The 70,743-nt window shown below is 42.6% G+C and overlaps 4 protein-coding genes, 1 long non-coding RNA gene and 3 other non-coding genes across 10 annotated transcripts; 6 read left to right on the top strand and 2 right to left on the bottom strand.

Annotated features, from left to right (window-relative positions):
- Positions 1-379: 379 nt before the first annotated feature.
- On the bottom strand, positions 380-7,197 carry LOC135528016 (rho-related GTP-binding protein Rho6-like). Its single transcript, XM_064956771.1, has 5 exons — positions 6,942-7,197; positions 6,246-6,333; positions 2,685-2,794; positions 2,402-2,536; positions 380-2,266 (listed from the first exon to the last, which is right to left on the bottom strand). Exons 1-5 carry the CDS (start codon positions 7,059-7,061, stop codon positions 2,021-2,023), a joined length of 699 nt encoding a protein of 232 aa, XP_064812843.1. The 5' UTR covers positions 7,062-7,197; the 3' UTR covers positions 380-2,020.
- A 26,557-nt stretch (positions 7,198-33,754) lies between these two features.
- On the top strand, positions 33,755-46,370 carry prim1 (DNA primase subunit 1). Its single transcript, XM_064956770.1, has 13 exons — positions 33,755-33,995; positions 38,189-38,346; positions 38,553-38,659; positions 38,815-38,888; positions 39,040-39,176; positions 39,450-39,508; positions 39,673-39,784; positions 44,053-44,142; positions 44,271-44,403; positions 44,584-44,653; positions 45,727-45,830; positions 45,937-46,035; positions 46,136-46,370. The coding sequence occupies exons 1-13, from the start codon at positions 33,887-33,889 to the stop codon at positions 46,153-46,155; spliced, it is 1,272 nt and encodes a 423-aa protein (XP_064812842.1). The 5' UTR covers positions 33,755-33,886; the 3' UTR covers positions 46,156-46,370.
- Positions 46,371-53,067: 6,697 nt separating this feature from the next.
- LOC135528014 (uncharacterized) lies at positions 53,068-55,050 on the bottom strand. Its single transcript, XR_010453497.1, has 2 exons — positions 54,969-55,050; positions 53,068-54,823 (listed from the first exon to the last, which is right to left on the bottom strand). It is a non-coding gene; the product is annotated as an uncharacterized LOC135528014 (long non-coding RNA).
- A 5-nt stretch (positions 55,051-55,055) lies between these two features.
- Positions 55,056-68,207, top strand: LOC135528013 (nascent polypeptide-associated complex subunit alpha-like). Of its 3 annotated transcripts, none has more exons than XM_064956767.1 (9): positions 55,056-55,143; positions 56,120-56,197; positions 59,894-60,754; positions 66,089-66,168; positions 66,530-66,607; positions 66,773-66,919; positions 67,139-67,267; positions 67,689-67,811; positions 68,091-68,207. In XM_064956767.1, the coding sequence occupies exons 2-9, from the start codon at positions 56,128-56,130 to the stop codon at positions 68,103-68,105; spliced, it is 1,503 nt and encodes a 500-aa protein (XP_064812839.1). In that variant the 5' UTR covers positions 55,056-55,143; positions 56,120-56,127; the 3' UTR covers positions 68,106-68,207. The 3 variants fall into 3 exon arrangements, with proteins under 3 accessions (XP_064812839.1, XP_064812840.1, XP_064812841.1); XM_064956769.1 differs by lacking the exon at positions 59,894-60,754 and adding an exon at positions 55,963-56,012 and having other exon boundaries at positions 55,105-55,143; XM_064956768.1 differs by lacking the exon at positions 59,894-60,754.
- Positions 60,761-66,082, top strand: LOC135528012 (calphotin-like). Its single transcript, XM_064956766.1, has one exon. It carries the CDS (start codon positions 62,163-62,165, stop codon positions 64,017-64,019), a length of 1,857 nt encoding a protein of 618 aa, XP_064812838.1. The 5' UTR covers positions 60,761-62,162; the 3' UTR covers positions 64,020-66,082.
- LOC135528579 (small nucleolar RNA SNORD59) lies at positions 66,333-66,406 on the top strand. The gene has a single exon (XR_010453563.1). It is a non-coding gene; the product is annotated as a small nucleolar RNA SNORD59 (small nucleolar RNA).
- LOC135528578 (small nucleolar RNA SNORD59) lies at positions 67,324-67,397 on the top strand. The gene has a single exon (XR_010453562.1). It is a non-coding gene; the product is annotated as a small nucleolar RNA SNORD59 (small nucleolar RNA).
- Positions 67,948-68,021, top strand: LOC135528577 (small nucleolar RNA SNORD59). The gene has a single exon (XR_010453561.1). It is a non-coding gene; the product is annotated as a small nucleolar RNA SNORD59 (small nucleolar RNA).
- Positions 68,208-70,743: the final 2,536 nt, after the last annotated feature.

The raw sequence follows: 70,743 nt of genomic DNA, 5'->3' as shown, positions 1-70,743 counted from the left end.
CTCTTAACTCTCAAGTTATTCTATATGGCTCACATTTTACTGCAACATTTTCAATAACTTCAACCAACCAAGTATGTACAGTACTCATCATAATGCTTGGTAAAGCAGGGTATTTAAACCAAATACTCCTCTACAGAAGTTAGATAAGAGCTTGATGAGTTGGTAGTGCTGCTAGGGCCCTAGAGTGTCCCTCATCACAGGGAGTGTGGTTGTGCTATTGAGGGTGAAGCCATCTGTTTAAGTTTCATACTGTACGTTGATCACACTTTAAGTCACCTTCATATGTTAATGCCTCATAAACATTCACAACTTATAGATGTTACTTTTCCCCTTATGGACCACCAAACCTGTACTCCACAAAAACTCAGACATCTGAGAATATGATGAACAAAGGCGAGCTTTATTCAGAACCAAAGAGAAAACGTATGGACAAAATTTTTTGGGGTGTCCATTCAAATTAAGAATCCCCCCCCCCCAAAAAAAATGTACAGTCAAAAATAAAATGACAACATTGAGCAATACAGTATTTCATTAATAAATAAGTTGAAGCCATTTTACTTAACACAAACACTGAGTTTTGTTCCAACAACATTCTTTTTGGAGCTTTGCAAATGGCATATAAAGCAGGATATGTACAACCAGACATGGTCTGTTCTTAGATAAGGAGTGGGAGCAGAAACATTATGACGGCTGTATATTCAGTCAAATTGACTTTTTTTCTGAACAGTGTTTCAGTCACTCCAGGCAAATTTGGAGCTTATTCACTCACTGCTGGAAACTCAGGTTATAAAAGATACTCAAATTGCTTTTTTTGTTCTGACACAAGCCACTGAGCTGCCACTGAGTTCGGAGGCTTCAAATTAGTTTTTCAGATATTTTCCAGATGTTTTTCAGCAGTGCACTACTAACTGAAATGTCCAGCCGTCACCTTAGCAGTGGTCTCATGCTACAAATAAAAGGTGAGACGCACTGTTGGAGAGCCCTCTTTCTTTTCTCTCAGAGCCAGAAACTGCACCCATCATCACAATTCTGCTGATTTCTGCCACTGCTCACACAGTTGCTAAGCAACCCTTAAATTCCAGTGTTCTGTAAGTCCAAACAACTCAGAGCCCCTGTCTGTGGAAATCATGAAGTCCTCTATTAGCCGGGTCGTAGACAGCTCCTAATACAAGATGACTTCAGTGAGTACAACAACAATGTCAAAAAAAGCAACTACAATTAAAAAGGACTGGGCAGAAAGCAGATTACAAATTTGAAGAATACTGAAAAATATAAATCACCTTTACTTAAAAGATTTCAAAGCAAAACAAACTAAAAAATAACTTACTTTGGACAGGACCAGCCTGTTAGTTGTTTCGGCTCAAATTCACCCATCCCACCCACGCCCAACCCTCACGGACCCTTTACCCCATTTCTTACACTCTCCACTAAGTATGAATGAGAGACCCATCTTTGTAAAGGCCTTGATCCTGTACTCTCATCAATAATGGCCAGCCACACTACAAGAATGACAACTCCAGAGAGTCATCCCAGGTGACCAATTGTGGAACATGAAGGAGACTTATTTTTCAACTCTGAATCAGAGAGGTGTGGGGGGCTGCCATAATTGACATTCACTTTTTCAGTGCCCGAGGAACAGGGGTTAACCGCCTTGCTCAGAATTTTTACAGATTTTTACCTTGTCAGCTTAGGGATTCGATCCTCTAACCACTGGGCTACCTACCGCCCTGATTTGTGTGTGTGTGTTTGTTTGTTTTTTTGTTTGTTTGTGGGGGGGTGATCATGAAGAGGACCAGTATATCCTATACAGAGTAACCCATGTTTTTTTTAAGTGGGGCGTCAGTGGGGGTGGGGACTGGGGAGGATGTTAGGGGAGGCCAGAGGGGTTCTAAAGAAACCCCTTCCTTCCCCCTTACTTCCGATTCCCTTACCCCTCTACCACCTTGCACCCCCTTTTGCCCGCTGGACTGTTCAATGGAGTGAATCTCTGGCCACTCCAGTCTGGGTTCTTCCCACTCCCTCACATAATGGAGCAGCCCTTGGCCTTGTCCTTGCCGAAGGTGGAGGAGAGGAGAACAGACTTTCTGGGCAGGAAAAGGAGTCTCTTGGAGAGGCGTCGGGCAGGGCTGGTCTTGGTGGAGGGCTGGAGCTTGTTGATGCAGGCCAGGGCTGAAGTACGGAACACACTGTGGATGCTCTTCTCTGAGGTGAAGGCCGAACACTCCAGGTAGGCCTCCGCACCTAGCTGCTTGGCCATGGAGGAACCCTGCAACATGAAGGGGAAAGAACAGGAGTGAGACAGATGGGGAGAGAGAGAGAGAGAGAGAGAGAGAGAGAGAGAGAGAGAGAGAGAGAGAGAGAGAGAGAGAGAGAGAGAGAGAGAGAATTATGTAAGACTCACCTGCTCATGTGAGATGGGTGTCTGCTTCTGATTGGACAGCTCCATGAGCGTACACACGTCTGTGCGCAGGTCTGTTTTACAGCCTATCAGGAGGATGCGTGTGCTGGGGCAGAAATCCAGGATCTCTGTCTTCCACTGCAACGAAAAGGACATATGGCTGTCATGAGGTTGTTATAATGTATCATCACCACAGATGTAAAGTGCATGATTGTGATGATGGCTAAGATGAGAAGGAAGAAGAAATTGACAACAACAATGATGATCACAATGACAATGGCCTTGCCTTTTTCAGTGCACCATCAATTGAGTCTGGTCGGCTGATGTCGTAACAGAGGAGCACAGCGTCTGAGTCGCTGTAGCACAGGGGTCGGACGTTATCATAGTACGGGGAGCCTATAGGGTCAAACAGATCGGCTGGGGTCAGTCACAGGGCTTTCAATAGGACAGTACATCAAATCACATTTTATTTATCACTTGCTTCGTAGAAAACAGTGAAATGCTTAATTACAGGTCCATTTTCAACAATGCAGAGTTAAAGATAAGATAAAATATTCAATCAAATATAGAAATAGTGACACAATGAATAAATACACAGTGAAAAACAAATATATTTAACAAGTAAAAATAACATGGCTATATACAGGGAGTACCAGTAACAATGTCAATGTGCAGGGGTACAGAGTAATTGGTGTAGCTATGTAGTGTACTTATAGGTCGGGGTAAAGTGACTAGGCAACATGATAGATAATAGACAGCAGCAGCAGAGTATGTGGTGAGTGTGAAAGTGTGTGTATTGGGGTGTCAAGTATGTATGAGTGTCTGGGTAGAGTCCAGTGTTGGTGCATAGAGTCAGTGCAAAAAAAGCTGGTCAGCGCTTGATCTGAGTTAGCGTCCTCGTAATTCGTCTAGTCCTGCGGCCTTATAAATGTTAACCTGTTTAAAGGTCTTACTCACATCGGCTACGGAGAGCGTAGTACCAAGTGAATAAGCAACTCCATTAGTTCCATTAAGAATGATGTGTTGCTGCACAGGACACCATTCACTCCCTCTGGTAACTACGGCAAAAGTCTTGGTCAACAATGCTTGAATCCAATACTCTATTATACCCCCCCCCCACACACACCCCCTCCCACACACACAGACACACACTGTACACTCAAATGTTCTTCCTCCCTCACACTCAGATCTACAGTAAATCACTTCACTAAAGTTCTGCGCCTTCCCACTTAGTAGAAGATTTCTCCAATAATTCCCATTAACACACATACAGACAAACATACACAAACACAGACATACAGAAAGTGTAAAAGAGAGACACAGTTCACAACTCTATCCCAGTCACACCACTGTGTTTTGTAAACAATTTATGCTGAACTCTTTTTTGTGTGCAGATATCCCACTTTAAATCAGAGAGATGTAACAAAGATCTCTGTATCAGGGGAGAATCATTGATTTATGTGTTTAGGGCGTGGGTTCTATGTGATGCATAACACATACTGTACTGTATGTAAAATGTCATTAACAATGGCACCTAAACTAAAAAGTAAATGCTTCTCATGTTATAAATTGAAGACTATTGCTTAGAAAACCTTAATCTGGTTGTGTGTGCATGTGTGTGTGCATCAGTGGCAGTTGCTGCCATTTAAAATGAGGGAGGACGCAACATTTTTTATCAGCATGGCCTTATTTCTATTACAGCATATTGGATGACTGTCGTTCATATTCCATTCACCCAGTTCAATGTAACTGTCATGTGTGCTCCCTCTCCAGCCTCTAGGTCACCACCATGTCATAGTCAACATAGCTAATAGAAGTAACGCGTTAGTAAACCCTCTACTATCATGTAGTACAGTGTACAGCAAGCAGTTTAGCAGTTACACCGGTGGGCCCCGGTGGCAAAAAATTAATGAAACCAAAAGCTTACATTGAATTGGAATAGTTCCCGTGTTGGATAGCCATAGCCAGCTAGCCAATGTAGCATCCCTCTCTGTTTGAGCCGGGTGTTTGAGTAGGTTAAACTAGCTAGCTGCATTCGTTAGCAAAGTAAGTGAAAGGGGAAAAAAATACAAAAAATATAGCTTGTTCTCTCTCTCTTGCTTCTCCTTCATTTTTTAAAGGAAATGAATTTGTTCAAAACTGAACTTTGAGTCAACTACTCACCACATTTTATGCACTACAGGGCTAGCTAGCTGTAGCTTATGCTTTCTGTACTAGATTAATTATCTGATCATTTTATTGGGTGGACAACATGTCAGTTCATGCTGCAAGAGCTCTGATAGGTTGGAGGATGTTCTCCGGAAGTTGTTTTAATTATTGTGAAAATCAATGGAAGGGGGTGAGAACCATGAGCCTCCTAGTCAATGTACCCAGAGGAGGACGGAAACTAGTTGTCCTCTGGCTACACCATGGTGCTACCCCAGTGAGTGCCGTTGAAGCAACTATAGACCTTCATAGTTATTAAATATTGGTCACGGTAACATTGTGACATTGGTGACATTGGTGACATTGTTGACATGGTGACATTATATATTTGGTTACATGAATATATTTAATACAGTTTTATCTAAAAAGGCTAACTTTTGTTATGCTTCACTTTACATTTTTCTGAAAATCCCCTTCCTCTGAGGAGGAGCCTCCACTGGTGTGCGTATGTGTGTTAATGTTTACATGAAATTAGTGCTTACATTAGTGCTTACAGCGATATATGTGGTCCCCTCTTTTGTACAGGAAGGTCTCTGTGCTAAAATCAGACGCTGACAGGATGTCCATCCTCTCACCACACCAACAACAGATTACATTTTTAACCTACTCCAGAAACGTGTTAAACACAAATTAAACAAGCAAATAATGAACTAAGAAAAGCTTCATCATGCAGATGTACAGTGTAACCTACTTATTATTTTTTATTTTATTTAACCTTTATTTAACTTATGCCTTTATGGGTAGTGTTAAATGCATTTGCATGATACCGAATTCCCTCCTTCTACTGTAGGTATGCCATTCTCTTCAGATCCAATCCATTATTAAAAGCCTGACAAACATTCTCCTTTGAGGGAGGCAATTGTCTGACGTTTACAAGGAATAACTGTATAGTGTGTAAAGGCAAGAGATGAGGGAACTGAATGGCAGTGATTGGACTTGTTTTTCCAGTAGGAGACAATGACCATATTGTCAGAGGTGTCCAGGGTGATGCAATGCTGGGGAAACAGAGATGATGATGGCTCTGAACCCTGGAGCTGAGACTTTAGTTATAGGACAATCGGAAAAATCCATGATATGGCCATGAAGGATGAGAGCACTGCCAGCACAGGATGTCAGAGAGACAGATAGAGATCTCAGTGTTTAGACTATAGAGGCACTTTTGATGGCATGATGATAGAAACAGTGGAAAAAAGAAAGGTGGAAAGAGCTAGGGAGAGGTTAAAACGAGGTGTGAAAATGTAAAGGTGGGGATGAGTCTACTGTTGTTTACAGATTGCATTGTTTTCAGAGCAGGTGGGCAAGGAAATGTAAGTCAGGTTTTGCAGTACAATTCCTCTGAGAACTTGAATATAAAGACACATTAAAATGAAATGCTTTTGGACTCTGTCCTGTTCAAGAGAAAGGATTTTCAAGGTAGCGGCCTGAGAACAAGTTGGAGGAACATTTCACGCATGATAAACCCCCTCCACTATATCTGCAGGTAGAGCACCTTGTATAGAGAGACATGACACATTATATCCCTTTTTATAATACATTATAAAGGCTTATCCATGCTTAAATACCTTAAGTAATGCTTTAAGTAAAGTGCTACTGTAAGGGTATGTTGGATGTATGCAGGGAGAGTGCAGAGTGTAATGCTCACCTGACGTGTCCCAGAGACTGAGCTCTACGCGCTGGTCCTCCAGCTCCAGACAGGCAGTGTAGTTCTCAAATACTGTTGGAACATATGTCTGTGGATGCAGAAAGGAATGGGTTCATTTGTACTACTAAAGGCAATTACACTATGTAAATGTAGGATTTAGAAATTAGAATACAATCAACCTGTGAAATGGTGACCCTTGTCATCCTCAGTCCTACATTTACATACAGTGTAAATTGTGTTAGTTTTACATATAATGATCATCCCAGTTTGTGGCTACTGTGCCACTGCCTACTGTCTGTCTGACCAAATAAGGCATCTGATCATTTCAAAACAAAGGCCAACTCCATGATAACAGAAAAATAATACAAATCATTTTAAGAGGTATTTTAGCATTTTAAGAAATAGGAAATAATTGTTTCCTATCAATTATACAGTTAGGAAGTTAATACTTATCTTGGGATAAAGTATCATATAAGAATTAAGCAATAAATAATCTATGTCTTGAAACTCTATCATAAATCTAACACAATCCAGCAATGCAGTTATTAGTGAAAATATAAACTTGACACATTCTCTTTGTTATTATCATATAATTATCACCTCTTTATAGCCTATGTATGTTGACTATTCCAGTAGGCCTATACCTTTAGGTTTTGACTGTAATCCAATCAAATGTGCCAGGTAGAAATCGCATACCTCAGGATAGGAATCCTTGGCCAGGACTTGCAACATTGCGGTTTTCCCGCATTGAACATCCCCAACCAACACCAGTTTACATCTCGCCACCATAGGCTGGATAAGTCTCCTTTCCTTCATTGTGAAAAATATTTGGTTGATGAATACAATAAATGTATATGTGAAACAAAACAACTCCTTTGTAAATCCTCTGTCAGTTGTCAGTGCTTTGTGCCGTGATGCTCTCCTCCTGCGATGAAGCTTGCTGCCAGCGGTATTGATGAGATATGACACTGCGGAACTTTATATTTGTCGCGACAGCCAATGAGCGTTCTGCTGATGGTTGCGCTTCGGACGAAATATACTAGGTTTTTGTAGTCAACTGTTCTAAAGGGCGAAATGACCTACATAGTCTATCCATGTCTAGTGGATGATACGCTTTGTGTGATATTAGAGAGAGGAGGGAAAATGGCTGCAGGTTATTTAATGTTATATTGTTAAATGTTTGTCATCATGGAGTAGGCCTAATGAATGATCACACCAGCAATTTTATAATTATTTATTAGAATTATATTTAAGGCTACATTTAATGCATTAATCCGTCAATACCTTCTAGGTCAATCAAATGTCTCTCTCTTTCTTCGCCTGTTGGACAGAGAACCAGTGAGTGGGGAGGGTTGTGTGTTTTTTTATTGGGCACAGAGGAGGGTAGTGCGTTTTTTCCCTGGTTTATTTGGACTCTTCTGCTCTTAGTTTCACTATAAACAATGGCTTGACTTACTTTTGATATTACCAAAATAAAGTTTAGAAATGTTTGTGAAGGTTTGGTATGGTGTGGCTATTAATAAGCTTTAGCTACTGCAGGCCTATGACATGAAGACAGTGCACCCCGGCCCTCCAACTGACTCCGACAGCTGAACTTGAGGCGAGAAGTCTGTTTCAGGCCTACCAGAGTTACTTCTATAATCAAACAATATAATGCTTAACTTTATACAAAATATTCTGATCGAAAATAAGCGAATTAGCCTCCTTCAGTACGCAGTGGTGTAAATTACTTAAGTGAAAGTGCTAATTAAGTCGTTTTTGGGGGTATCTGTACTTGTAACGGTCGTCATATAAAGGAGAAGAGGAGGACCAATGCACAGTGTGGTAAGTGTCCATATTTAGTAGAATATACTGAACACGACAAAATACAAAAATAACAAACTTAAATAACAAACTGAAACAGTTCCGTGTGGAACACACAGACACAGGAAACAATCACCCACAACTCAAAAGTGAAACCAGGCTACCTAAGTATGGTTCTCAATCAGGGACAACAATTGACAGCTGCCTCTGATTGAAAACCATACCAGACCAAACACAGAATCCCAAATGATAGAAAAAGGAACATAGACTGCCCACCCCAACTCACGCCCTGACCATACTAAAACAAAGACAAAACAAAGGAACTAAGGAACTACTGTTCTGTCAGAACATGACAGTACTTTACTTTACTATTTATATTTTTGACAACTTTTACTTTTACTCCACTACATTCCTAAAGAAAATAATGTACGTTTTACTCCTTACATTTTCCTTGACACCCAAAAGTACTCGGTTCTTTTTTTTATGCTTAGCAGGACAGAAAAATTGTGTAATTCACATACTTATCAAGAGAACATCCTTGGTCATTCCTACTGCCTGTGATCTGGCAGACTCAATAAACACAAATGCTTCGTTTGTAAGTTATGTAGCTCCTGGCTATCCGTAAATGAAAAAAACAAGAAAATTGTGTCGTCTCGTTTGCTTAATATAAGGAATTAAAATGATTTATACTTTTACTTTTGATACTTAAGTATATTTAAAACCAAATACTTTTAGACTTTTTCTCAAGTAATATTTTACTGCGTGTCTTTCAGTTTTACTTCAGTCATTTTCTTTTAAGGTATCTTTACTTTTACTCAAGTATGGGAAATGCAGCTGTCCCCCTACATGAGAACCTCATGCACCCTTATGCAGGTATGTTGATAATAGAATGTTGGAATCGATTTCACTCTGTCTGTTTCTAATTTCCCTTGTTACTGCATACTGTACATGTGTGCACCTCTATATCAGAAGTGCCATTTTATGAAGGCTTTTGAAATATGGTTCCTGGAAAATGGTATGGTGTTTTTTTTGTTTACCAAATATATATGTGACATATATTCTTGTTACCTCTCATTCACAGCTGTCCATGTCAACAAACCTGGGCTTACCTGGAACTACCACCACTCTCATTGTCAGAGAGTCAGATAATGCATTTGGCATCATGGCTGCAGGGATGATGATTCTTAGACATACAGACTCTGCTTCACAGTGCACACAAAGGACCAAGTATTTTGTACTAAAATGTAGACTTTTAATCTTGTTAATAAAATGAAACCTGATTCTGGGACGTCTCAGTGTGCAGTAATTTAGATTAGATTGGTATACAACACAAGTAGAAAAAAAACTGTAAGTATGTATCAAACACCTCTTCTATACATTGTCAGCACTTAATTGTCATATAGAATGCATTGAAACACCTCAAAGGAATTCCAACAGAGCTTTTTCAGCATATTAATGAACCTTTATTCTTGATTCTGAAAGTAAACCACAAGACAAAAGCAACTGCTGAGAACAGACTTGTAAACAAGCGTCTATGGATTAAAATGTGTCAGTGTAGTTACAAATGTTTCTGAATATAAATAGTTTGGAACAATAGTAAAACAGTGTCTGTTATGAACAGACATGTAGATAACAAAAGTGTCTATGGAATAAAATGAAAGTGTCTAGTGTCTGACTCCTGAGATGTCTGCACAATAACAGAACAAGTTGTTAATTTCACTGTGGTCCCAGTCAATTGGTCCATGTCCTCTTCTTGAAGTCATGCACAAACTCATTGAGTTGGTGATCGAATTCCTCCCAGAGTTTTGGTGAGAGTTCATCCTGAAATCAGCTATAGGTTCCAGGACCCTGTGGAGAGGATGAGAAGAGGGATGAAATTAGGAGACTCTGGAGAGCAGTGTATATGGTGAGGAGAGGAGGAAAAAGGACAACAGGAGAGAGGGAGGGAATTTGAGAATAAAGCCTGAAATAATTTTTATTTACCTCTGTGACAGGCCGGTGACTTGGTGCATGACGTTCTCCAGAGATATGTCTTTAATCATTTGCAATGCCTTTGCGAGTGATGTGTCAAGGAATGAGTCTGCAGCTCTTTTCCCCCTTCTTCTCACACCCCGCTACTACTGCTGCTGCTCTGTGGCATCGAGCCCTAAACACATTGTAACCATCCATAGCAACCTCAGAATACAGGGTTTTATCAGTTAACCAGGTTTCAGATACAATAAAAATATCAGGGTCTGCCTGAGAGACCCAGATCTTGACATGATCCATTTTAGGTAATAAACTATGAATATTAAGATGTAAAAATGTCAAACCTTTTCTGCATTTAAATCATACGGAGTTTCAATACAAGTCAGATTACTTTCAAATTTCAGAACAACAGGAGACTCAAAGATTGGATTATAAAAGAAAACAAAGTAGGAATCTTAGTTACATTTCTCCGGTTAGCACCATTTGGCATGTCACCACTTTCAGTCACAACATGTGTAACTCTCACAGTGACCAAAGAGGAGATGGTAAAACTGTCTTACATGTAATGCTAGTATTGTCCTCACATCAATTTAGTTGACCGATAAACTATCTTGTACTTCTGAGTGGGAAACATTCCCAGGCAGTAGCCTGCCTAGCTCACAAACTAGAATCAGGGCGCCCACTCCAACAAGGTTAATTGACCCACAGTCCCACAAGGTGACATGATATCATTGACGTGACGTGCAAATGAGCGATAGAAAACCAATCGCGCTAATGTCACCATTCCTAAATCCGCCACTGATATCAGGTCCCAAAGTTGACAGTGCATGTCAGAGCAAAAACTGAGCCATGAGGTCGAAGGAATTGCCCGTGCAACGAGGATTCTCTTGTGCTCATGACACTTTACAGCACAGCAAGAAGGGTCTTTAGAGCACCTTTAAAAACACTTTTTTAAATTTAATATCAGGAAACTGTGGACTGTTAGAATAACACATCACAACAAATTTTCTGAAATTGTCTCTGTTTTTCTTTAAACATTCTCATCATGTTGACTGTTTCCTTTAAACCTAGCTGTAATGTCATGTACAGTAACACTGTAATGTCAACCTTACCTCTTTCTTCCATCTCTTCACACCTCTCTCTGTGTCAGTGGGCTGTACAGGACGGTATTGTCAAATTTCTACATTTACATTTTTTGTCACTTATTAGACGCTCTTATCCAGAGCAAGTTACAGTTTGTGCATTCCTCTTTAGATCGCTAGGTGGGACAACCAGGCTGCTGTGAGGCTGGTTTTAGCCTGGCCGAGTGTCACCAGTGTCAGGCAGAATGTGTGACTCTCCACCCTGGTAAGGCGCCAGGGCCCAGAGGTAATTATTGATCCCAGAAACCTCATTCCACTTGGGATACAAACCCACAGTTGGGCTCAGGCAGACTGCCACCATTTTAGGAGACAGAAATAAAGATTAAAGGGGGGGGAGAGATGATGAGAGAAGGGCGGAAAGGAATACCCCCTTAGAATTTGAAATGTTACAAGTAACTAGGTAAAGTAAGGATACACACTAACACATTGACTAGTGACACTTTCTCTCTTCTCGCCAATTATTTCTGTCAGTAGCTTTACAACACACAATATGTAAATGGTGATGCCAAGAAAATCTATTTCGGTTGGCAATGCCTGGAACATGCCATTATTCTGCATGTCTATTCCTCCTCTTTCAAACTACCCTCTCACCAATGCTTTTCATTTTTTCCATCTCTCATTGTCCTTTGTCCCCCCTTCCTGACTCTATCTCACAAATGCTTACACGTGCTCACATGCACAGTCACGCATACACTCTTTCCCTCCCTCCTCATGGGCTTGGTCATTTCTGTGTGTTTGTTTCATAATGATGTGTTTCATAACCTAGTTTGTTTCAGGCGTGATTTTGCGTAGATCTTCACTATCCCTCCTCCTGGGAGTGTTTTATTATTCATTGATTTCTTCTTTCCTCTTTTCCAATTAAACAGATTAGATATAGCTTATTGCTTTTTGCAGCCTGTAGTGCTATACTTCTAATAACGTAGTAATAGTGGGTTGCACCTCTACGGTAAGGCTTGCACAATGATGGTTTGATCAGTTTTGGTGAAAAGTGAAGGGTCTGTATACACAGCAGTGACATGATCACCCACTGGGATACCCTACTTATCAGACCCCACTGTCTATGTGTGTGTGTGTGTGTGTGTGTGTGTGTGTGTGTGTGTGTGTGTGTGTGTGTGTGTGTGTGTGTGTGTGTGTGTGTGTGTGTGTGTGTGTGTGTGTGTATGTGTGTGTGTGTGTGTGTGTGTGTGTGTGTGTGTGTGTGTGTGTGTGTGTGTGTGTGTGTGTGTGTGTGTGTGTGTGTGGAGCGAAAGCATGGAATAAAGCAGGCAGTGCATTAAGAGGCATTTAATATACAAGTAACATAGTATGCGTAATGTTCCATGAAGGGTTGTATACTGTGTATACTGTGAGCATCAAGACGCCAAAGTGGTAAACACAGTTGTGGTTGTGTATCTACATGCTGCATCGCAAGAAAATGCTATTCCATCAGTCACTCAGTAGGCTGGGCACGACCAATAAGCAGCAGAATAGATCACATCCAGTATGCCTGTCACGTTCATTGGAATAAATGTCGGACCAAGGTGCAGCAGATGTTGAGTTCCACATTATTTATTAGAAAGTGAAACTTAGCAAAGACAAAAAAACAAAAAAACAATAAACTAACAACGAACCGTGACTACAGAGATGCTACTTGCACTAACTCAAAACAATATCCCATAACACACAGGTGGAAAAAAAATGCTACTTAAGTATGATCCCCAGTTAGAGGCAAGGATAGCCAGCTGCCTCTAATTGGGAATCATACTAAAACACCAACATAGAAAAAACAAACTAGAACCCCCACATAGAAAATATAAACTAGACTAAACACCTAGTCACGCCCTGACCTACTCCACCATAGAAAATAAAGGCTTTCTATGGTCAGGACGTGACAATGTCTTACAGTCACGGAATTTGCATAATTAAACCAAGACGTGGTTGAGAGGGTTGCATTATGCAAATTAGGTCATGATTAAATGAGATTCCATACACAAATGTAATCATAAAGAGGAAATGTTTAGCTTTCAGTTATTGCCTTTGATGATGCTACAGTTCATGGATATAGCATTTAAAACATGTTGATATTAATAAAACAACAAGTTTATTAGCATGACGTTAGCAAGTTTGGACGGGATCTCTCTCCATGCTCACTCCACGTGGACCCATGTCGCACTCTGAGAGAAAAGGCATGAAAGAAATGGCAGTTGATAGCTTCGACTGGATGTTGTGACAAGGTTGTTATTACTTTCTGATTCTTCATACAGATTTCTACATTTACATTTACATTTAAGTCATTTAGCAGACGCTCTTATCCAGAGCGACTTACAAATTGGTGAATTCACCTTCTGACATCCAGTGGAACAGCCACTTTACAATAGTGCATCTAAATCATTTAAGGGGGGGTGAGAAGGATTACTTATCCTATCCTAGGTATTCCTTGAAGAGGTGGGGTTTCAGGTGTCTCCGGAAGGTGGTGATTGACTCCGCTGTCCTGGCGGAGTCAATCACCTAATTATACTCCCCTATCATCTTAGTTTTCCTTCCTTTGTTTTTGTCTTAGTTAAATAACAAATCTCACCAGATTGGGTCTGCTGGATGGTCGGAATTTCTCCCTAAGGAGAGTGCCAAGTCTAGGGCAAAAAGGCTTCTCAACAGTTTTTACCCCCAAGCCATAAGACTCCTGAACAGTTAATCAAATGGCTACCCGGACTATTTGCATTGTGCCCCCCCCCCCCTCCAAACCCTCTTTTTACGTTGCTGCTATTCTCTGTTTATCATATATGCATAGTCTCTTTAACTATACATTCAGGTACATACTACCTCAATTGGGCCTACCAACAAGTGCTCCTGCACATTGGCTAACCGGGCCATCTGCATTGTGTCCCACCTACCAACCCCTCTTTTACGCTACTGCTCCTCTCTGTTCATCATATATGCATAGTCACTTTTATAGCCTCGCTACTGTATATAGCCTGTCTTTCTACTGTTGTTTTATTTCTTTACCTACCTATTGTTCACCTAATACCTTTTTTGCACTATTGGTTAGAGCCTGTAAGTAAGCATTTCACTGTAAGGTCTACTCCTGTTGTATTCAGCGCACGTGACAAATAAACTTTGATTTGATTTGATCCATCCAACTCCCTGACCTGTAACTCTGCAGTGAGATCAAATTGTTGTGGAAATTCTTACACAGGGACACTTAATGTCAATCTTAAATTAATCATTGCTTATTGTCAGCACGCTAGAAAGGTTCCAAAAAACTTGATGCACAATAGTGAGCATCTGTCAGGAGCTCTAACGCAGCAGTCCCGTTAGTTCTCTTATGTACTGCGCACAAGTCATATTTGCATGCTTTAGCTTATTCATAATTCATTCATCATTAACGTTGGCTTCATTCATGTGACCAACCATTACTGGGTCACGCATGTGACAGAACAATACCTCACGAGGCTTCTTCTCTCTAAGCTGTTACCTTGAAACCAAGATATCATTCTCAAAACAAGGGTCGGGGCGTACTGCCAAATTGCAGATACTGATAGTGAGGGTTCGTTCAATCAGTCACTTACATAAACACAGAAAACGGTCATTAGAAAAGCACAAACATAGGACATAGAAATTGGTAAATAGAAAAGCACCAACATAACATTTCCATCACATTTCCCATCTAAAACAATTCGGAAGAGTTTATGCATGTATTATGATGACATTTTGTGACGTTTTTGTTTGAATTGGGCTTCGGTAAGGGTATTTTTGGCTGTTCAAGCCAAAGTGTGGGAGCCAAGTCTACACCCCTTCATCCATGATTGGTCAACTGTATGGATTCTTTTATAAAGCCTTTGTTGTCATTCAACGAGAGATGACTCATTTTTATGCAAATGTTTTCATTGAGAAATACTGCGCCGAACATCTTAGTTAGATGTTAAATTGTGCAACTAAGATCTTGACAAAAACGTTTCTTGAGTTATCTTAGATTAATTCTGACTATTTTTAGGAAGTGTATACTGGCTACAGAATCTAAAAATGGACACACAGTACTATTGCCGCTTCTTTCTCGTTTTTCAAGCGGTCTTTTAAGGGACTAAGCAAGCACACTCGTTCGGTTCGCCTAGCCAACTTCATCTAGCCACCACCTGAGCTGAAGCATGCTGACATCTTTAGAAGGATGTGGACAAAGGAAAAGGCGATGTTACAGGATGCTGTATGAATGTATGGTCTAATAGAATAGAATTCAATACAACTTTAGTGTCTATATGTTACAGTGAACAACCAAAATGTGTCTTCTGGTTCTGAGAGGGTAGAGAGAGAAAAAGAGGGAAAGAGAGAGAGATGGGCGGATGAGTGGAAGAGAAGAGAGAGAAAAAGAGATTGATTGACCTGATGGGACAGTGTGGCCTTGAGGATGTAACATATTTCTGGGGATCCTGTATCACTATGAATCTCTACTGGACCAATTAGACCCCCATACTCTTCCCCATCTTCCCCATCTCCTTAAATTATGGTCTATATGGTATGTCCTGTGACTCTGTTTGCCTAGGACAGCCTAGGAGGAAGCAAGGGAAGAGAGGAGGAGTGAGGCAGAGGCTCAAGAGATTAGCCAGTAAGCAGGCATGCCGGCCTTTACCCTCTATCCAATGTCCAATCCCTGCGCAACAAACTGTATGAACTAAATGCAAACATATAATACCCACCCGGAGAAGCCCAAGATATACTGTACAATAAGTCAGGGTGGTATTTGTGGATTTCTTTCGTGCCTTTAATACAGTCAAGTCTCACTTAATGGGTCAAAGCTCCAGAACATGAATTTCAATCCACATCTGATTCTCTGGGTCCTCTCCTTCCTGACAAATAGAGAACAGTTAGTCAGATTCAATGGTCATTGCAGCTCGTCCAGAACCATCTCTCACCACAAGGCTCTTTCATCTCGCCTGTTTTATTCACCCTGTACACAGACGACTGTAAAAGCTCAGACCCAGAGATGATGTGCATTAAGTATTCGGATGACACAGTAATTATGGACACAGCAGGCAACTCAGGCTGAAATTGACTGGTTTTCACTGTAGCATAGGCAGAACTACCTGGACCTCAATGCAACCAAAATCACAAACCAGGTCATTGACTTCAGAAGAGACCAATCTACCATCCCAGCCTGGAGATTATCGGACAGATCATTGAGTGAGTGGAGGACTACAAATACCTAGAAACCATAATTTACAACAAGCTGTGTCAACAAAAATGTCATCAACGCCTGTTCTTGAAGAAGTTGAAGAAGTTTGATGTACACCAATCAATCCTCCAAGCATTTTATATATGCTTTATTGAATCCATCTGTCTTTAATATTGTGGGATGATTTGGTGCTCTAGGGAACACAAGTCAGAACCCATTAAACAGGATAATAATAATCGGTGGGGAGGTCATCGGAGCAAGCCAGGAACCCCTCATTGACATTTGTAAAAATCGAGTGAGAAAGAAGGAGGAACAAAAAGCATGTCAAAACACACACACTAAATGACCAGTGTAACCCCAACCCTCAGGGCACAGGTATAGAGCTCTCCCATTCAAATCTAAGAGAGCAGCTTCTAGTTTTGTGCCAACATCCATCAAACTCAATCATTCTTGAAATGTTTATTTGTATATATATATGTGTATATACAATGGGATTGCATAGAATGCATATATTCCTTTATACTGTAGCATACATGTTTTGTGTTCTATGTTGTTATGTGTCTTGTATGTACCATCATCACAACACATGAAGTTCCCTTCCAGGAAATTAAAATTATTTGAATTTGAATTGAATGTAACTATAATTAGAATGTACATAGAGACTTAAGACTGTTTCAACTTTCATCCTTGTTGCGTAGCCATAGTCACTGTTATTCTGTTCTGTATCCTGGCTGAGAGCAGCTCTCTGAATGACTGGAGCAATGGAAAGGGTGCTATGGAACTGTATATCATGTGCAACATTGTATGGTAACATTGTGTACTGGAAGACATGGAGACCCGCACACTGTTGAAAAAAATAAACAAATAAACAAAAATAAGGTTTGTTTATTTAAACATCACAGTGCCCAAAAAATTAAGAAGGTTCATAAATGAAAGGTGAAAACCAAACACCAACATTTCGGCCTCAGGCCATCATTAGTATAAATCATCATCACACACACCTGGCTTCTATTTCAAGGATAATTCTATATGTTATATGATCAAGCAAGAAAACACATCTATGAATCTGGACCTAGTAGCCTCCAGAGTGCCACAGTGGTCTAAGGCACTATAAATCAAATCAAATTTGATTTGTCACTTGCAACGAATCCAACCATGTAGACCTAACAGTGAAATGCTTACTTACAGGCCCTTAACCAACATTGCAGTTCAAGAAATACAGTTAATAAAATATTTACTAAATAAACTATAGTAAAAAAAAAAATTGAATCAATCAAAATGTAACACAAGAAATGTAGATAACAATAACGAGTCTATATACAGGGGGTACCAGTACCGAGTCAATGTGCAGGGGTACAGGTTAATCAAGGTCATTGTAAAGTGACTGTGCATAAATAATAGTCAATGAGTAGCAGCAGTGTAAAAACAAAGGGGGAGGACTAACTTCAATAGTCCAGATCGCCATTTGATTAGTTGTTCAGCAGTTTTATGGCTTGGGGGTAGAAGCTGTTAAGGAGCCTTTTGGTCCTAGACTTGGCACTCCGGTACAGCTTGCCGTGCAGTAGCAGAGAGAACAGTCTATGACTTGGCTGACTGTAGTCTTTGACCATTTTTTGGGCCTTCATCTGACAACGCCTAGTATATAGATCCTGGATGTCAGGAAGCTTGGCCGCAGTGATGTACAGGACCGTACACACTATCCTCTGTAGCGCCTTACAATCAGATGCCGAGCATTTGCCTTAACAGGCGATGATGCAACCGCTCAGGATGCTCTCAATGGTGCAGCTGTAGAACTTTTTGAGGATCTGTGGACCCATGTCAAATATTTTCATTCTCCTGAGGGGGAAAAGGTGTTGTCATGCCCTCTTCACAACTGTCTTAGTGTGTTTGGACCATGATAGTTTGTTGGCAAATGTGGACACCAAGGAACTTGAAACTCTCGACCCACTCCATTTCAGTCCCATTGATGTTAATTGGGGGCCTGTTCAGCCCTCCTTTTCCTATAGTCCATGATCAGCTCCTTTGTCTTGCTCACATTGAGAGAGAGGTTGTTGTCCTTGCACCACACTGCCAGGTCTCTGACCTCCTCCTTATAGGCAGTCTCATTGTTGTTGGTGATCAGGCCTATCATTGTTGTGTCGTCAGCAAATCTAATGATGGTGTTGGAGTTATGCTTGGCCACGCAGTCATGGGTGAACAGGGAGTGCCGCCCCAGTGTTGAGGATCAGAGTGGCAGATGTGATGTTGCCTACCCTCACCACCTGAGGGCGGCCCATCAGGAAGTCCAGGATCCAATTGCAGAGTGAGGTGTTTAGTCCCAGGGTCTTTAGCATAGTGATGAGCTTTGTGGGCACTATGGTGTTGAACGCTGAGCTGTAGTCAATGAACAGCATTCTCACATAGGTGTTCCTTTTGTCCAGGTGGGAAAGGGCAGTGTGGAGTGCTTCTGAGATTTCGTCATCTGTGGATCTGTTGGGGCGGTATGCGAATTGGAGTGGGTCTAGGGTATCTTGCATGATGGTGTTGATGTGTACCATGACCAGCTTTTCAAAGCACTTCATGGCTAATGATGTGAGTGCTATGGGGCGGTAATCATTTAGGCAGGTTACCTTCGCGTTCTTGGGCACAGGGACTATGGTGGTCTGTAGGTATTACAGACTCGGTCAGGGAGAGGTTGAAAATGTCAGTGAAGACACATGCCAGTTGGTCCACAAATGCTTTAAGTACACGTCCTGGTAATCCGTCTGGCCCTGCGGCTTTGTGAATGTTGACCTGTTTAAAGGTCTTGCTCACATCGGCTACAGAGAGTGTGATCACACGGTCTTCCAGAACAGCTGGTGCTCTCATGCATTTTTCAGCGTTGCTCAACTCCAAGTGAGCAAAAAAGGCATTTAGCTCGTCTGGTAGGCTCGTGTCACTGGGCAGCTCGTGGCTGGGTTTCCCTTTGTAGTCCGTAATAGTTTTCAAGCCCTGCCACATCAGATAAGCATCAGAGCCAGTGTAGTAGGATTCGATCTTAGTCCTGTATTGATGCTTTGCTTGTTTGATGCTTCATGCGAGGGCATAGCGGGATTTCTTATAAGCATCCGGATTAGTGTCCCGCTCCTTAAAAGCGGCAGCTCTAGCCTTTAGCTCGGTGCAGATGTTGCCTGTAATCCATGTCTTCTGGTTGGTAATGTATGTACTGTCACTGTGGGGACGATGTTGTCGATGCACTTATTGATGAAGCCGGTGACTGAGGTGGTATACTCCTCAATACCATTGGATAAATTCCGGAACATATTCCAGTCTAAGCTAGTAAAACAGTATGTAAAGTAGCATCCGCGTCATCTGACCACTTCCATATTGAGCGAGTCAGTTTCAGTTTTGCTTGTAAGCAGGAATCAGGAGGATAGAATTATGGTCAGATTTGCCAATTGGTGTCACGTCCTGACCTTAGTTCCTTTTTGTCAATCGTTGTCTCTGATTGAGAACCATACTTAGGCAGCCTGTTTTCCCACTAGGGGTTGTGGGTAGTAGTTTTCCGTTTCAGTGTTTGCACCATACGGGACTGTTTTGATTTTTATGTATTCTCTTGTTCTTTTGTATTTAGTGTTCATTTAATTATAGGAAATATTAACACGTACCACGCTGCGCTTTGGTCAACTCCTTCTTCCTCAGACGAACATCGTTACAATTGGAGGGCGAGGGAGAGCTTTGTATGCTTCTTTGTGTGTGGAGTAAAAGTGCTCTAGAGTTTATTTTCCTCTGGTTGCACATGTGACATGCTGGTATAAATTGGGTAAAAAAGATTTACGTTTGACTGCATTAAAGTCCCCCGGCCACTAGGAGCACTGCTTCTGGATCAGCATTTTCTTGTTTTCTTACGGCCTTATACAGCTCATTGAGTGCGGTCTTAGTGCCAGCATCGGTTTGTGGTGGTAAATAGACGGCTTCGAATAATATAGTTGAGAGCTCTCTTGGTAGATGTGGTGTAATCTACAGCTTATCATGAGTTATTCTACCTCAGGTGAGCAATACCTCGAGACTTGTTTAATATTAGACATCGCACACCAGCAGTTTTTGAAAAATAGACACACACACCTGCCCCTCATCTTACCAGACGTAGCTGCTCTTTCCTGCCTAAACACGGAGAAGCCAGCCAGCCCTATATTTTCCTTGTCGTCGTTCAGCCAAGTCTCAGTGAAACATAAGATGTTACAGTTTTTAATGTCCCGTTGGTAGGATGGTCTTAATCTTAGATCATCCAGTTTGTTTTCCAATGATTGCATGTTGGCCAATAATACCGAGTGTAGTGGTGCTTTACCTACTCCTCTGCATATTTTTACAAGGCACCGCACCCTCCTCCCCCTTTTTCTCTGTCATTTCTTCACGCTGATGACGGGGATTTGGGCCTTGTCTTGACAAAGTAGTATATCCTTCGCGTCAGACTCATTAAAGAAAATATCTTTGTCCAGTTCGAGGTGAGTAACCACTGTTCTGATGTCTAGAAGCACTTTATGGTCATATTAGACGGTAGCAGTAACATTCTGTAAAAAATTACAAACAATGCGAAAAAACAAACAAAATAGCACAGTCCCCTCCAAAGCCTTGCAATACTAGATGCATCCCTACAGACCCGGGTTCGATTCCGGGCTGTGTCACAGCTGACCACGACTGGGAGACCATGAGGAGGAGCACAATTGGCCCAACGTCGTCCGGGTTAGGGGAGGGTTTGGCCGGCCGGGATGTCTTTGTCCATTCGCGCTCTAGTGACTCCTGTGGTGGGCCGGGTGCATACATACTGACACGGTCGCCAGTTGTACTGTGTTTCCTCCGACACATTGGTGCAGCTGGCTTCTGGGTTAAGCGAGCAGTGTGTCAAGAAGCAGTGCAGCTTGGCAGGGTCGTGTTTCAGAGGATGCATGGGTCTCGACCTTCGCCTCTCCCGAGTCCATACGGGAGTTGAAGCGATGGGACAAGACAACTACCAATTGGATATCACAAAATTGAGGAGAAAAAGGGGCAAAAAATATATATAAAAAAACATTATAAATAATAATGTCTGTACCTAGTAGAATAGAATGCATGATCTAGATCACATACAAAAGCGGACAGAGAAATATCAACTATTGCTTTTACATATACCATATGAATAATGTGTACTGTACACTGTGTGACATGTGCTCCCTATCTCCCACACTCTCTCTCTCTCTTTCTATGTCCCTTTCTCTCTTTTATCCACACTCTCTGTCTGATTCTACCTGGTTGTAAAGATGCTCCTATATGAATGTTCTGAAGATAACCAACACAATTTCACTTTCTCACGTCTCTCATTAATTATATAGACCTGCTCAGCTTTGATGCATCAAAGGTGGGAAAGGTACAGTAATGGGAAATCAACCAAGGTCCTCTTCTAAGAGACTCTAAGTAGATGACTGTCCCAGAGTAGTGGTGCTTTAACAAAAGCACCCTCACAGTAGAGGAGAGAAATCTCAATGCTGCAGAGCAGAGAGGGGTGGAGAGTGGAACAGCTCTGTGTTGTGATGTGAGCGTCCTCTCAACTCGCACTCAGCTGCTCTCAACCTTCAGTACAGCAGCACCACTTCAGTCTTTAGTATTTATTAGGATCCCCATTAGCTGTTGCCATGGACAGACCTCTCCCCATCATAGCTTCTGTTGCGTTATGACATGTTTTGACCATGTCAGTTTACAATCTCGGGAAGGGTTTTCTAAACTCTGTCCTGCGGCCTCCCAGAGGTGCAAATGTTGTATTGATGATGAGTAGATTATTTGAATCAGTTATGTAGAGCTAGGGCAAACACCAAAGCATGTACCCCTGGGAGGTCCCAGGACCAAGTTTGGGAAACCCTGATCTTGGTTTACACCAAGCAGTTTAGTCTTTTCAACTTGTTCAATTGTCACATTAGTTTAGCGAATGATTTATTGCAAATACAATGATTTTAGTTTTTGATTTATGACTAGCTTCTTACTTGCCACCCATTCTAAAACTGAGTGCAGCTCTTTGTTAAGTGTAGCAGTGATTTCACTTGCTGTGGTAGATGACGTGTATAGTGTTGAGTCATCCCAGGGGTACACACAGGCTTTACTCAATGCCAGTGGCAGGTCATTAGTAAAAATGTAAGGGCCAGGACAGCTATAAGTAACTCATGATCTGTGATATGGCAGAGGATGTAAAGCCATAATACGTGTTTTTTTTAGCAGCAGACAATGATCGGTAATGTCAAAAGCTGTACTGAAGTCTAATAAAACAGCACCCACTATCTTCTTATCAATTTCTTTCAGCCAATCAGTCATTTGTTTTAGTGCCTTTCATGTTGAGTGCCCTTCCCTATAAGTGTGCTGAAAGTCAGTTGTTAATTTGTTTTCTGTGAAATAGCATTGTATCTGGTCAAACACCATTTGACGGTAGCAGGCTGTTTGTTCGCCTGTTTGAACCAGGCCTGAGGACACACACTTTCCTGTAGGCTTAGATTGAAGAGAAGGCAAATAGAAGTGGCAGTGGGAGTCGCTACCATCCACAGTAATTTTCCATACAAGTTGTTAGTATCAGGTGGTTTGTCGTTATTGATAGACAACAATACTTTTTCACCTCTTCCACATTCACTTTACGGAATTCAATTGACAACGCTTGTCTTTCATAATTTGGTCAGTTATGCATGGATTTGAAGGTTCAGAGTTTGTTGTTTGCATGTCATTCCTAAGTTTGCTTCATTCCTAAGTCATGAAATGAGTTGGCAAAATCATTAGGGTTATGTGATGAGCCATCTGATTCAATGAAGGACGGAGCTGAGTTAATCTTTTTGCCCAAAATGTAATTTAAGGTACTTTAAAACTATGTTACTATCATCTTTTATATCATTTTTTCTCCCCTTTATATCATACTACAGTTTCACCTTCTTTTGTTTAGTTTAGGCAACATAATTTATCCTACCTTATTCTCCTACCTCGTACCTAATTTCCACACACTGTATATAGACTTTTTTGTATTGTATTATTGACTGTATGTTTGTTTATTCCATGGGTAACTCTGTGTTGTTGTTTGTGTCGCACTGCTTTGCTTTATCTTGGCCAGGTCGCAGTTGTAAATGAGAACTTGTTCTTAACTAGCCTACCTGGTTTAAATAAAAGTGAAATTATTATTATTATTTTAATTCTCAATTTACAGTATGTTTGCCAACAACCTGTGCAGCCAAACTTACTTGCCATTTTGCCTCGTCCGTCTGTAACATACCATTTCTTTTATTCCTCATCAATCCAACTGGAAGAAACTATTTCATAAATACGTCAAGTGCGGAATCTGGTTGCTCCTCATTACAAACAACAGACCAGCAAATATTATTTACATCTTCAACATAGGAATCACTACCCAACCCCTTGTATGATCACATATACACAATTTTAGGCCCAACTTAGTTTTTTCTAGATTATGCCTACTATATTATGATCACTACACCCGATGGGTGTGGATACAGCTTTAGAGCAGATTTCTGCAGCATTAGTAAAGATGTGTTCAATACAGGTGGATGATTTCTTTCCTGTGCTATTTGTATATACCCTGGTAGGTTGACTGATTATCTGAACCAGATTGTAGGAAGTGGTTACAGTTTGAATATTTTTCTTGAGTTGACAGCTTGATGAAAACCAGTCAATATTTAGGTCACCCAGAAAATACACCTCTGTCTTAATATCACATTTCAAGCATTTCACACATATTATCAAAATCCAGAATTTTTGCACTCGGTGGTCTACAGCAAGTTCCCACAAGAGTAGGTGAGGCAGGTGAACCTATGGCCATATTATTTTACAGGTATATGACTCTGAATATATACAGCAACACCTCCCCCATTGTCGTTCCTGACTTGTCTCTAGATTTTATAACCATATGTTGGTACCACTGTATCAAAGCAATTATCTAAGTGAGATTCAGCGATAACCAGAATATATCAATGTTATCTGATGTTATCTACAATTTATTGATTTCATTAACCTTGTTTCTAAGGCTACATACAGTGCCTTCAGAAAGTATTCAGACCCCTTCCCTTTTCTACATGATTTTAAGTTACATCGTTATTTTAAAATTGATTGAATTGTTTTTTCCCTCATCAATCTACACACAATACCCCATAATGACTAAGCAAAACATTTTTTTTAAAGATATTTAAAACAGAAATATGACATTTACATAAGTATACAGACCCTTTACTCAGTACTTTGTTGAAGCATCTTTGGCAGCAATTATGCGCTCAAGGTCTGTCAGGTTGGATGGGGAATGTTCCTGCACAGCTATTTTCAGGTCTCTCCAGAGATGTTTGATCAGGTTCAAGTCTGGGCTCTGTCTGAGCTTCTCAAGGACATTCAGAGACTTGTCCCGAAACCACTCCTGCTTTGTGTTAGCTGTGTGCTTTGGGTCGTTGTCCTTTTGGAAGGTGAACCTTCACCCCAGTCTGAGGTCCTGAGCGCTCTGGAGTAGGTTTTCATCAACGATCTCTCTGTACTTTGCTTCGTTCATCTTTGCCTCAATCCTGACTAGTCTCCCAGTCCCTGCCACTGAAAAACATCCCCACAGCATGATGCTGCCACCCCCATGCTTAACCGTAGGGATGGTGCCAGGTTCCTTCCAGACGTGACACTTGGCATTCAGGTCAAAGAGTTGAATCTTGGTTTCATCAAACCAGGGAATCTTGTTACTTGTGGTCTGAGAGTCTTTAGGTGCCTTTTTGCAAACTCCAAGCAGGCTGTCTTTTACTGAGGAGTGGCTTCCGTCTGGCCACTCTACCATAAAGGTCTGATTGGTGGAGTGCTTCAGAGATGGTTGTCCTTCTGGAAGGTTCTCCCATCTCCACAGACAAACTCTAGAACTCTGTTAGAGTCACCATCGGGTTCTTAGTAACCTCCCTGACCAAGGCCCTTCTCACCCGATTTTGTTCAGTTTGGCCGGGTGGCCAGCGCCAGGAAGAGTTTGGTTGTTCCAAACTTCTTTCATTTAAGAATGACGGAGGCAACTGTGTTCTTGGGGACCTTCAATGCTGCAGACATTTTTTTGGTACCTATCCCCAGATCTGTGCCTCGACACAATCCTGTCTCGGAGCTCTACAGACAATTCCTTCGACCTCATGGTTTGTTTTTTTGCTCTGACATGCCGCATAACTGTGAGACCTTATATAGACAGGTCTGTGCATTTCCAAATCATGTCCAATCAATTGAATTTACCACAGATGGACTCCAATCAAGTTGTAGAAACATCTCAAGGATGATCAATGGAAACAGGATGCACCAGAACTCAATTTCAAGTATCATAGCAAAGGTTCTGAATACTTACATAAATAAGTTATTTCTGTTATTTATATATGTTTTATACAAAAGTTTCTACAAACCTGTTTTCGCGTTGTCATTATTGGGTATAGTGTGTAGATTGCTGAGGATTTGTATTTATTTAATACATTTTATAATGTAACAAAATGTGGAAAAAGTCAAGGGGTCTGAATACATTCCGAAGGCACTGCATGTTGATATGGGCTTGTACACCTGAAGGACAACATTCTCCAGGTATAGCAAACACACATGATCCACACACACACACACACACACACACACACACACACACACACACACACACACACACACACACACACACACACACACACACACACACACACACACACCAACAGCCGGCTATAAATGGGGGAGCAAAAGGTACCTGGCTTGGTTCAGAATTTAGAACCCTGTTGGTTGGGTTCTGAGGAGCCCCTGAGAAACGCATGAGTCATTCCATTAACAGGGGGCACATCTACCCAATCTATCTCCTCTGCTGATTAACTGCAGTGTGGTGGGCGTGAAGGAGCGGGTATCGATGGAGAGGCATCACACACATGGGCATTCTTTCAGGAAGAGATTAGCTGACATTGCATCGCCATCTGATGGTCATAGAGGAAAGATGCAATCCATCACCATTTAGGCCTGTGTCAATGAACAGCAGTAGACTACCATAAGAACCATTTTATAAACAGAAAGTATTACATCAAACCAGAGAATATTAAAGTGAATTGTAAATCTGCCAATCCAGTCATCATTTGCAGAGTAAAATAACATTGCTATATGTCTGTCAGGAAGATCAAATCATGAATGATATCATCTCATGAAAATGATCTTATTTGGTGTGACAAATGAGCAGGTAATTAAACACACGCAACATCTTTCACATGAACCTTTACCTTTTGGAGCTGCTATGAATGATCACTGAAGGATGCCTAGCCTAGGGACAAGATGGCGGGTATGCCCAAATGTTTGTCGGATTAGGAGATGGAGTCAGGGGAACCCATAGAGGTTGGTAAGAAGGCGGGCAGGGAAAAAAATGAAAAAAGTGGAACATATTATGAGTAAATATGGAGTGTTGCAGAATGAAATTGAACTTGACGAGAGTGAGGATGAAATTACCTGCTGTGGCAGGTGTGGTGGAGACCGCTGAGTTTGAGCCTCCTCCCGATGATGGTGATAAATATGTTTTTTGCCCAGTGTGACTAAGATATTTGAAGAGAATGGATCCATGTCTTCTGGCTGATCCATGTGTGGTGTCAGATTGTGTGGAGAAGAGGTTGGGGAATGTTGGGCCGTGACTCGAAGTGAAATCGTGTAGATTTTTTAAATTTCTACTGTACAGAGGGAGTGTGTGCTCTGCATTACTCGACCTGGGAAAGAACTGTGAATTGCTTTCCTCTCCGGAGCAGGGCAACATTGAAAGGAGTGATAACTGAAGTGGTGTTAAGTGTTGAAAAGGTTCAACTAAAGTTGAAGATTCCCTGTGTCCGTGACGCCTTACATTTGGTGCGAAGTAGAACCGGTGGGGAGCGTGGTGAAACAGAAGAGTCATTGTCAGTCCTTTAGAGTTTTAATTCAGAGTCTCTACCAGACAGAGTCATGTTAGGATACAGTATATCAGTTATCCTGTTAGAGCTTTTGTGCTGAATCCCCTGCTCTGTTTCAGGTGCAACATTGCCAATCAGGCATAAATGCCAATTTATGCTTGATCTGAAAATGTGGCCGGTGGCACCAATGGATGATGCAATTGCGGCAAATTGTGGTCGGTGGTGCCTATGGATGATGCAATTGCGGCAAATTGAGCTCTGGACCGCATCGCTGTGCATGTGCCTCTCAAATTTTACATGATTGGTTAACGGTAGGTGAGGTCGGAAGGTCCTGTGTAAACACAAACTCACTTCCTTGACAATTTCCTTCACAAAAGCTCTGCACTGCTCGGTGAAGCGCAATAAGTATGAATGCACTGACTTATGCAGAGGCCATATCACCATAAATGCTGCATTTACAGGCAATGCAGACTTCTTACGGGCAATGCAGACTTCTTACAGGCAATGCAGACTTCTTACAGGAAATGCAGACTTCAGATTGACCATGCAGCTTATTTTATGGTCATGTTGCAGCTGTGTGAAGGAGGGAGATTACAAGATGTGGGAAGTGTGTAGGGGGGCATGGGACAGAGGATTGTGTATTTCGGTGGATAAAGTAGTGTGTGTAAACTGTAGGGGTGCGAGATAGGCAGGTCGAAGTTGCCAGAGTCAGAATAGTGCAGAGGGTGTCATATGCTGAGGCAGGGAAGAAAGTGGTGGAGGATGGGTCTAATGTGAGGGATCCTGAGAGGATCCAGTGAAAAGTAGATTTGTGCCAGCACAGAGGGATAGGCCAACGAGTGATATATGTTTCATTAAGGTTGGCTTCTTACCGTTCATAGCATTGGTTATCAACTGTACCACAGAAATGGAACGTCAATTATAGAGAATAGATGTTGTGGTGGCAGCTGCAGAGAAGTATTTGGGTACAAAAGATTTGACCAGAAGAGTTACAGGGTGTGTTAAGAAGTGGTGTCCGCCCTCCCATGCCGTTAGCATGGTGCAGGAGCAAATAGAGTCAAAGTATTGGAATGATGTAGTGGTAGTACATGGGTGTATGAGAATTTACTGCAAAGAGTTAATGGGGTGGTGATTTTTATTTTATTAAATAGTGATATATACAGTACCAGTCAAAAGTGTGGACACACCTACTCATTCAAGGGTTTTTCTTTATTCTATTATTGTAGAATAATAGTGAAGACATCAAAACTATGAAATAACACATACGGAATCATGTAGTAACCAAAAAAGTGTTTAAACAAATCAAAATATATTTTTGATTCTTCAAAAACCAACTCTTCACCCTGATGACAGCTTTGCACACACTTGGTATTCTCTCAACCAGCTTCACCTGGAATACTTTTCCAACAGTCTTGAAGGAGTTCCCACCAATTCTGAGCACTTGTTGGCTGATTTTCCTTCACTCTACGGTCCCACTCTTCCCAACTCACACTTCCTGGAGGTGTGTTGGGTCATTGTCCTGTTGCAAAACAAATGATAGTCCCACTAAGCACAAACCAGATGGGATGGCGAATCGCTGCAGAATGCTGTGGTATGCCTTGAATTATAAATAAATCACAGACAGTGTCACCAGTAGAGCATCTCCTCCTCTCCACACCTCCTCCTCCAATATTCACGGTGGGAATCACACATGCAGAGATCATCCGTTCACCTACTCTGCATCTCACAAAGACACGGCAGTTGGAACCAAAAATCTCAAATTTGGACTCATCAGACCAATGGACAGATTTCCACCAGTCTAATATCCATTGCTTGTGTTTCTTGGCCGAAGCAAGTCTGTTCTTCTTATTGGTGTCCTTTAGTAGGGGTTTCTTTGCAGCAATTTGACCATGAAAGCCTGATCACACAGTCTCCTCTGAACAGTTGATGTTGAGATGTGTCTGTTACTTGAACTGTGTGAAGCATTTATGTGGGCTGCAATGGGAGGTGCAGTTAACTCTAATGTACTTATCCTCTGCTACAGAGGTAAATCTCGGTCTTCCTTTCCTGTAGCGGTCCTCATGAGAGCCAGTTTCATCATAGCGCTTGATGTTTTTTGCAACTGCACTTGAATAAACGTTCAAAATGTTCCAGATTGACTGACCTTCATGTCTTAAAGTAATGATGGACTGTCGTTTCTCTTTGCTTATTTAGTCACATGCGCCAAATACAACAGGTGTAGACCTTATAGTGAAATGCTTACATATGAGCCCCTAACCAACAGTGCAGTAAAAAAAAGAAAAAAAAGAATAAGAATAAGAAATAAAAGTAACAAGTATTTAAAGAGCAGCAGTAAAATAACAATACCGAAACTATATACAAGGGGGCTCCGGTACAGAGTCAATGTGCGGGGCCAACAGTTAGTCGAGGTAATTGAGGTAATATGTACATGTAGGTAGAGTTATTAAAGTGACTATGCATAGAAGATAACAACAGAGAGTAGCAGCGGTGTAAAAGAGAGAGAGGGGGGGGGCAATGCAAATAGTCTGGGTAGCCATTTGATTAGATGTTCAGGAGTCTTATGGCTTGGGGGTAGAAGCTGTTTAGGACCAAGACTTGGCCTCTTGGACCTAGACTTGGCGCTCTGGTACCACTTATCATGCAGTAGCAGAGAGAACAGTCTATGAATTGGGTGTCTGGAGTCTTTGACAGTTTTTAGGGCATACCTCTGACACCGCCTGGTATAGAGGTCCTGGATGGCAGGAATATTTGCCCCAGTGGTGTACTGGGCCGTACGCACTACCCGATGGATCTGAGGACCCATGCCAAATCTTTTCAGACTCCTGAGGGGGAATGTGTTTTGTTGTGCCCTCTTCACGACTGTCTTGGTGTGTTTGGTCCATGATAGTTTGTTGGTGATGTGGACACCAAGGAAATTGAAGCCCTCAACCTGCTCCACTACAGCCCTGTCGATGAGATTGAGGGCGTGCTCGGTCCTCCTTTTCCAATCATCTCCTTTGTCTTGATCACATTGTGGGAGAGGTTATCCTGGAACCACACGGCCAGGTCTCTGACCTCCTCCCTATAGGCTGTCTCATTGTTGTTGGTGATCAGACCGACCACTGTTGTGTCGTCAGCAAACTTAATGATGGTGTTGGAGTCATGCCTGGCCATGCAGTCATGGGTGAACAAGGAGTACAGGAGCAGACTGAGCACGCACCCCTGAGGGGACCCCGTGTTGAGGATCAGCGTGGCAGATGTGTTTTTACCCACCCTTACCACCTGCGGGTGGCCCGTCTGGAATCCAGGATCCAGATGCAGAATGAGGTGTTTCGTCCCAGGGTGCTTAGCTTATTGATGAGTTTTGAGAGCACTATAGTGTTGAATGCTGAGCTGTAGTCAATGAATAGCATTCTCACATAGGTGTTCCTTTTGTCCAGGTAGGAAAGGGCAATGTGGTGTGCGATTGAGATTGCATCATCTGTGGATCTGTTAGGGCAATATGCAAATTGGAGTGGGTCTAGGGTTTCTGGGATGATGGTGTTGATGTGAACCATGACCAGCCTTTCAAAGCACTTCATGGCTACATACGTGAGTGCTACGGGTCAGTAGTCATTTAGGCAGATTACCTTAGTGTTATTGGGCACAATGACTATGGTGGTCTGCTTGAAATATGTTGGTATTACAGACTCAGTCAGGGCAGGATGAAAATGTCAGTGAAGACACTTGTCAGTTGGTAGCGCATGATCGGAGTACACGTCCTGGTAATCGATCTGGCCCTGCGGCCTTGTGAATGTTGACCTGTTTAAAGGTCTTACTGACATCGGCTACGGAGAGCGTGATCACACGGTCATCCAGAACAGCTAGTGCTCTCATGTATGCTTCAGTGTTACTTGCCTCGAAGCGAGCATAGAAGTAATTTAGCTTGTCTGGTAGGTTAGTGTCACTGGGCAGCTCGTGACTGTGCTTCCCTTTGTAGTCTGTAATAGTTTGCAAGCCCTGACACATCTGACGAGCGTCAGAGTCGGTGTAGTAGGATACAATCTTAGTCCTGTATTGACACTTTGCCTGTTTGATGGTTCGTCTGAGGGCATAGCAGGATTTCTTATAAGCATCCGGGTTAGAGTCCCTCTCCTTGAAAGCGGCAGCTCTACCGTTTATCTCAGTGCGGATGTTTTCTGTAATCCATGGCTTCTGTTTGGGGTATGTACGTACGGTCACTATGTGGATGATGTCATCGATGCACTTATTGATGAAGCCAGTGACTGATGTGGTGTACTCCTCAATGCTGTCAGAAGAATCCTGAAACATATTCCAGTCTGTGCTAGCAAAACAGTCTTGTAGCTTAGCATCTGCGTCATCTGACCACTTCTTTTATTGACCGAGTCACTGATGCTTCCTGCTTTAGTTTTTGCTTGTAAGCAGGAATCAGGAGGATATAATTATGGTCAGATTTGCCAAATGGAGGGTGAGGGAGAGTGTTGTATATGTCTCTGTGTGTGGAGTAAAGGTGGTCTGGTGGTCATGCTGGTAGAAATTAGGTAAAACAGATTTAAGTTTCCCTGCATTAAAGTCCACGGCCACTAGGACTTATGCAGCTCATTGAGTGCAGACTTAGTGCCAGAATAGGTTTGCTGTGGTAAATAGAGAGCTATGAAAAATATAGACAAAAACTCTCTTGGTAAATAGTGTGGTCTGCAGGTTATCATGAGGTACTCTTCCTCAGGCGAGCAAAACCTTGAGACTACCTTAATATTAGATTTCGTGCACCAGCTGTTGTTTACAAATATACACAGACCACCACCCCTTGTCCTAACGGAGGTAGCTGTTGTATCTTGCCGATACAGCGTAAATCCCGACCAGCTGTATTTTATCCATGTCGTGGTTCAGCCACGACTCTGTGAAACATAAGATATTATAGTTTTTAATTTCTCATTGGTAGGTTATTTGTGATCGTAGCTCGTCTATTTTGTTATCCAATGATTGTACGTTGGCTAACAGGACTGATGGTAGAGGCAGATTACCCACTCGCCGTCGGATCCTTACAAGGCACCCAAACCTACGTCCACGATATCTCCCTCTCTTTCTCATGCGAATGACAGGGATGTGGGCCTTATTGGGTGTCTGAAGTAAATCCTTCGCTTCCGACTCGTTAAAGAAAAAAACGTTGTCCAATACGAGGTGTGTAGTTGCTGTTCTGATATCCAGAAGCTCTTTTCGGTCATAAGAGACGGTGGCAGAAACATTATGTACAAAATAAGTTACAAATAACGCGAAAAAACACAATAGCACAATTGTTTAAGAGCCCTTAAAATGTCAGCCATCTCCTCTGGTGCCATTAAGTCTGCACTACAGGTGGTGATGGAAGATATGTCATTGCGGATTAGGAGACAGCAGCTGGCAATTAAATATTGGGTCAACCTACAGGGACATGCGGTGTCTCCTACTGCAAAAGCGATTTTACAGGCATGCTGGGAACATGATTAAGGACAGAACACAAGCTTTGGGTGGTTGGGTAATACTCAGACGAGGGAGATGGGAATTTGTTCTTAACTGACTTGCCTAGTAAAATAAAGGTAAAATTAAAATTAAAATAAAAAATGGAAGGGAGTGTAGTTCAACAGTAGCTATTCCTGTAAACCCACCATGGCTACTCTTGCCTCCAGTAGTTGATCTAAAAGTGTTGGGAGAGACTACGGAAAGATAGGGAGGGTGTTGATACATCTGATTTTTTAAATAAACGTTTGGATTCTGTGTATCAGGATTTTGTGGCCATTTACACAGATAATTAAGAAGATTCAAGGACATGGCGTACTGGGTCAGCATTTGTAGTGCAGGAATGTGGGGTGGCAGTCAGGAAACATATTCCAAATCATCTGGCTGTATATACGGCGGAGCTGATGGCCACACTGTTGGCCTTCCAGTGGGTGGAGAAAGTCAAGCCAGACAGAGTAGTTATTTGCTCTGATTCATGTGCAGTGTTGATGAGTCTGCAGTCCTTTAGCTCATGATGTACTACAAACCCATGGCAGGATTAGATGAATGGGTATACAGAGAAGAGTTACTTGGGTCCCAGCCCATGTGGGAGTGGAGGGGAACGAGGCAGTTGAAGTACTGTACTGGCTAAACAAGCACTTAGTCATGCGGATGTTGATGTTGTCGTTTCAATGAGCAAGGCAGACGCAAAAAGCCTAATATGGACAGTGAGTGTGCAGAGATGGCAAGAGCTGTGGAATAGAGATACCAATCTCAGGCATTTATTTCAAGTACAGAAGAAAGTCGGGGAGGACAGTAGGAATGGACAGAAGAAAGGAGACTATTTTTTACAAGAATTAAGGGTGAGACAGTCGGTTGAATAAGACTTTACATGTGATAGGAAAGCATCAAACAGGAAAGTGTGATTATTACCAGAAAACAGAGATAGTGGAGCATGTATTGATACAGTACGGGCAGCATGAGAGGGAAAGAGAGAGGATGAGAACAAAATATTTGAGTCTGTATTTTTTAAGAGAAATGGGGCTGGCAGGTAGGATTTAGTTTCTCCCTCCAGTGCAGTAGGTGACGGCAATGAACCATAATTGTGGATGCCAACCGCCGATAAACCCCAACGAAGAAGAAGAAGAAGGAAATTCCGGTCAACTTTCAGAGTTTCGCGCGCGCTCGAATGTCAGACAAAGAACTGCGGGTACATTCAGCTATCAACATTTTCGATTAAATCAATACATTTGCATAACTTCAGAAATGACAACTGCTGATTACGACCAGGCTTCTCTACCGGACTTATTGCCTCTGTACTACCGCCGACTTTTCCCTTTCTCTCAATACCACCGGTGGCTGAACTATGGAGGAGGTGAGTACAGTAAGCTAGCTACTGCTAGCCTCTACGCTTCCGAGTGGGAAGTTCTCCCCACTCGAACAGTTATTTTATTCAGAATGTTCAATAAACTATCGGTTGGTTGTCAGCTAACGTTATGTTGCTAGAAATGAGACAAACATCAACAGCAAAGTTTTTTTAACGGCAGTACCAGCAAAGGACAGTATAATATGAATATAGGCTAAAACTCTAGTGTAGGTAGCAGAATCGCTGGAGTAACTATTTTATTGGACGTATCGAGAGAAGTGGGAGGATTAGGCGTAACATGGTTTCTCCACCGGTAGAGAATCGCGGTCCAAACACGTAAAAGAAACACCCTAACCCCTCAGCCCCCAAATTAAATGGGCACTTCTGATGACGTCTGAAGAATCTACACTTGCAGGGCAAGGGAGGAAGGAATCATTTTTAAATGGACCACCCTTAGACTGAAATTCATCACCTGTTCATCCCGCGATGATTGTGTTTTCAGCCACCGTAAACTTGTGGGTGCTTTATATGCGCTGCAGTCAATTCAGTGCATGTCTACGTATATTAAATATAATTATTAATATATGCCTACAGTATGATAGGTAGCAAATTAATTAGCTAACTAACGTTAGCCTCTCTAGCTGGAACTTCTGAAGGAAAAAAAAATATTTCTACAATTTCCAAAAGATACCCAAACACATATTTACATTTACATTACATTTAAGTCATTTAGCAGACGCTCTTATCCAGAGCGACTTACAAGTTGGTGAATTCACCTTCTGACATCCAGTGGAACAGCCACTTTACAATAGTGCATCTAAATCATTTAGGGGGGGGGGTGAGAAGGATTACTTTATCCTATCCTAGGTAGTCCTTGAAGAGGTGGGGTTTCAGGTGTCTCCGGAAGGTGGTGATTGACTCCGCTGTCCTGGCGTCGTGAGGGAGTTTGTTCCACCATTGGGGGCCAGAGCAGCGAACAGTTTTGACTGGGCTGAGCGGGAACTGTACTTCCTCAGTGGTAGGGAGGCGAGCAGGCCAGAGGTGGATGAACGCAGTGCCCTTGTTTGGGTGTAGGGCCTGATCAGAGCCTGGAGGTACTGCGGTGCCGTTCCCCTCACAGCTCCGTAAGCAAGCACCATGGTCTTGTAGCGGATGCGAGCTTCAACTGGAAGCCAGTGGAGAGAGCGGAGGAGCGGGGTGACGTGAGAGAACTTGGGAAGGTTGAACACCAGACGGGCTGCGGCGTTCGGGATGAGTTGTAGGGGTTTAATGGCACAGGCAGGGAGCCCAGCCAACAGCGAGTTGCAGTAATCCAGACGGGAGATGACAAGTGCCTGGATTAGGACCTGCGCCGCTTCCTGTGTGAGGCAGGGGCGTACTCTGCGGATGTTGTAAAGCATGAACCTACAGGAACGGGCCACCGCCTTGATGTTAGTTGAGAACGACAGGGTGTTGTCCAGGATCACGCCAAGGTTCTTAGCGCTCTGGGAGGAGGACACAATGGAGTTGTCAACCGTGATGGCGAGATCATGGAACGGGCAGTCCTTCCCCGGGAGGAAGAGCAGCTCCGTCTTGCCGAGGTTCAGCTTGAGGTGGTGATCCGTCATCCACACTGATATGTCTGCCAGACATGCAGAGATGCGATTCGCCACCTGGTCATCAGAAGGGGGAAAGGAGAAGATTAATTGTGTGTCGTCTGCATAGCAATGATAGGAGAGACCATGTGAGGTTATGACAGAGCCAAGTGACTTGGTGTATAGCGACTTGGTGTGTACTTTGTACATAGTAGCAAAATTTCTAACTTATTTGCATTCGTTGTTACTTACACTTATATGTTGATTTCTCCATTGATGTTTTTAATTTTTCGCTGGCTTTTCTTAGCGGATGTACAATCTTCGCGAATTGAATTATGGGGCGTTTCAGACTAGGAGTGAACATAATTGGTAACTAGCGAAGCCGACTAAAAACGAGGGCTGATGGTCTTACGTTGCAAACTTCCCTTGCTTGGCTAATCATTTGGACCACCCTCCAAGATGGTGAGGCGGATTAAGCCAAGGGCATAAGGCGAGGGTAAGTGGACAAGGGTGTGTCTCTTAAGTGTTTGGACCGCAGTGGGAGTAGATGGATTTTGTTCCCAAAACTATAATCTGTTATGAAAGGGTACCTAGTCAGTTGTACAACTGAATGCATTCAACTGAAATGTGTCTACAGCATTTAACCCAACCCCTCTGAATCAGAGAGATGTGGGGGGGCTGCCATAATCCATATAAATTTAGGAAATGTATTACAAAAAATACTAAATTGATATTACATTTACATAAGTATTCAGACCCTTTACTCAGTACTTTGTTTAAGCACCTTCGGCATCTATTGCAGCCTCGAGTGTAATTGGGTATGACGCTACAAGCTTGGCACACCTGTATTTGGGGAGTTTCTCCCATTTCTTCTCTGCAGATCCTCTTAAGCTCTGTCAGGTTGGATGGGGAGCGTTGCTTCACAGCTATTTTCAGGTCTCTCCAGAGATGTTGGATCAGGTTCAAGTCTGGGCTCTGGCTGGGCCACTCAAGGACATTCAGAGACTTGTCCCGAAGCCACTCCTAAGTTGTCCTGGCTGTGTGCTTAGGGTTGTTGTCCTGTTGGAAGGTGAACCTTCGCCCCTAGTCTGGGGTCCTGAGTGCTCTGGAGGAGGTTTTCATCAAGGATCTCTCTGTACTTTGCTTCGTTCATCTTTCCCTCTCCCTCCCAGTCCCTGCCACTGGAAACATCCCCACAGCATGCTGCCACCACCATGCTTCACCATAGGGATGGTGCCAGGTTTCCTCCAGATGTGACGTTTGGCATTCGGGCTTCATCAGACCAGAGAATCTTGTTTCTCATGGTCTGAGATTCCTTTAGGTGCCTTTTGGCAAACTCCAAGCGGGCTGCCGTGCATTTTACTGAGGAGTGGCTTCTGCTTCTACCATAAATGCCTGATTTGGTGGAGTGCAACAGAGATGGTTGTCCTCCTGGAAGATTCTCGCATCTCCACAGAAGAACTCTGGAGCTCTGTCAGAGTGACCTTCGGGTTCTTGGTCACCTCCCTGACCAAGGCCCGTCTCCCCTGATTTCTCTGTTTGGCCAGGCGGCCAGCTCGAGGAAGAGTCTTGGTGGTTCCAAACTTCTTCCATTTAAGAATGATGCAGGCCACAGTGTTCTTGGGGATCGTCAATGCTGCAGACATTTTTTGGTACTCTCCCCAGATCTGTACCTCGACACAGTCCTGTTTCGGGGCTCTACTGACCATTCCTTTGACCTCATGGCTTGTTTTTTACTCTGACGTGCCGCATAACTGTGGGACCTATAATTGACCGCTCTGTGCCTTTCCAAATCATGTCTATTCAATTTAATTAAAAAAGTGCTGTTTGAATGAATATTTACGCACCTGCTTCTGCCTACCACCGCTCAGTCAGATACACGCTAGATAATATTTAGTAATATCAACAACCATGTATAGTTAACTAGTGATTGTGACTGTTTTTTATAAGATAAGTTTAATGCTAGCTAGCAACTTACCTTGGCTTACTGCAGTCGCGTAACAGGCAGTCTCCTTGTGGAGTGCAACGAGAGAGAGGCAGGTCGTTATTGTGTTGGACTAGTTAACTGTAAGGTTGCAAGATTGGCTCCCCCGAGCTGACAAGGTGAAAATCTGTCGTTCTGCCCCTGAACAAGGCAGTTAACCCACCGTTCCTAGGCCGTCATTGAAAATAATGTGTTCTTAACTGACTTGCCTCGTTAAATAAAGGTATAAAAACAAAACACTTTTTTTTAAACAAATCGGCGCCCAAAAATACCGGTTTCCGGCCATTCCGATTAATCGGTCGACCTCTACTCCACATGCTTAATTACATCACTTTTGTTTTGAGCCGCGTTCACAGTTGGCTTTGAGCAGTGCACCTTCCAAAACAAATGCAATCAACTTTCACCCAGTGCAAAACACACCTAATAGAATCTCCTCACTAGATTACTTGGGATATTTTGTCTCGAATTTCCAACAGCATAGGGCATGTAAGGATTTTAACAGCTTTGCAGACAATGACATTGTGCCCCATGCCTCTGGCATTTTTTGCCTGAAACAGTTTTGCCCCTCCAACAACACACTTGCTATCTAGTTCACAACCAGTCAAGTTTAATGGTTGAGGACAACTTCTTTTGTAACCCCTCAGTGACAAAGAACTACTTCCAGAATCGAGAGTTCTCCTTCACGTTGAAGGATGACATCTACGTACGATATCAGTCGTTCAGCACACAGAACGAGCTGGAGAAGGAGATGCAGAAGATGAACCCGTACAAGATTGACATTGGAGCAGTCTACAGTCACAGGGTGAGGATCCATTACCCACTGTCTGGATCTGACCACCACCTACTCACATACTCTTGCGTTCTCTCTCTCTCTCTGTGTCTCTGTCTCTCTGTCTCTCTCTCTCTCGTCACTCTCTCTCTCGTCACTCTCTCTCTCGTCACTCTCTCGTCACTCTCTCTCTCGTCACTCAAGTGTCCATTCTATTTTTCTTCTTCTGCCACCCTCAGCCCAATCAGCACAACACAGTCAAGTCTGGATCCTTCCAGGCTCTGGAGAAGGAGCTGGTGTTTGATATTGATATGACAGACTATGATGATGTCAGAAGCTGTTGCAGGTACTTGATCACATTAGCTAGAAAGTGTCTGTAGTTCAACCATCTTTATGATTGTAAATGTGTGGAGTATGTTTGAATGTACAACAGATTATAATTTGGGGATGATGATAATTTTTGGGGATCTGGAACCGTTCATCAGCTGTCTTGTCTTGCAGTGGTGCAGACATCTGCCCAAAGTGCTGGACTCTGATGACCATTGCCATCCGTATATTGGACCGTGCCCTTCGAGGTGAGTCAGAAAAACTGTTAATTTTCACAGGATTAAAAGTGAGCTCTTGTCTTGAAACTATCTTTCTATTGGTCATTTTAGAAAATTGTCTGATGTTGATTAATTTTCATTGTTACCTGTGTTTGTTGACTTTTTTTCTGGGGTGATCCAGATGACTTTGGTTTCCGGCACTGCCTGTGGGTGTACTCTGGCAGGAGAGGGGTGCATTGCTGGGTGTGTGACGAGGCTGCCCGGAAGCTCTCTGTGGCGGCACGCTCCGCTGTGGCTGAGTACTTGAGTCTGGTCAAGGTAAGACCACTTCTCATGACATCATAACACACTCTAGGCTAAAAGAGGTTTCCAACAATCAAGGGTTATACTCTTCTTGGCTATATTTTAATGGATTAGTAGACTCAATCACATGCAATATTTGATAGAGGTGATGCGGGAGCCTTACATATATCGACTTCTGTTCATTTGAGTCAAGAAGTTCTGAGTAAAGAAATGCTAACAATCATAAGATCAACATCATCAAAGTGATATCAACACTGGCGATTGTCACACAAAAATTCTGTTCTTCAGGGTGGAGATGAGACTGTGAGGAAAGTTGTGCTGTCAGACCCAATTCATCCATTCATCACGTAAGATCACGTTTCAGAGCCATACTTGTATCCTTGTTAGCTGTTGTGGGTTCTACTAGTTGAGAAAAGGACCATTAGTTTACGGTGTTGTCTAACTGTTAAAGGGCAGAATCATGTTGAATTTTGACTGACCAGTTGACCTCTAGCCCTCATCTCCCCTCCAGGGAATCCCTGACTGTGGTGGAGTGCTACTTCTCCCAGTACGCTCTGCTGGGACAGGACATACTGGGTAGCAAAGAGGCTGTAGACAAAGTGCTGGCTCTTTTACCTGAAGATATCCTTTTCCTCTGTGCCACTTTTCATATGACATTTGGTGTGCATACAGTACATACACTCAGTGGCCAGTTTATTAGGTACCCCACCCAGTTCATGAAAATAGATCGCTCCTACAGACAATGAGTCACATGGCCATGGCTTGCTATATAAAGCTGGCAGACAGGCATCGAGGCATTGTTACTGTTCGGTTGAACGTTAGAATGGGCAAAACGAGTGACCTAAGCGACTTTGAGCGAGGTATGATCGTCAGTGCCAGTTCCAGTGTCTCAGAAACGGCCGGCCTCCTGGGCTTTTCACGCATGTCAGTGTAGGCTTTGCCAAGAATGGTGCGGATATCATTTATTTATTCATTTTACATTTTCCTGTTCCGACAGGTGCATGATAATGGCCCATTCTAAATACAAACAAATTTGCACATATTATTTAGTATATGTGAAGACAAGATTAATTTGAGAAAAGTGTAAATGGTGAGGATATTATCACTTGTGAATGATGCACACATGCATTTTTCAGCAACTTTTTCAAATCATAATCTCATGCATCATGTTGCCTAGCCCATAGGCCTATATGTTTTGCTAAGGTTTATATCACAACTGAAGTGGCCAAATAATGCCAAACGTAGCCTATAGGCAGTGGCGTCAAGTGCTGAAGTAAATATACTTGAAGTACTACTTAAGTAGTTTTTAGGGTATCTGTACTTTACTATTTATATACTGAAAATAAATATAAACGCAACATACTACAATTTCAAAGATTTTGCTGAGTTACAGTTCATATAAGGAAATTAGTCAATTTAAATACTTTCATTAGGCCCTAAATCTATGGATTTCACATGACTGAACAGGGGCGCAGCCATGGGTGGATCTGGGAGGGCTTAGGCCCCACCCACTTGGGAGCCAGGCCCAGCCAATCAGGATGAGTTTTTCCCCACAAAAATACTTTATTACAGACATAAAAACTCCTCAGCACTCCCCCTCAGACGATCCCGGAAGTGAAGAAGCCGGATGTGGAGGTCCTGGGCTGGCGTGGTTACATGTGGTCTGTGGTTGAGTCCAGTTGGATGTACTGCCAAATTCTATACAACGGCTTATGATAGAGAAATTAACACTAAATCTCTGGCAACAGCTCTGGTGGACATTCCTGCAGTCAGCATGCAAATTGCAAGCTCCCTCAACTTGAGACGTTGTGTGACAAAACCTCACATTTTAATGGCCTTTTATTTTCCCCAGCACAAGATCCACCTGTGTCATCATCATGCTGTTTAATCAGCTTCTTGATATTCCCACCTGTCAAGTGGATGGATTATCTTGGCAAAGGAGAAATGCTCAGTAACAGGGATGTAAATACGTTTGTGCACAAAATTAGAGAGAGAAGCTTTTTTTGGAACATTTCTGGGCTTCTATTTCAACTCATGAAACATGGGACCAACACTTAACATGTTGAGTTTTTATATTTTTGTTCAGTATAAAACCAAATACTTTTTTACTTTTACTCAATAAGTATTTTACTGGGTGACTTTTACTTGAGTGATTTCCTATTAGGGTATCTTTACTTTTACTCAAGTATGACAATTGGGTACTTTTTCCACCACTGCCTACTGGCCTAAGACCCCTGGAACATGTTTGGATAGCCCATAATAGCCTACAGAACCTAGTGAAACTAAACCCAGTCATTGCGCAATTGAGTGTGAAAACAGTGTTGTTTTTTCAATTGTATTGTTCTTACCATAGCCTCACAAAGTAAGGGTGCTGAGGGTGCTGCATCACCCCCTTAAAAAAAAAATCGTAATTTATATATACATATAGTTGAAGTCGGAATTTCACATACACCTTAGCCAAATATATTTAAACTCAGTTTTTCACAATTTGTGACATTTAATTCTAGTAAAAATTCCCTGTTTTAGGTCAGTTAAGATCACCACTTTATTTTAAGAATGTGAAATGTCAGAATACTAGTAGAGAATTATTTCTTTCATCACATTCCCAGTGGGTCAGAAGTTTACATACACTCAATTAGTATTTGGTAGCATTGCCTTTAAATTGTTTAACTTGGGTCAAACGTTTTGGGTAGCCTTCCACAAGCTTCCCACAATAAGTTGGGTGAATTTTGGCCCATTCCTCCTGACAGAGCTGGTGTAACTTGAGTCAGGTTTGTAGGCCTCCTTGCTCGCCCACAAATGTTCTACAGGATTGAGGTCGGGGCTTTGTGATGGCCACTCCAATACCTTGACTTTCTTGTCCTTAAGCCATTTTTTCCGCAACTTTGGAAATTTGCGTGGGGTCATTGTCCATTTGGAAGACCTATTTGCGACCAAGCTTTAACTTCCTGACTGATGACTTGAGATGTTGCTTCAATATATCCACATAATTTCTCTTCCTCAAGATGCCATCTATTTTGTGAAGTGCACCAGTCCCTTCTGCAGCAAAGCACCCCCACAACATGATGCTGCCACCCCCGTGCTACACAGTTGGTATGGTGTTCTCCGGATTGCAAACATCCCCCTTTTTCCTCCAAACATAACGATGGTCATTATGGCCAAACGGTTCTATTTTTGTTTCATCTGACCAGAGGACATTTTTCCAAAAAGTATGATTTTTGTCCCCATGTGCAGTTGCAAACCGTAGTCTGGCTTTTTTATGGCATCTTTGGAGCAGTGGCTTCTTCCTTGCTGAGCGGCCTTTCAGGTTATGTCGATATAGGACTTGTTTTACTGTGGATATAGATACTTTTTTTTCGCACCAAAGTACGTTCATCTCTAGGATACAGAACGCGTCTCATTCCTGAGCGGTATGACTGCTGTGTGGTCCCATGGTGTTTATACTTGCGTACTATTGTTTGTACAGATGAACGTGGTACCTTCAGGCGTTTGGAAATTCCTCCCAAGGATGAACAAGACTGGAGGTCTACAATTTTGTTTCTGAGGTCTTGGCTGATTTCTTTTGATTTTCCCATGATGTCAAGCAAAGAGGCACTGAGTTTGAAGGTAGGCCTTGAAATACATCCACAGGTACACCTCCAATTGACTCAAATGATGTCATGGCTTTAGAAGCTTCTGATAGGCTAATTGACATTTTCTGGAATTTTCAAAGCTGTTTAAAGGCACAGTCAACTTAGTGTATGTGAACTTCTGACCCACTGGAATTGATACAGTGAAATAATCTGTCAGTAAACAATTGTTGGAAAAATTGCTTCTGTCATGGACAAAGTAATGTTCTAACTGACTTGCCTAAACTATAGTTTGTTAACAAGAAATTTGGAGTGATTGAAAAACAAGTTTTAATGACTCGAACCTAAGTGAATATAAACTTCCGACCTCAACCTTATGTACGTATATATATTTTTTATTTCCCAATAGTAGTGCCCTGGGCCTTTACTAGTCCTGTATTTGAAACACCCCCCCCCCCCTCTGAAATGGACTACATTTTCTTCATATGTTTCTTTAGACCTGTCTAAAATAAATTATGTATTTACTGTGATGGTGTAGGCTATATTAAATTAATTCATTAGACTTTTAAAAAGGTCCACAACAGTGGCTTGGAGGCTATGCGTTGAAGCCAGAGATTATAAGCATGTTTATTTTAATTAATGGTTACTGTAAGACTGGCAGTTACTTGAATGACAATCACCTACTGACAAAATGGTCATGACCGCCACAGCCTTCGGTGCGACAAACAAAAAACATCCAGTCAGTGGCAGTCCTGTGGGCGAAAGTCAACTTAGGTTCTAAGAGTGGCAATAATCGTGCAACTTAACAGGTGGGCCACAAACAGGCAAAGAATGGCACTGTAGAACAGTGGTGTGCAGAATGGCATCTCGGAATGCGCAACTTGTCAATCCCTGTCACAGATGGGCTGATGAAGCGGCTCTAGTGGGAACCCGATTACCAACACTGGACATTTGAGGAGTGGAAAAACATTGCCTAGGCCAACGAATCACGGTCCTTGTTGCATCATGCTGATGGCAGACTCAGGATTTGGTGTAAGCAGCCTGAGTCCATGGCCCCATCCTGCCTAGTGTCAACAGTACAGGCTGGTGGTATAATGTTGTGGGGAATGTTGTCCTGGCACACGTTAGGTACCTTGATACTAATTGAGCAATGTTTCCATTCCCCAAAGAATTCCAGATGTTCTGGAGGCAAAGGGGGGTCCAACCCGGTACTAGATGGGTATACCTAAAAAATTGGCCAACAGTGTTCTGTGTTTAGCAGGTTTTGTGATATCATTACATGTTGAGGGAGAACATGACTATCCTTAGCGGAGATTTCACATGTCAGAAAGAAGCTGCTGCAGTACTTCCAGACTGAAAAGAACCCTGAGAAGCGCTGGGATACACTCAGAAGAATGGCCCAAGACAAACGTGTAGGTGGCCATGATCACACAACACTGCAATAAAGACTGACATAAACCCTGTTTGAACACAGTACAACAATGTGGTGATGTCAATGGCAGCCAAGCATGCCCTTATGAAAACTGCTTTTTTCAACCAGACGACTGCCAAGAAGGGCCACTACTTTGAGATGGAGATCATGCTTCAGTACTGTTACCCTCGGCTGGATGTTAACGTCAGTAAAGGAGTCAACCACTTGCTGAAGAGCCCCTTCAGCGTCCATCCCAAAACAGGTGAGGAGAAACTCATGAAGTGCAAGACTAACACGTTGAACCATGACAAACATTTAACCCAAATGTTGCCTGTGAGAGAAACAGTCAAAGGATGCTTCTCATCCAATTGAGGGAGATAATCTTTGGATGTCAGCCCAACACGCAACACCTTTCCTCCATATGTTCCTTTACTTCCCACAGGGCGCATCTCTGTTCCTATTGACCTGAGAGAACTGGATCGCTTTGACCCCTTTGAAGTGCCCACTATCAGGTAAGCCCGCAGTCAGTTTGTCATAACTTTGTAAAGAGCTTTTCAAAAACGGTATTCCCAAAGGGCTAAACAGAAGGTTTGTGTTACATTTACATTTAAGTCATTTAGCAGACGCTCTTATCCAGAGCGACTTACAAATTGGTGAATTCACCTTCTGACATCAGTGGAACAGCCACTTTACAATAGTGCATCTAAATCATTTAAGGGGGGTGAGAAGGATTGCTTTATCCTATCCTAGGTATTCCTTGAAGAGGTGGGGTTTCAGGTGTCTCCGGAAGGTGGTGATTGACTCCGCTGTCCTGGCGTCGTGAGGGAGTTTGTTCCACCATTGGGGGGCCAGAGCAGCGAACAGTTTTGACTGGGCTGAGCGGGAACTGTACTTCCTCAGTGGTAGGGAGGCGAGCAGGCCAGAGGTGGATGAACGCAGTGCCCTTGTTTGGGTGTAGGGCCTGATCAGAGCCTGGAGGTACTGCGGTGCCGTTCCCCTCACAGCTCCGTAGGCAAGCACCATGGTCTTGTAGCGGATGCGAGCTTCAACTGGAAGCCAGTGGAGAGAGCGGAGAAGCGGGGTGACGTGAGAGAACTTGGGAAGGTTGAACACCAGACGGGCTGCGGCGTTCTGGATGAGTTGTAGGGGTTTAATGGCACAGGCAGGGAGCCCAGCCAACAGCGAGTTGCAGTAATCCAGACGGGAGATGACAAGTGCCTGGATTAGGACCTGCGCCGCTTCCTGTGTGAGGCAGGGGCGTACTCTGCGGATGTTGTAGAGCATGAACCTACAGGAACGGGCCACCGCCTTGATGTTAGTTGAGAACGACAGGGTGTTGTCCAGGATCACGCCAAGGTTCTTAGCGCTCTGGGAGGAGGAAACAATGGAGTTGTCAACCGTGATGGCGAGATCATGGAACGGGCAGTCCTTCCCCGGGAGGAAGAGCAGCTCCGTCTTGCCGAGGTTCAGCTTGAGGTGGTGATCCGTCATCCACACTGATATGTCTGCCAGACATATCATGTGTTGCGTCTTTAGTGTTCTCTGTTGGTTTTCTCACCGATCCTGTTATTGTATCTCCTTGTAGTCTGATCTGTGAGGAGCTGGATCAGCCCAAGACTGAAGAGGAGCAGGAGGACACCATGGAGAATGAGAATAAAAAAGAAGCAGGAGAGCGGCGGAAGATGAGAGGTAATTCAAAGAGACCAGTGCAATTCATTACCAAGGAAGCCAAGGGATCTGATATGCGTTTGTTCATTGCATGTTTATTTGACTAACAAAAGCTTATTGGTTTCAGATTACAAACGAACAAGCTTGGCGAAGTATGTGAAACTGTTTGATAATTTCTTGGAGGGGATGGCTCACTCAAGGAAAGGGGAGGTTCTTAAAAACAGTGGTGAGTGTAATTTAAATCCTTAGTGGAAGAATACAATTGTTAGCATGAACATTTCTAAAAGATTTGATGATCATGGCCTTATTTCTCAATTTCTTTTCAGATCTTCAAAAGGACTTCTAACCCTGTACAGTGTCCAACAATAATCTTAAACAAGCATGTCATTAGTTGTTAATCTGACATTTAAAAGATGATCACACATTACATATGCACTGTAAGCAAATGGTTTCAGTCTGAGAATTGTCATGCAAATATTACTCTATGAATGATTGAAAATATCAGTTGTGCAAACTTTTATATGGCTTATTGTTTTCTCATTAAATTGACTTTGTCCTCCAGTTTGTCAACCTATTTTGTGTCTTAGTATTGCTGTAGTGGAGACCAACTAGATCTAGTCAGTTCCATCATGGCACGTGCCTTGCCTAATAAATCCAACTGATACCAATTGAGTCTGAAACAAAGCACTGCAAAAACTTGGAAAGTTTCCACACGAGCCAGAATGTATAATACTATGATATTTGAATTTACTTTACCAGTTGTTTGTGAGGTTGGGCCTTCAGTGGGTTGAAATCTGAGACAAAGTATCCTACAGGAAAGTTATATTTCCCTGACTTTTTATTTCTATCACCTGGCACATGCGCCAAATCATGAAAACACCTGCAAAACTTCGGTCAGTATGTGTGCATCGTATTTATGTACTACCATCTTGTGTACGTGCATTAGGCCTCAAGCAAACAAATATTGATTGCCACACAGAGACTTGTGTTTTGATGTCTGTTTATTGCCTGTGGATATTTTGTCTCAAAATTCAACCCACTGGAGGACCAACCCCACAGGCAATCGGCAGAGTAAGATCCAATATAATTTTATTCAACATTCGTGACAGACAATGGGACATTAACTTTTTTAAATGTAATTGTGCGTTTCTATGCTGTAAGTTACTCAGCATTGCCACAGCGGGAAGGTTCTTTGCCATGAGAGTCGAAGACAAGGTCAGAAGCATTTCCCTCCCTAGCATATATACTCCAGCTATATTATGCAGTTTTAACTGTCAGAATGAAACTTTTGATAGGCCTATGTACCAGTGACTAACTAAAATCATTAATACCATCCAAATCAAATTTTATTGGTCGCATACACACACTATATACACAAAAGCATGTGGACACCCCTTCAAATTAGTGGAGACAGCTATTTTGCCACACCTGTGGCTAAAAGGTGTATAACATTTAACACAGCCATGCAATCTACATAGACAAACATTGGCAGTAGAATGTCCTTTACTGAAGCGCTCGGTGACTTTCAACGTGCCACCTTTCCAACAAGTCAGTTTGTCAAATTGCTGCCCTGCTGGAGCTGCCCTGGTCAACTAAGTGCTGTTATTGTGAAGTGGAAATGTCTGGAAGCAACAACGGCTATGCCGTTTAGTGGTAGGCCACAGAAACGGACCCCCGAGTGCTGAAGCGCGTAGCGCTTAAAAATGATCTGTCCTCGGTTGCAACACACTACCGAGATCCAAACTGTCTAAAAGCAATATCCGCACAACGACTGTTTGTCGGGATCCTCATGAAATGGATTTCAATGGCCGAGCCGCCGCACACAAGCCTATTCCGAGCGTCGCCTGAACTGGGGGAAAGTTTGCTGCCATTGGACACTGGAGCAGTGGAAAGGTGTTCTCTAGACTGTTGAATCACGCATCGCCATCTAGCAGTCCAATGGACGAATCTGGGTTTGGCGGATGCCAGGAGAATGCTACCTGCCCCAATGCATAGCGCCAACTGTAAAGCTTGGTGGAGGAGGCAGAATGGTCTGGGACTTTTTTTCGTGGTTTTGGCTAGGCCCCTTAGTTCGAGTGAAGGGAAATATTAATGCTACAGCATACAATGACTTTCTAGACGATTCTGTGCTTCCAACTTTGTGGTAACAATTTGGGGAAGGTCCTTTCCTGTTTCAGCATGATAATGCCCCCATGCACAAAACGAGGGCTGTACAGAAATGGTCTGTCGAGATCGGTGTTGAAGAACTTGACTGGCCTGCACAGAGCAGTGACCCCATCGAACACCTTTGGCATGAATTATAACACTAATTGCGAGCCAGGCCTAATCGCTCAACATCAGTGCCTGACCTCACTAATGCTCTTGTGGCTGAATGGAAGCAAGTCCCTGCAGCAATGGTCCAACATCTAGTGGAAAGCTTCGCAGAAAAGTGGAGGCTGTTATAGCAGCAAAGGGGGGGACCAGCTCCACATTAATGCCAATGATTTTGTAATGAGATGATTTCTACTTTTGGACATGTACTGTATTTAGCAGATGTTATTGCAGGTGTAGTGAAGTCCTTGTGTTCCTAGCTCCAACAGTGCAGTAATATCTAGCAATACACACATCTAAAAGTAAAATAATGGAATTAAGATATATAGAAATATTAGGACGAACAATATCGGAGTCCGGAGTATGTATTTTGTGTGTGTATATACACTACCAGTCAAAAGTTTGGACACACCTACTCAAGGGTTTTTCTTTATTTTTTTACTATTTTCTACATTGTAGAATAATAGTGAAGACAAAACTATGAAATAACACATGGAATCATTTAGTAACCAAAGAATTGTTAAACAAATACAAATATTTTATATATGAGATTATTCAAAGTAGCCACCCTTTGCCTTATTGACAGCTTTGCACACACTTGGCATTATCTCAACCAACTTCAAGAGGTCGTCCGCTCGAATGCATTTCAATTAAGGTGTGCCTTGTTAAGGTGTGCCTTGTTAAAAGTTAATTTGTGGAATTCCTTTCCTCAATGCGTTTGAGCAAATCAGTTGTTTGGTAACAAGGTAGCGGTGGTATACAGAAGATTGCCCTATTTGGTAAAAGCATAGGTCCATATTATGGCAAGAACAGCTCAAATAAGCAAAGATAAACAACAATCCATTATTACTTTAAGACATGAAGGTCAGTCAATCTGTAAAACTTAAAGAATTGTTAAAGTTTCTTCAAGTGCAGTCACAACAACCAAGAGCTATGATGAAACTGACTCTCATGAGGACCGCCACAGGAAAGGAAGACCCAGAGTTACCTATGCTGCAGAGGATAAGTTCATTAGAGTGACCAGCCCAGATAAATGCTTATTTGCATAAGAATTCAATTACATTGATCATCTTTGAGATGTTTCTGCAACTTGATTGGAGTTCACCTGTGGTAAATTCAATTAATTGGACATGATTTGGAAAGGCACACGTCTGTCCACATAAGGTCCCACAGTTGACAGTGCATGTCAGAGTAAAAACCAAGCTATGAGGTCAAAGGAATTGTCCATAGAGCTCCGAGACAGGATTGTGTCGAGGCAAACATCTGGGGAAGAGTACCAAAACATTTCTGCAGCATTGACGGACCCCAAGAACGCTGTGGCCTTCATTTTTAAATGGAAGCGGTTTGGAACCACCAAGACTAGGCCTAACTGAACAATCGGGGGAGAAGGGCTTTGGTCAGGGAGGTGACCAAGAACCCGATGGTCACTCTGACAGATTTCCAGAGCTCCTCTGTGGAGATGGGAGTACCTTCCAGAAGGACAGCCATCACTGCAGCACTCCATCAATCAGGCCCTTCCACCAATCAGACGGAAGCCACTCCTCAGTAAAAGCCACATTTTCTTTTTTTTTCCATCTTTTATTTAACAAGGCAGGCTAGTTGAGAACAAGTTCTCATTTACTAATGCGACCTGGCCAAGATAAAGCATAGCAGTGTGACACAAACAACACATAGTTACTCATGGAATAAACAAACATACAGTCGATAATACAATAGAAAAAGTCTATATACAATGTGCTCAAATAAGGGAGGTAAGGCAATAAATAGGCCATAGTGGCGAAATAATTTACAATATAGCAATTAAACACTGGAGGGATTGATGTGCAAATAGAGATACTGGGGTGCAAAGGAGCAAAACAAATAACAGTATGGGGATGAGGTAGTTGGATGGGCTATGTACAGATGGCTATGTGCAGTGATCTGTGAGCTGCTCTGACAGCAGGTGCTTAAAGCCAGTGAGGGAGATGTGTCTCCAGCTTCAGTGATTTTTTTTTTGTTGGTTTGTTGTTATTGCAGTTCGTTCCAGTCATTGGCAGCAGAGAACTGGAATGAAAGGCGGCCGAAGGAGGAATTGGCTTTGGGGGTGACCAGTGAGATATACCTGCTGTGGTGTGTGCTACAGGTGGGTGCTGCTATGGTGATCAATGAGCTGAGATAAGGCGAGGCTTTACCTAGCAAAGACTTAGAGGACATGGAGCTAATGGTTTTAGCGACGAATATGAAGCGAGGGCCAGCCATCGAGCGCATACAGGTGGTGGATAGTATATGGGGCTTTGGTGACCAAACGGATGGCACTGTGATAGACTGCATCCAATTTGCTGAGTAGTGTTGGAGGCTATTTTGTAAAGGACATCGCCGAAGTCAAGGATCGGTAGGATAGTCAGTTTTACGAGGGTATGTTTGGCAGCATGAGTGAAGGATGCTTTGTTGCGAAATAGGAAGCCGATTCTAGATTTAATTTTGGATTGGAGGTGTTTAATGTGAGTCTGGAAGGAGAGTTTACAGTCTCACCAGACACCTAGTTATTTGTAGTTGTCCACATATTCTAAGTCAGAGCCGTCCAGAGTAGTGATGCTGGATGGGCGGGCAGGTGCGGGCAGCGATTGGTTGAAGAGCATGCATTTAGTTTTACTTCCATTTAAGAGCAGTTGGAGGCACCGGAAGGAGAGTTGTATGGTATAGTTAACACAGGTTAGTTAACACAGTGTCCAACGAAGGGCCTGAAGTATACAGAATGGTATCGTCTGCGTAGAGGTGGATCAGAGAATCACCAGCAGCAAAAGCGACATCATTGATGTATACAGAGGAAAGAGTCGGCCCGAGGATTGAACCCTGTGGCACACCCATAGAGACTGCCAGAGGTCCGGACAACAGGCCCTCCGATTTGACACACTGAACTCTGCCTGAGAAGTAGTTGGTGAACCAGGCGAGGCAGTCATTTGAGAAACCAAGGCTGTTTAGTCTGCTGATAAGCATGTGGTGACTGACAGAGTTGAAAGCCTTGGCCACGTCGATGAAGATGGCTGCACAGTATTGTCTCTTATCGGTGGCGGTTATGATATCGTTTAGGACCTTGAGCGTTGCTGACGTGCACCCATGACCAGCTCGTAAACCAGATTGCGTAGAGGAGAAGGAACGATGGGATTCAAAGTGTTCGGTGATCTGTTTGTTAAGTTGGCTTTTGAAGACCTTAGAAAGGCAGGGTAGGATAGATATAGGTCTGTAGCAGTTTGGGTCTAGAAAGTCTCCCTCTAGGAAGAGGGGGGTGACTGCGGCAGCTTTCGAATCTTTTGAGATCTCAGACGACACGAATGAGAGGTTGAACAGGCTAGTAATAGGGGTTGCAAAAATTTTGGCGGATAAATGTAGAAAAAAGGGTCCAGATTGTCTAGCCCGGCTGATTTGTAGGGGTCCAGATTTTGCTGTTCTTTCAGAACATCAGCTATCTGGATTTGGGTGAAGGAGAAATGGGGAGGCTTGGGCAAGTTGCTGTGGGGGGTGCAGGTCTGTTGACCAGGGTAGGGGTAGCCAGGTGGAAAGCATGGCCAGCCGTAGAAAAATGCTTTTTGAAATTCTCAATTATCGCGGATTTATCGGTGGTGACAGTGTTTCCTAGCCTCTGAAGTTGGGAGGAGGTGCTCTTATTCTCCATGGACTTTACAGTGTCCCAGAACGTTTTTGAGTTTGTGCTACAGGATGCAAATTTCTGTTTGAAAAAGCTAGTCTTTGCTTTCCTAACTGTGTATATTGGTTCCTAACTTCCCTGAAAAGTTGTATATCGGGGGGGCTATTCGATGCTAATGCAATACGCCACAGGATGTTTTTGTGCTGGTCAAGGGCAGTCAGGTCTGGAGTGAACCAAGGGCTATATCTGTTCCTGGTTCTACATTTTTTGAATGGGGCATGCTTATTTAAGATGGTGAGGAAAGCACTTTTAAAGAATAACCAGGCATCCTCTACTGACGAAATGAGGTCAATATTCTTCCAGGATATCTGGGCCAGATCGATTAGAAAGTGACGGCCCACTTGGAGTTTGCCAAATGGCACCTAAAGAACTCAGACCATGAGAAACAAGATTATCTGGTCTGACGAAACCAAGATTGAACTCTTTGGCCTGAATGCCAAGCGTCACGTCTGGATGAAACCTGGCACCACCCCTACGTGGAAGCATGTTAGTGGGGATGTTGTTTAGCGGCAGCGACTGAGCGACTAGTCCGGATTGAGGGAAAGATGAATGGAGCAAAGTACAGCGAAATCCTTGATGAAAACCTGCTCCAGATCGCGCAGGACCTCAGACTGGGGCAAAGGTTCACCTTCCAACAGGGCAACGACCCTAAGTACTCAGGCAAAATAAATCAGGAGTGGCTTTTGCGAGTATCTGGATGTCATTGAGTGGCCCAGTCAGAGTCCGGACTTGAACCTGAGGAATATCTCTGGAGAGACCTGAAAATTGCTGTGCAGTGACACTCCCCATCCAACCTGACAGCTTGAGAGGATCTGCAGAGCAGAATGGGAGACTCCCAAAATACAGGTGTGCCAAGCTTGTAGTGTCATACCTAAGGAGACTCGAGGCTGTAGTCGCTGCCAAAGGTGCTTCAACAAAGTACTGAGTAAAGGGACTAACTAGTTATGTAAATTTATGTTGTGTCTTTACTATCATTAACTGAAGACTTATAGTTTTTATCAAAGATTCTCTGTAATTAGTATTACGCGATTAGACTTATTAATCATGTAACTGTAATTACTAGGAAGTCGGGGCACCAAGGAAAAATATTCAGATTACAAAGTTATCATTTCCTAAAATAACTTTTCAGATATTTTATCTGATCAATTAGTCTTCGAATTAATGAATTATTTACTTTACCTCACGTTAGTCTCATTCCAAACATTGTAAATTGTTGGTTATCTGCACGAACCCAGTCTTCAATATGAGTCATCCATACATCAATTGTCTTAAATCATTTATTTATTACAAACTAAGTAATTCACAGAAATGCATAAACATACAGAAAATATGGTTACAAGAAATTATAGGAGAATGTGCCCAAGTGGGCTTAACCGGCAAAAGGGGAAGTGGGGGCTGACTAAGAAGTCACTACAGAGTGATAATTATAACAACTGAAATGCTAGTCCTTTGCACATGAACGCTCACTCATTCGGGAACAATTGCACTCAATATATATATTTACGCTCAGTGTGTCGTCTTGATCGCTGGTGAAGTTAGTTTCTTTTGTAGAATTGTCCGTCTCTCGCCCTCTCTCTCTCTGTCGTGGTTATAGTGTATAGTTCAGAGTGACATTCATTTGCTTCGTTATAGAGTGGATGTTTCAGAGGTTGTCGTGCTTCACGTTCAATGATACCGAATTCCTAGCTGCAGACTAGTAATTAATATCAAAGACTTGTTCATATTCTGTCGGTATCGATAGTCTAAGAGTTTAACCACGTGGTATGGTTAAAAGATTCAGCAATGGTCAACAACCTTTGTCTCCTCCTAATGGAGAAAAACATGGTCTGGTGATAATTTCTCAAAGTTGGGTTTTATTCGGAATGGCAGAAAAGGGCTGTCCCAGGACGCCTGACCCTAACTGGGCTCAGGGGCGGTCCTCTGATTTAGTTAACTCCAATCCCCTTTTTGAGTTTTTCTTCATTAAACAGTTCAAAATCATATTACACAATTTTACAAACAGTAACATTCTCACTCATTCATCTTATACAACATTTAGATGTAAACGTCATATCTGAGGCTATTATATAAACATCGTTATGGTAATATGGCCACACCGTCTCCAATGAGCTTCCCCAAGTTGTGACAAAGAGACCAGTTCGTAGCTGGATTCTTCACCGATCTTTTATACTTTCTCAAGAACATGAAATTTGTTCGTACCTCAAGTTCTGTGTGCTCCATGAAAATTTCCTCTGCCTCTTATACTATGTGGCCATGTGGCAGGGTCTTCTCAGGAATTTACGTAGGCCGTAACTCAGGTAGATGAGGTCCATGGTGATCTTATTGGCATTCCTGTAACACCAGGTGCGGTAGATGTCCTGGAGGGCAAGTAGTGTGCCCCCAGGTGATGCATTGGGTGGACCACACCACCCTCTGGATAGCCATGTGGTTGTGGACAGTGCAGTTGCTGTACCAGGTGGTGATACAGCCTGACCGGATGCTATCAATGGTGCATCTGTAAAAGTCTGTGAGGAACTTAGGGGCCAAGCCAAATTTCTTCAGCCTCCTGAGGTTGAACAGTCGCTGTTGGGCCTTCTTCACCACACTGTCTGTGTGTGTGGACCATTTCAGATTTCAGTGATGGGTACACTGAGGAATTTTAAGCTTTCACCTTCTCCACTGCGGCCCCGTCGATGTGGGTGGGGGCGTGCTCGCTTTGTCTGGTCTTTTTTGGTAAATAGGCCTATAACTGTTGTGTCATCTGCAAACTTGATGGCACAACACCTGTGGGTATCCTGTCAGACTGGGTCATGCACTTCCTGGCGGGCCGTCCCCAGGTGGTAAAAGTAGACAACAACACCTCCACTACGCTGATCCTCTAACACAAGGGCCCCACAAGGGTGCTTGCTCAGCCCCCTCCTCTACTCCCTGTTCACCCATAACTGCGTGGCCATCCTGATGTCACTGAAGTTGCTAATGATTTGTACTGCCGTGTTCATTTATCGGGTTAATGAGGCCCAGACAAAGAAGCTGACCAGTGCTGAAAGATTAAAACAGACACGATCAAGTCACACACAAAAACAACAGTGCCTGCCAGAATGTCAAATGTTAAAATGTCCCACCATATAATGTCAATTTTGCAGATTTCAAATATGACGGTTGAAAATGTAGAGCTGTAACTTCACCTGAAAAACCTCTGAAAGGATACGCCATAGATGTTATGGAAAAAAATAGTGTAAACACCACTTGGAAACACCGGAACAACCCGGAAGAAGAAGCTAGTGCAAAATGTGATAACACCGCGAGACAGAGGTCAGAATTTCTCTCTCACAACCATCTTGGATATAGAATCCTGACTCGGTGAGTGTCTCGCTAATCTAGTTTAATCTAACCGTTTATTGTCTTTGAAAATATTTTAAACAGGGTTCCGACAGTACATGATAAATGTGTCATACACTTTATGTGGATATTAATCTATATCATTGTATGTACACATTCACTTATGTAGTCGATCTCTGGTACAAAATGGGGGAACATGACTGCTCACATTCCCTATCTGGAACAGGCTAACTAGTTGATAACACAGGACGAATTTTAAATGTTACCAGTTGTGGTATGTTTATGAAGTGTTTAGTAAACGTTGTCCGTGTATGAACACGTAAAATTGTCGGCTTTTTGTGACCGTGCACAGCCAGCTAGCTAATGTTAGCTTCAAGTGAAGCTTGTTCGCCAGAAAGTGAGTTTAACGTTAGCTTGCTAACTTTTTTGTTTTCTTTGTAGTTTAAAATTTGATACGAGTGTTTATTATTGCTGATATGTTATATTAAACAGCGTTTACGTTCAGTGGTCATTTTGTATCATGATTTGCAGTTTGACATTAACTAGTTAACTAATCATTTTAAAGTGGCTTGTTTGTGTGCTAACTAGGGCTGTAGCTAACGCTAGCTATGTAGCAACACGTGAAACACGCACATCACTTGAGTTATAATTTAAAATGGCTAACGTTAGCTACTATCCATTAGCCAGTTACCCCTCGGTCAGTAAGTTGCATAACGTTGCATTTGACAGTATCAGTAGTAAAGTGATTAAAATGTTACACAAGTACAGTAGCTTGTACTTAGTATAAATGAGATCTAGCTGGGAATGATTGGATTCAACGTGTCTGTGTTCAAATATCAGTTCCTACTACAGTACACTGAAGCCATCAGCGCTCTACATTCGCCTAGTCGGTGAGCCATGTAAAAAACAATTATTAAGTTGGCTGTGTTTTATTCAATCCTCACTTGATTTAAATGTAAGTTACTCCTGGTGATCATTACTTGATTTCTCCTTTCAGACACAAGCATGCCTGGCGAAGCCACAGAGACGGTCCCAGTCACTGAGCAGGAGATGCAACAGCCGCAAGTTGAGACTGGTTCGTATTGCATTATTATATCACACATGCATGCTAAGATACTAAACTACAGGGCTGATGGGGTCCTGGAACTCAAACGCTGCAGTAGAAGTCATATTCCCCCAATGGGAGTGGAGTGGTGGCTTTTATTTCAGAGCACTATATTGGTTTAATTCCTTTTGGGAAAGGTAACACTCGTCAGTTGACACTGAAATAATCAAGCAGGTGACACTGCTGTTGAATGACACTAACATCTGTTGGTGACGTTGACTTGGAACTCTGGGTCGCCTGTTGAGTCCTGCTTTACACACATTCTCAGCATAAATGGGGAGGTGTGGTGTCGGGTTTATTTTAAGGGGATGGGTGGGCTGAGCAGCTGATGGATCATATAAACCATACCATGTCTCTATCTACTCGGTCTCTATCCACAACTTCCAGACTAGAAACCTTGTTTTTATACTGGGAAGTGAGTACCCTTCTAGAATTATGTTTGACATGGCCGGTCATTGCCTCACTTTGCATTAACGTGGGAATAACTGTGTTAACAATTTGGTTGTTGTGTCCTGAAATTCACTGCAGTCCAAATGGGTTATCCAGGACCCCTTATTTACTCAAACTCACTCACAACTGCCTGTTGAATGTTACTGCACTGACAACTGGGTTGTGAAACACTTCCCAATGCATGTGTATTTATGTAGTCGCCTTGTGCATGGAACATTTTAAAGGAACAGGAATTAATTACGTGGTCAAACTAATAGCAACCTTTGGTATAAAGGAGTGGCACTGACTCATAACGGTACAGTTGTAGGAATTACTTCTGGTTCTGGGAAATTCCAGTCCACATAAAATATAATTTTTTTATGGCAGCGTTATTTATTTTTTATTCACACTACATTCTCATTGACCATGTTAAGTGTCCATTGCTTACTGCTATTTTCTGTTGAAATTCCAGCTTTTACTTCGAATGGTAATGATAGTGCTATAGTATAGAGGTCGACCGATTATGATTTTTTTTCAACGACAATACCGATTATTGGAGGACCAAAAAAATATACTGATTAATCGGCCAATATATATATATATATATATATATATATATATATATATATATATATATATATATATATAAAACATTTTTTTTTTTTTTTTGTAATAATGACAATTACAACTAGACTGAATGAACACGTTTATTTGAACTTAATACATAAAATCGATTTAGTCTCAAATAAATCATGGAAAATGCTCAATTTGGTTTAAATAATGCAAAAACGCAGTTGGAGAAGAATGTTAAAGTGCAGTATGTGCCATTGTAAAAAAAAAAGCTCACGTTTTAAGTTCCTTGCTCAACATGAGAACGTATGAAAGCTAGTGGTTCCTTTTAACATGAGTCTTCAATATTCCCAGTTAATAAGTTTTAGGTTGTAGTTATTGGAATTATAGGACTATTTCTCTCTCTACCATTTGTATTTCCATATACCTTTGATTATTGGGTGTTCTTATAGGCACTATAGTATTTCCAGCCTAATCTCGGGAGTTGATAGGCTTGAAGTGATCAACAGCGCTGTGCTTCAAGCATTGCGAAGAGCTGCTGGCAAACGCAGGAAAGTGCTGTTTGAATGAATACTTACAAGCCTGCTGCTGCCTACCACCAATCAGTCAGACTGCACTATCATACTTAATTATAATATAATAAACACAGATGTGAGCTTTAGGTCAGTATGTTCAAATTTTGAAAAAAATGTTTATTCTTTCAGTGAATACGGAACTGTTCCGTATTTTATGGAACGAGTGGCAACCCTAAATATTGCTGTTACATTGCACAGCCTTCAATGTTATGTCATAATTGTGTAAAATTCTGACATGAATTACGGTCTTTGTGGGGAAGAAATATTCTTCACAGTTCGCAACGAGCAAGGTGGCTCAAACTGTTGCATATACTCTAAAAGAAGTGACCATTTCCCTAGTTAATATTGCCTGCTAACATGAATTTCTTAATTACATATGGAGGTTTACAAAAAAAATATACTTGTGTATGGATTTTAAGTAAGGCATTGATGTTTATGGTTAGGTGCATTGGTGCAATGATGGTGCTTTTTTCGCAAATGCGCTTTTATTAAATCATCACCCATTTGGCGAAGTTGAGGTAGGCTGTGATTCATTGATAAATTACCTGGCACCGCATTGATTATATGCAAAGCAGGACAAGCTAGTTAACTACACATGGTTGATATTACTAGTTTAACTAGTATGATTATGCTAAGATAAGTTTAATGCAAGCCAGCAACTTACCTTGGCTCCTTGCTGCACTCGATTAAATCGGCCAACCTCTACTATGGTAATGTACTGATGCCCTAACAAGTGCAGGCCTGTTATGGCATTGATTTGACTAAATGTTGATGTCAAAGGTACGCTGCTTCTGTGAAGTAGCTTATGGCTTTTTATTTTCAAGTCATTTGAGAAACATTTGGTTTTGACTAGAAAGGAGTTAGCATTGTGGTTGGTTTTCTTAAAGCATTTTCGTGTTGTAATAAACTAAATTCTGATTAGTGTGGCGAAGATGTCAATATGCTAGTGATTATAATTGGTGAAACTTTTATGGATTTCCTCACTACCAAGCCCTGTACTAGAAGCGTTATAAGCAGATGAAAGTCCATGTTTCCCTAAAGAGACTATGGGGTGGTGCTGATTAAGACCACAAATTGCATTTGAAGTCCATTGGTCATGTTGGCAGCCAAAGAAGATGCATATGCTAAACAAGTGAAGACAACCGATATTGATTGGAGAAGACATGGGTGTTCAGTACCACAGGTGCTTGTTTAATCAAGTTGCTGAGAAACTGCAGTGAAGGATTTATGGAGAGAGCCCACATCCTAGTGATAACTGTTTTTAGCTGAAGACCACACGCAAAGGCTTTAGGAATTTAGGACTGTTGGAAGAGCGGTATTTTATTTTTCGCATGGAAGTCGGTGTTTCAGAAAAGTGTTGAAAATCCTACTGGGGAATTGGTTTGTTGCATGAAATGGGTGGAAAAAAATAGCTTTTCAATTGTAGTTATTTGATGGTTTTTCAGGTAAGGTTATTAAATTGTCTCATTATATATATATAACAGAATAGGAACTTAGTAAATCGAGATTTACTAATTCAAAAGTTTTCTAGTATTCCAGTGTGCATGATTGTCTCTTGTCGCAAGACACTTCACTCTGAAATGTTGTAATTACGGTTTGTAGGTGTATTGAATGCTACTCGTGTCAGAGGGTTTCCTAACACTTTCGGTCTCAAGGTGTTTCCAAGTACGATCTTGTGCATTTGGGCACTGCATGATAACTGGGACATGGGCACAAGTTTGGTTTTGTTGGTATACACATTCACCCATTTTAGGTTCAGTTATAACACATGGAAAACTCATGTCTGCATCCTTGAACAACCTCACAAACACCTTGGTTCAACTGAATTGGTAGATGTAGATCACAAACCCATTGCTAAAAAATGTACTCTTATTCAATTGTTTCCTCTTAATATTTTGTCACATAATCATAACATTTTGGACCCTACCTTCCTCGTGTTTTAGTCTCTTGTATTGGGGAGTACTATTAGTGTAGCTAGATTTTTCTTAAACAAGGTGTTCAATCATTTTGATCATATGTTTTTAAAAAACACGCTATCGCTGTGACTATTCCCTGCTGCTCCTTCCGCTCCTCCTCCTTTCCTTCCTATCAGCTCCAGGGGTGTTGAGTTCCTCTGCTCCTGTTGGGATGTCTGTGCCCGACGTGACCAATGCCCCTTTGGAGAGTCCTGTGCCTCCAGAAGGCTCCACTTTTCTTCCAGAAATCAAATCCCATTCAGTGTCAGACATGGCTTCTGGAGAGGCAGCTAGTGGCCAACTTAATGGTGTAAAATCAACACCTGAAGCCACTGTGCAAACTGAAGTGCCTGGTGTCACAGAGGAAGCAGGGATCCAAGAATCTGTCTCACCAGTTGAGGCAGCTGCCGCAGAAGAAACGGCTCTTTCCAATGAACCTGATGCCTCAAATGAAGAACCAACTGTTAAAGACCTAGAAGCTGCTGCAGAAGAGCCGGTCACCCAAGCAACTGAAAATATAATCATTCAAGATTCAGCTGAAGTTACAGAGGCTACCGTGGCAGCTCGTCAAGAGACTGTGGCTGAGGAATCTATGGCTGAAGCTGAAGAACCCATTGAAGTGGTCAAAGAACCTGTGCCTGCTGCTGAAGAGCCCATTGATGATGCTGTTGACGCGCCAATCGTAGACACTATTGATGGGATGGCACGTGGAACTCCAGAAGTCACCCCTGAGCCTGCAGTTGAGACAATCGTTGAAGATGTGAAGACTGTGAGTTTGAAGCCAGCTCCTGAAGATGCAGTACCATGCACTGAAGTGGCCAGCTCGAACCTTGGGGCCAAAGAACCAAAATCTCTGCCTAATGATTTGACCATTGACACTGCCACACTAAACACAACTCTTGTTGAGAAAGAAGCATTTGCGGCCTTCTCTGAGGCCGACCAGCCAAAGGTGACGTCAAATCGTGCAGGCCCGACCATCTCAACCCGGCACCTGTCAGGTGGGTCATTTTGTGTGTAAAGTAAAAGCTGCTTTTACTTTCTTACAGCAGCTCCCCCCCCTTCCATATCTTTTGTTTCTTATATACTTATATACTTATATGCTAACTTTTGCACCCACTGGGCCTAGATTTGCCTTGTTAATGGTATGTTTTCCCCAATTTATCTTTTTGTATTTCAATATGCTTGATGAAAAGGGCTAATGTTGAGAGAATTAAGAACGTCAAGATTTTATTTTAAAGCTTGTTATCTCGAAGGCTCGCCATCGTCTGCGTCACTGTTTTAAACTCATTGTTTCACCTTGAAACAGGCCAGTCCATTTAAGCACTTCGTGTAAAGTTGACTTACAGCAACTTTTTCCTCTTGTTGTCAGATGTTGACTGTTCTGTTTCTGTTGCTCGATTTTCTCTCTCAGCGCTTATTGGTCTTTGTCCAGGAAGAATGCACCAAGCCAACTGTGTTCATGTGCTTTAACTGCAGTGTGTTTTCAACACTGATATTTGTTTCCAATGAAGGTGTTTGTATCCATTTGTGGGAGTTGGAGTTCCAGTTTAAGGCTTTTTGTTCATTGTGGTACACCATTTTAATCCTCAGTATCTTTTAATCATCCTCACATCTGCTGTTGATTGCTTAAAAAAAATGTTAGTATTAAACATAGCGAATTGGTTAAATGTTTCGATTAAATACTGATTTTATTTGTATCTATACTATAGTGATTCCCAAACCTATGGGGTTCGCTATGACGAAGGGGGGCATGAAAGAAAATGTTTGGGAGCACTGGTATAGCTTAACTTTGAAACTCTGTAAACCACAATTCATCATTCTACCAAGGGTTTAGGTCAAATGTTCTTAGTGTTATTTGTTCTGCATAGCATTGTTTATAACCTCTAAAGTGCCTTTGAATTTGACCAGTCACAAATTCATTTTGGTATAAATCGTGCCATACTTTGCAAATGCGTTTGCCACACTTTGTCTTTCCTCTGCACTGAGTGGGTCCTCAATTTGAATCTCTGGTTATGAAATTAGAGTACTGTTGTAGAAAATGTGACGTGTGTGTGTTTTGCCTGAATACTTGAAATTGAGTGTGCTGCCCTGCAACAAATCCTTCCATTTCGGAAAGAAGTTTGGTGTGCTGTGTATTTTCCTAACCCTGGATTTCTGAGGTAACATTGCCTCCTGTGTTCCGATCTTTTAACCCGCATGGTTCAGGCTTTGACATCCTTGTCTTCCAAATGTAAAAATATATATTTTTAAACACATTTGTTTCATTCAGCTGCACCCTCTGCCCCTGCAAGTCTGGCTACTTCCCAGAAACCTCAGACTGCTTCTGGCCCTGCCAAGCCCAAAGGCAAAGAGGCCAAGGGTGGCTCTGCCCCAAAGGCTGTCCCTGGCAGAAGAAAACGCTCTTCTATGTCTGCCTCCTCTGCTTCTCCTACCTCCTCCACACCCCATTCCCCCCTAGCTAACTCACCTGGGGCTTCTGGAACTCCCAGCCAGGGCAGTCGTGCCGCACCCAAGGTTGTGAAGGTTGGCAAACAAAGAAAGGCTAAAAAAGAGTATTTTAAGCCTGCTGCTGACCTGCCAGCCCCAGCAGAGGCTCTTGCCCCCACAGAGGCCAAACCTCTTCCCATGGAGCCTAAAGCTGCTCCTGCACCAGTAGTGGCCAAGCCAGTAACTGTTGCTCCAGAGCCTGCCTCTCCCAAACCTGTGGCGTCCCCTGTGTCCTTCAAAGTGACCTCAAAGCCTGCTGCACCAGCCCCTGTGTCATTTGCTGCCGCTATTGCCTCTAGCCCCCCTAGAGCTACCTCTGAAATGCCCATGGCCAAGCCAGAGTGTCTGCTCAAAGCTGAGGTGAAAGAGGTCAATGCAGCACCTGCCATGGAGGATGATGACCTTCCCCCTCTAATTCCACCAGAGGAGCCAGTAAATATGCCAGTCTTCTCACCCCCTACAGTAGTAGGGACTCCTAAGCCTGCCCCAGTTGCTTCTCCAGCTCCCCCTAAGCCAGCTCCTGTTGAGCCCGTTGTAGTGGCGTCAGCTCCTTTTAAGGCTGTTGTGGCTACACCAGCTCCCCTAAAGCCGCCTCCAGTTGTTGCTACAACATCTCCCTCTAAGCCAGTTCCAGTTAAGCCCATTGTTGCTACACCAACTCCCCTGAAGTCTGCTCCAATTGTAGCTGCTCCGGCTCCTGTTAAGCCCGTTGTGGCTACAATAGCGCCCCCTAAGCCAGTTCCAGTTAAGCCCATTGTTGCTACACCAGCTCCCCTGAAGTCTGCTCCAATTGTAGCTGCTCCGGCTCCTGTTAAGCCTGTTGTGGCTACAATAGCGCCCCCTAAGCCAGTTCCAGTTAAGCCCATTGTTGCTACACCAGCTACCCCTAAGCCTGCTCCAGTTGTAGCTGCACCAGCTCCCCCTAAGCCAGTTCCAGTTAAGCCCATTGTTGCTACACCAGCTACCCCTAAGCCTGCTCCAGTTGTAGCTGCACCAGCTCCCCCTAAGCCAGTTCCAGTTAAGCCCATTGTTGCTACACCAGCTACCCCTAAGCCTGCTCCAGTTGTAGCTGCACCAGCTCCCCCTAAGCCAGTTCCAGTTAAGCCCGTTGTGGCTACACCAGCTCCCCTTAAGCCTGCTCCAGTTGTAGCTGCACTAGCTTCCGTCAAGGCCTCTCCAGTTGTAGCTTCGCCAGCTCCCGTTGAGCCAGTTATAGCTGCACCAGCTTCCGTCAAGGCCTCTCCGGTTGTAGCTTCGCCAGCTCCCGTTGAGCCAGTTATAGCTGCACCAGCTTCCGTCAAGGCCTCTCCGGTTGTAGCTTCACCAGCTCCCGTTGAGCCAGTTATAGCTGCACCAGCTTCCGTCAAGACCGTTCCCGTTGTAGCTGCTCCAACTCCTATTGAGGCCTCTCCGGTTGTAGCTGCTACCATTGAGTCCATTGTACCAGCTTCCATCAAGGCAGCTCCCATTGTAGCTGGACCAGCTCCCCTTAAGCCTGCTTCCTATGCAGCCGTGGTAGCTGCACCAGCTCCCCTTAAGCCTGTTCCCATCGAGCCTGTTGTAGCTTCCCCAGCTCCCCCTAAGCCTGTTGAAGTAGCCGTTGCACCAGCACCTGTTTCAAACCCTGCCCCCACCCCTGCTAAACCCCCTACCAAACCGGAGCCTGTGATCAAGAATGACAAGGGTATTTCTCCTTATTTTGTCTGTCTGTGTCCCCTCTGTTTGCCCACCAGTGTTGATTTCTGTGGCCCGTTCAAGTCTCTCTTCCCTTTTTAAGGTTTAAGCTAAAGAAAGTAGAGATTGTAGTAGTCTGTATTAGCTTTTCCTCAAATGTAACCTCTGAACTGGCCTGTTTCAAAGATCACGTGTAGTTATTGGAGCTATTGATTGGAGAAATTGGGGCTCCCATTTGAGTGCCATTTGTATTATTTGGGGTACATTTTTACTGTGTACTTTCAAACAAGACATTCCAGTGGTTCAAATTGTGTAAATGCCCTGCTTTTATATACCGTTTTTTTCTGTGGGGGGTCTCAATTATAGTGAAATGGGGAGCCCTATTACAGTGCCTTCAAAATATTCATACCCCTGGACTTATTCCACATTTTGTTACAGCCTAACTTCAAAATGGATTTTAAAAATACACTTATGCACCCATCTACACACTAATGTCAAAGTGAAAACGTTATTTTTTTGCAAATCTATTATATTAAATGCAGATCTCATTTACATAAGTATTCACGAGTAAGCACCTTAGACCCACAGCTGTATCTGGGTAAGTCTAGAAGAGCTTTCCACACCTGTTTAACATTTTCCTATTTATTATTTTCAAATGTCTTCAAGCTCTGTGAAATTGGTTCTTGAGCATTGCTAGAAAGTAGATTTAAGGAAAAACTAACTCTGCCACTCGAACATTTGGCCTTGAGTTTTAGGTTATTTTCCTGCTGAAAGTTGAAATCTCCAAATGTCTGGTGGAATGCAGACTGAACCAGGTTTTCCTCTAGGATTTTGTCCGCTCCTTCTTTTTTTAAATCCTGAAACTCCACAGTCCTTAACGGTTACAAGCATACCCATAACATGATGTAGCCACCACTAGGCTTGAAAATATGGAGTGGTACTCATTAATGCGTTGTATTGTATTTACCCCAAGCATAACACTATTCCGGACAAAACATTCATTGTTTTTTGCGGTATTACTTTAGTGCCTTGTTGCAAACAGGATGTTTGTTTTGGAATATTTTTAAAATTCTGTACAGGCTTCCTTTTCAGTCTGTCAATTAGGTTAGTATTGTGGAGTAACTACAATATTGATCCATCCTCAGTTTTCTCCTGTAAGCCATTAAACTCAAACTGTTTGAAAGTCAACATTGGCCTCATGGTGAAATCCCTGGGTGGGTTCCTTCCTCTCTGGCAACTGCGTTAAAAAGAATGCCTGTATCTTTGTGGTAACTGGGTGTAATGATAATTATTAATGACTTCACCTTGCTCAACGGGATATTTAGTGTCTGCTTTTAAATTATACTTTTTTAGTTGCCCTTTTGCTAGGCATTGGAATACCTCCCTGGTTTTTGGGGTTGACAATGTATTTGAAATTCGCAACTCGACTGAGGGACCATACAATTGTATGTATGGGATACAGAGATGGGGTAGTCATTCGAAATTTGTTAAACACTATTGCACACAGTCCATGCAACTTATTATGTGGCTTGTTAAGCACGTTTTTACTCCTGAACTTATTTAGGCTTGCCATAACAAAATGCTTAACTATTTAAGATGTTTCAGACCTCCGTTTTGAAATGGAGGTTAAAATAAATTTAATCCTTTTTAAAATTCTGTCTAACAATGTTGGCAAGTCAAGGGGTGTGAATACTTTCTGAAGGAGCTCTATTTCTGTCAGCTTATAAAAGTACTTTTGAGGGGAATGGCAAGGGGGGTGGCAGTTCTATGTCATTGTGATACAGATTTGTCAAGTTGGGAGATTACTTTTCAAATCCATATGCAAAGGATGTGCAAGATTTTACTACTCTAGATACTTTCACATTTCTAAGCAGGTCTGTTCATTTCTACACTGACGTTTTTGTTAACCTCATCCACATATACCCATTTTTATTCTGTTTCACTGCCACAAATGTATAGTTTAGATTCACCTACCACCAACCAATATTGCGCTCATTCAACATCTCGATTTGTATTAGTCTCTGTTGTGCCTCGTAGACTTTGCTCTGTTAAATACATATGCAATTACAATTCTCTTACAAAGGCTACTGTAGAAGAACTGGTTTTCTGCAGCTCAGGCCAGTGCCAGTGACCATAAGAATAATGCTTGTTTCTCTGGGGGTGGCTTACAGGGTCTGGCACTGAATCAGACAGTGATGAGTCTGTACCAGATCTGGAGGAACACGACTCTGCACAGACACAGCAAGCGCAGGTAAGACCACCTGAGAGCGACCAAGTGCCCAGATAAGGCTATTCGGGCAGAGGTCTGGTAGGCCACAGAACAGATTAATTTAGCACGTTGCTTCTACAGTGTATGGGTGTGATATAGTAAACCATTATATTTCACTCCCGACATGATTAGAATAAATCCTGGACTCTTCAGTGATGATTGATTCAGTGACTTTCGTTCTTCTGATTCTACTGAAGCCATCCTTCCTGTTCTGAGAAGAGAAGGCCAAAGGGATATTTTAATGTGCTTTATTTTTACATATGGGTTGAATTTTTGATCTCGTTCTCTAAAAATCTACATTTTGCCTGTCATTAAAGGAGGATTTATATATTTTTCTCCACAGCTTGCAGCTGCTGCAGAAATAGATGAAGAACCCGTAAGCAAAGCCAAACAGAGCCGTAGTGAAAAGAAGGCACGAAAGGTAACTAATTTGAAACGATCTAGACTTGTTTTCATAAGGCATTCCAGTCTTAAGTACACATTGAATTATTTAAATTACTATGCCATCTATAACTGTCCATTGTTGGAGTTAGTGTTCATTTCCACTCAAATGGAGCATGGCCCATGTTTCTTTGCTTCTCTCCAGGCAATGTCAAAGCTGGGTCTCAGGCAGGTGACGGGGGTCACCAGGGTTACCATTCGCAAGTCTAAAAATATCCTTTTCGTTATCACCAAACCAGACGTCTACAAGAGCCCTGCATCAGACACGTACATTGTCTTCGGTGAGGCTAAGGTAAGATGGTTACCGTTTGAATTTTGTTTTCTGATCCCTTTTAAATGTCATGTTAGTGTTATTCCATCTCATCTAAACTGCTCTTTCAGAACCAGAATTACATTCTTAATGGTATCAGTCAAATGTGCAGTGTAATGTCCATTGAACCAAGGTGTTGGGGTTCTTTCCAAAGGTTACAGCGCTGATGTCACGGTCTGTTTCTCTCCCTTTGTGTCTCAGATCGAGGATCTTTCACAACAAGCCCAGCTTGCCGCGGCAGAGAAGTTCAAGGTACAGGGAGAGGCCGTGTCGAATGTCCAGGAAAACACACAGACTCCCACTGTACAAGAGGAGAGCGAAGAGGAAGAGGTGAGAGCCTTGAGAGGGGTGAAACGGTTAACATAGAATCATCAGCTGGTCATTTCTCTTCAGTGATGATTGATACAGTGACTTTCGTTCTTCTGAGTCTACTGAAGCCAACCTTTCTGTCCTGAGAAGAGCAATTGAAACTATGATGGGGCTTAGTTTTATACATGATCAGAAACCAGACCGCTGTAAACTATGATAGGTTTTAGTTTATACATTATCAGAAACCAGGTACGATACTTTTTGTCCATTTTTAGATGGTATAACTCTGTTTGCTTCCATTAATTAGCTTCTAGTTTGTAGTAGTCTCCCTTGTGTAATGGGGTTATTGTGGGTCCAATCCAAAAACCCCATTCCCCTTGATATCAGTGAATTGCAGTGTGAGTTAAACTGTCTGATACTAATGCTTTGTCTCGATGCATAGGTTGACGAGACCGGGGTTGAGGTGAAGGACATTGAACTTGTGATGTCACAAGCCAACGTGTCGCGAGCGAAGGCTGTGCGCGCCCTTAAAAACAACAACAATGATATTGTCAATGCTATTATGGTAAGTATATTTTACCACACAGTTCCCTTGTCACCAGACAGTATTATTCAGCACAGGGTCCCTTCAATTCAAATATTTGTAGATTTGAGTTGTGACCTGTCAGTTATCGTAGGATCTACTAGCTGGAGATCCTTTCTCTTCAGTGATGATTGATACAGTGACTTTCGTTCTTCTGAGTCTACTGAAGCCAACCTTTCTGTCCTGAGAAGAGATTGGCACTTAACTATGACAGGGCTTAGTTTGTACATGTATCAACACATTGTATTCTTATATTCACAGGAATTGACGATGTAGGCTGCTGGTCGAAGGGGTTCTGAAAGTTTGCTGGTTTAATCTACTATTGTTTGTACAATTTATACCCAAGATGGAAATAAAGTTGTGGCTTGGTAAATTGAACTAGGTTTCCCTCTGTATTAGTTTTGTGAAATTATGAATCGTACATCTCCAGGACTAGGATTGAAGAACACTTGACTCAAAGGGATTAGTCTTAACAGCGGTATGGAATACAGTTTAGTCCTCAGGGGTGTAAACTCTGCTCTGTTTTACTGAACTTTCAGAAGTCCCTCTGCTGAAATGGTATTGTAGGACTTTTCATTGCTGTGGTTAAATATTTTACAAAAAGTATTGCGTTTTAATGAGCTGATGCTGAGAATCTTGAGCCGTTTTGTTACTATGACTAATCTAAAGACTTTCTGTGTAAACCGCACCTCTGAGTAACTGATGAAACAAGGAAACTGGAAGGCACTTGGTCTCTGAAAGATTACTGACAGTAAAGGTATTTGATATCCTAGAAATACCTGCCTGATACCTGTGATAATACACCAGACACAACCCAGAGTGCTTCAAATGTTTTTTAACCACTGATGGTCTGTTTCCCCATTCTCCTAATGATAAAGGCAAGAAATTGAATAATCTTAGATCGGTGGTCAGGCCAGGTCGACCACGGATTGGGGTCAAACATGCTCCTATCTAGGGTTTCTACTAAAGGGGAGTAGTCTTCTGAACTTTAATTCCTGTGTCCTAACCAGTTCATGAGCAACTGGCGAATGCTTGAGATGCATCCAGCTGCAACCCTGCAGCAGCCTGTGATTAGCCTGTCAATAGACAATACTATCGACATCTACTGGCTGTGGTTAATCCCTACCGGGGGAGAGCGACTTCACCCTCTCATGGAAGCCTCGGATGTTCAAGGCCGACCGTGGCACTGCAGGCATTGACAGGAAACAGGATCCCCCATTCTAGACGGGTGGGTTGTTTAACAACAAATCAAATTTTATGAAATGCTTTGTAAACTGGTATACAGTCGTGGCCAAAAGTTGAGAATGACGCGTATACATTTCCACAAAGTTTACTGCTTCAGTGTCTACAGATATTTGTGTCGGATGTTACTATGGAATACTGAAGTATAATTACAAGCATTTCATAAGTGTCAGGCTTTTCAAATCCAATTTTATTTGTCACATACACATGGTTAGCAGATGTTAATGCAAGTGTAGCGAAATGTTTGTGCTTCTAGTTCCAACAATGCAGTAATAACCAACAAGTAATCGAACTAACAATTCCAAAACTACTGTCTTATACACAAGTGTAAGGGGATAAAGAATATGTACAAAGTGGCATAGTTAAAGTGGCTAGTGATACATGTATTACATAAAGATGCAGTAGATGGAGTTCAGTATATACGTATACATATAAGATGAATAATGTAGGGTATGTAAACATTATTGGGTAGCATTGTTTATGAAGTTGATGCAAAGAGTGAATATTTGCAGTGTTGACCCTTCTTTTTCAATTCCTCTGCAATCCACCCTGGCATGCTGTCAATTAACTTCTGGGCCACATCCTGACTGATGGCAGCCCATTCTTGCATAATCAATGCTTGGGGTTTGTCTACATGCCTCTTGAGGATTGACCACAAATTCTCAATGGGATTAAGATCTGGGGAGTTTCCTGGCCAAAGACTCAAAATATAGATTTTTTTTTGTTGTTCCCTGGGCCACTTAGTTATCACTTTTGCCTTATGGCAAGGTGCCCCATCATGCTGGGAAAGGCATTGTTCGTTGCCAAAATTCCTGGATGGTTGGGAGAAGTTGCTCTCGGAGGATGTGTTGGTACCACTATTCATGGCTGTGTTTTAGGCAAAATTGTGAGTGAGCCCACTCCCTTGGTTGAGAAGAAACCCCACACATGAATGCTCAGGGTGTTTTACTGTTGGAATGACACAGGACTGATGGTAGCGCTCACCTTGTCTTCTCCGGACAAGCTTTTTCCCGAATGCCCCAAACAATCGGGAAGGGGATTCATCAGAGAAAATGACTTTACCCCAGGCCTCAGCAGTCCAGTCCCTGTACCTTCTGCAGAATATCAAGCTGTCCCTGATGATTTTCCTGGAGAGAAGTGGCTTCTTTGCTGCCCTTGACACCAGGCCATCCTCCAAAAGTCTTCACCTCACTGTGTGTGCAGATGCACCTGCCTGCTGCCATTCCTGAGCAAGCTCTGTACTGGTGGTGCCCCGATCCTGCAGCTGAATCAACTTTAGGAGACGGTCCTGGCGCTTTCTAGACTTTCTTGGGCGCACTGAAGCCGCCTTCACAATTGAACCCCTCTTCTTGGAGTTCTTGAAATGGTTGATTTAGGTGCAATCTTACTGGCAGCAATATCCTTGCCAGTGAAGCCCTCTTGTGCAAAGCAATGATGACAGCACGTGTTTCTTTGCATGTAACCATGGTTGACAGAGCACCACCCTCCTTTTGAAGCTTCCATTCTGTTATTTGAACTCAATCAGCATGAGTGTTCTCCAGCCTTGTCCTCGTCAACACTCACACCTGTGTTAACAAGAGAATCACTGACATGTCAGGTGGTCCTTTAGTGACCCAGTGGAAATGTGTTTGGGGGATTCAGTTAATTTGCATGGCAAAGAGGGACTTAGCAA

The sequence above is a fragment of the Oncorhynchus masou genome, chromosome 33, assembly GCF_036934945.1.
Source record: "Oncorhynchus masou masou isolate Uvic2021 chromosome 33, UVic_Omas_1.1, whole genome shotgun sequence".
NCBI classification, from domain to species: Eukaryota; Metazoa; Chordata; class Actinopteri; order Salmoniformes; family Salmonidae; genus Oncorhynchus; species Oncorhynchus masou.
This window is presented reverse-complemented; position numbering and strand designations above follow the sequence as displayed.

Bases quoted from the DNA above. Each gene is read 5' to 3' on its own strand.
- LOC135528013 (XM_064956767.1), top strand. From the start codon at position 56,128: ATGCCTGGCGAAGCCACAGAGACGGTCCCAGTCACTGAGCAGGAGATG. The intron at 56,198-59,893 runs GTTCGTATTGCA...CCTTCCTATCAG, and splicing joins ACAGCCGCAAGTTGAGACTG to CTCCAGGGGTGTTGAGTTCC. The intron at 60,755-66,088 runs GTGGGTCATTTT...GGTGGCTTACAG, and splicing joins CTCAACCCGGCACCTGTCAG to GGTCTGGCACTGAATCAGAC.
- LOC135528016 (XM_064956771.1), bottom strand. From the start codon at position 7,061: ATGAAGGAAAGGAGACTTATCCAGCCTATGGTGGCGAGATGTAAACTG. The intron at 2,795-6,245 runs GTGAGCATTACA...TTGACCCTATAG, and splicing joins CAGTCTCTGGGACACGTCAG to GCTCCCCGTACTATGATAAC. The intron at 2,267-2,401 runs GTGAGTCTTACA...TTCATGTTGCAG, and splicing joins CACCCATCTCACATGAGCAG to GGTTCCTCCATGGCCAAGCA.
- prim1 (XM_064956770.1), top strand. From the start codon at position 33,887: ATGACAACTGCTGATTACGACCAGGCTTCTCTACCGGACTTATTGCCT. The intron at 39,785-44,052 runs ATCCTTTTCCTC...GAGATTTCACAT, and splicing joins TGGCTCTTTTACCTGAAGAT to GTCAGAAAGAAGCTGCTGCA. The intron at 45,831-45,936 runs GTAATTCAAAGA...TATTGGTTTCAG, and splicing joins AGAGCGGCGGAAGATGAGAG to ATTACAAACGAACAAGCTTG.
- LOC135528012 (XM_064956766.1), top strand. From the start codon at position 62,163: ATGTCTGCCTCCTCTGCTTCTCCTACCTCCTCCACACCCCATTCCCCC.